At 44.1% G+C, this 71227-nt stretch overlaps 3 protein-coding genes across 4 annotated transcripts in view; 1 reads left to right on the top strand and 2 right to left on the bottom strand.

Annotated features, from left to right (window-relative positions):
• METTL21A (methyltransferase 21A, HSPA lysine) overlaps window positions 1-5314 on the bottom strand; it is a 5587-nt gene extending 273 nt beyond the window's left edge. The window contains exons 1-4 of the mRNA XM_063118563.1: window positions 5235-5314; window positions 2549-2703; window positions 834-945; window positions 1-410 (exon numbers count right to left, since the gene is read on the bottom strand). The exon at window positions 1-410 is cut by the window's left edge and continues 273 nt beyond it. Of these exons, the coding sequence (XP_062974633.1) occupies window positions 13-410; window positions 834-945; window positions 2549-2695 (657 nt within the window). The 5' untranslated portion in view covers window positions 2696-2703; window positions 5235-5314 and the 3' untranslated portion in view covers window positions 1-12. The remainder of the gene's footprint in view (window positions 411-833; window positions 946-2548; window positions 2704-5234) is intronic.
• Window positions 5315-19204: 13890 nt separating this feature from the next.
• CCNYL1 (cyclin Y like 1) lies at window positions 19205-50107 on the top strand. The gene is made up of 10 exons (XM_063116110.1): window positions 19205-19533; window positions 30516-30590; window positions 31415-31449; window positions 33805-33905; window positions 36197-36232; window positions 37790-37841; window positions 38968-39087; window positions 41169-41335; window positions 46116-46278; window positions 48411-50107. Exons 1-10 carry the CDS (start codon window positions 19272-19274, stop codon window positions 48525-48527), a joined length of 1128 nt encoding a protein of 375 aa, XP_062972180.1. The 5' UTR covers window positions 19205-19271; the 3' UTR covers window positions 48528-50107.
• Window positions 50108-62061: 11954 nt separating this feature from the next.
• FZD5 (frizzled class receptor 5) lies at window positions 62062-67476 on the bottom strand. Of its 2 annotated transcripts, none has more exons than XM_063116111.1 (2): window positions 65199-67476; window positions 62062-63292 (listed from the first exon to the last, which is right to left on the bottom strand). In XM_063116111.1, the coding sequence occupies exon 1, from the start codon at window positions 66965-66967 to the stop codon at window positions 65240-65242; it is 1728 nt and encodes a 575-aa protein (XP_062972181.1). In that variant the 5' UTR covers window positions 66968-67476; the 3' UTR covers window positions 62062-63292; window positions 65199-65239. The 2 variants fall into 2 exon arrangements, with proteins under 2 accessions (XP_062972181.1, XP_062972182.1); XM_063116112.1 differs by having other exon boundaries at window positions 62062-63096.
• Between the last annotated feature and the right edge of the window lie 3751 nt (window positions 67477-71227).

Genomic DNA, 71227 nt, shown 5'->3' with positions numbered 1-71227 from the left:
CAATGAATCAAATCACAAATCTTCCTTCTGAACCTTCCGCTGTGCTTTGAAGATATGCACGTCATTACTAGCATCATAGAACATCTCCTGGACTGAAAAAAGCCCTCTCAGCATGTTCAAGAAGTTCTGATCCCGCTCGTAGCGGAGGCGGCATGATAGCAGAATTACGGTCTGGTCAGAGCAGAGATGGTCCAGCGTGTGAAGAAGATCTGGAAATGTTTCTTCCAGGTAAACGATGTCCGCACCCAAAATAAAGTCATACCCTCCTGGAGAGAAGCCGGCCAAATCCTGTCCCCAAGTCAATTCCTTCACCGTTGCTCTTGGCTGGAGGGCAGCAGGTAAATTAGTTTGTACATTTGACTCGAGTAATGCCAAGGCAGCCTTCCTGTCTGTGATTGTAACATGTGCACCTACCCAAAGGAAGAAGAAGGAGGTAAAGACAAATTGCTGGCATCTAGCACAAATTTAATAATGCAAGGCCAATTTTCCAAATGTATAAATTCATTTGTAAGCTGGAACTTGGAATCATTTTTAAAATATTATTTATGCTCACTGCCCAGTCATGTCATTCAGCCAAACTGTAGAGAGCAACAACTGTTCCAATATATTCAAGGAAAGGTAAAGGCTTGTTACTTTAGGTGCCATGCGGACTGGGGCGTGCTGGAAGTTGTAGGACTGTTTTCTGTCTAAACAAGCATAGGACTGGGCCCTAATGCTCTGTAGTGAACACACACAAACCCCAAGAAAAGTAGTGCAAGTCAGAATCACTGTCAGATAGTGAAATGAACTTAACAGGCATCATTAGCACCCAGTTTCTGCAAAGAGAAACTTACCAAGTAAAGCAGCTACGATTCCCACCAGGCCTGTCCCAGCTCCTAATTCAATTACCAAACGTCCTTCTAAATCGATACTTTCCACCTCTAAGAAAGTGCACAAGACCACAGCCTGGGCCAGAAGAGGGAGGGAAAAGAATATGATTAAAAGGAATGCTAATTTGGGTAACGCCAGACCAGTTTTTTCTCATATAGATCACATGAGAAGCTTGCCAAAAAAAGAAAGGGGGAAAAAGTAAAGAACGTTGATGAGATGCCGTTGATGTGAATGCAAACCAGAATTTCATTGAGTCCTATCTGGCGGTTCTAATGCACACACTCAGGTTGTAGGGTGGGTACAATGCCACCCCTGCCACACCACACACCAGGTTCGGATGACGTGCCAACCCACGCAGAATCATGAAGGACTATGCAAATAGCGATCACACGCATAGCCCCCACAGGGGGAGAAGACCCCAAAAACTTCTTTTCTGATAGTGATCGTCTGAACGCACCCAGAGAGGTTATTTGGGGTATGCTCATTGAAAATGGAAATCAAGATATCCCCCCACAGAAAGGAGGATTCAACTGCAATTTCTTTAATTTCTGGCTCACGGTAGACCACAATCTACTAGACAGATTTAGAAAAAAATATATACTAAAGAGCAGAATCCATCCTCTTTGGTACCAAAGGAGTACAAACAAATGTTTGGCTTCTCGTAAATTTCTTTCAATTAGGATGGTTGGCTGCCAAGTTAGAATTCAAAACTAGATAAAAGTGTGGGATTTTATATCCTGAATAGATCCAAGATCACACCTTGATATACCATGCTTAAATGTCAGCAGGTTTGGAAGATTACTTTATTTCAATAAGCTGAAATTCCACCTCACTTGCGACACAGCGTCTGTGGAAATTATCTAACCAGTATTTTATAATTGCATTCTGACTCAACCTATAAGGATTGGGGTTTGAATGTGTCTTTTTTAATTGTGAATATTGGTCCAATTCTTCTCTACCACTAAAAACGATAGACATTTTATTTTGCCAATAAGTAATTTGGAAATGACAAGGAAAGTAGTTGCTTTAGCACACACCATAGGCAAGAATTTCCAGAGGATAGCCGTGTTAGTCTATTCCAGCAAAAATAAAAAAGAGTAAGGTCCATACAATTCTGTTGGAAGTCACCTGTCTTTGATGTTGTATTACACCACTGTTGGTGCTTGGAAGTTTACTTACGATTTTTTTTAAAAAAAATGCAATTTTGATCTTAATCATAAAAGTTATTGTTATGGCTGATGATCAAAGCAAATATGTTATCTAAGGTTACTATTTATATTGGGTTATCAATGAGCACTTGTCCTTTAATGTTCTGGTACTAGACTTCTTGTGCTTCCCATACAACAATACTTGTTTCTCCTGAAATTGTAAATTATGCATTCCTGTCCCTCACCCTTCTCTTAATAAGTGATTAATAAATACAGTTGTCATGTGGGGACCCTTAAGCATTCTGAAACATCTTGTATGATTTGCAAATTTAAAAGGCAGGACAACATCAAGACAGGACCATGCATTGCTTCTGCCAAAATAAATTAGCAGAGGAAATTAACGGAATGGCCCAATGGGTGCACAAGCGTAATGGCACAAATTAACCTTTTTAACCTCCAGCTGCTGTCTGAAGCTATCGATAGATCCAAGCTCAACTTGGCACAAATGAAGACGTGTAAAGGATACGCACCGCATCCCATACCACAGCAGCCACACCCAACTGATTCCAATTCTGCTTGATCTCAATGGTACGGTTTGCAAAAGTATACGTGGAGGAAGATTTATGTAACTTCTGCATCCCCCAAAGAGCGGTGTCATCGTAAGGAACCAAGGCCATCTTGTTGCCTATCAAACCAAGGGGAAGTACAGGGTTAAGTCAGATGAGGTCTATGGGAAACACCAGCCACAAGAGTCGGCAGAAGCTTTGCTCGCTCTCCACACATCGCTTTTTCCAATTTTTAGCTCAGTCCATCCCGAAGGCCCCAGGTCAGCAACTGAAATGCAACATATTCACTATCTTGCAGTTTGACCTCAGATAGGAAAGCCAGGCTAAATAAAGCCAGACAGTTGCCAAAGCTGAATACATTAGACTACATTAAATGACCGCTACAGCATCAGAAACACAGATCAAACCCAAACTTTCGAGAATGCACATTTACTGTCAAGAATGCACAACGGGGCGCCTACTCACACATTGAGAAACATAAATGTTGATCAGCAAAATACACTTTAGATCAATAATTTTAATAAGGAATGAAATAACTATGCGGAGAATCTTACAGAGATTTTTTTAAATCCTCATGGCTTCATTATTTTCAGAAATGTTACATCTCTAGTCTTTCTAGAAAAGTGTTCTTATTACATAGTTTTTAGATATCATTTTGGGGGGAGTAAAGGCTAGTTAAGTATATATAACAACTGTTACCCAGAGGACCTTCTCTTCTGCTGCTCCCAGACTGTGGAATGGCCTGCCGGAGGAGATTCGTCAACTTGACAGTCTTTCAGAATTTAAAAAAGCAATAAAGACTGATCTATTCCGGCAGGCCTATCCAGTGAAATCTTAGAATGTTTTCAGGATGTTTTCAGGATGTTTTAATCATGTATGGTATGTTTTAATTTGTTTTTTTTATACTGTTTGTTTTACACTTTGAATTGTTTTAGTTTTTGTGAACGCCCAGGAAGCTTTGGCTATTGGGCGGTATAAAAATGCAATAAATAATAATAATAATAATAATAATAATAATAATAATAATAATAATAATAATAATAATATAACTACTTTGTCTTAAATTCTAAAAGAAAATATTTCATAATTCAATTTTTCCAATTTTGGAGGGGGGAAACCAGAAACTGTCCTCAGGAGAAAAAAAAGGGGAACCTTTTTTCTTTTCTGCTCAAATTTTTCTGTCCCCTCCCCCCCCCCCCCCCCAGGCCTTCACATCTCTAGGTGGGATGAGGCCCACACCACAGCTAGGCTGATGTTGCCTCTTCGCTTTCCACACAAAGACAAAGGAAAATCTCAAAGACCCAAAGCATTTCTATGTGACTGGTCAGTTCCTAGGGAGGGAAATTCAAAATGACCAATAAATACCCTGGCAGGACCTGGTCATGCTGGCATGTTCTTTGTTCAAAAATATTTCCAGAAAGAGGGTGTGTGTGGGCACATGTGCAGGCTGGGGTGCAGCTCCCAAGCTTCTGCCCATCACTGTCTCATGTGACCCGCAGTGGTAGAGCCCCGCTTTGTCGCACGTTCAATCCCCGCCATCTCGAGTGAGAAAAACTCCTGCCTGAAACCCTGGCGAGCCTCTGCCAGTCAATTGTCAAAAATACCACCCCAATGGGCTAACTCCGGATAAGGCATCTCCTTGTGTTCCTGTATCGCCCAACCCTGCCATAGTACGATTAACAATGTTGGATGTGGAAATAGGTGATGGGAAATAGATTTATTATTATTATTATTGATTAAATTTATAGACCGCCCCATAGCCGAAGCTCTCTGGGCGGTTTACAAAAGTTAAAAACAGCGAACATTAAAAAGTATACACAATTTAAAACCATCAAAAATATAAAAACAACAGTATAAAACAACAGTATCCGTTTAAACAACAACAGTTCTGGGGCCCATTAAAAAACAAACAAATTTAGCATATGTTGTTAAATGCTTTAGTGCTTTAATGCTTTAATGTGATTTTAGATTGTAAATCTTTAGACAGGGTGTTGCTGTTTTATTTGTATATTTTGTACAGCACCAAGTACATTGTTGGTGCTATATAAATAAATAAATAAATAAATAAATAAATAATGCTGTTAAATGCCTGGGAGAAAATGGATGATGGGAAATAGGTTTGTATAGCCACATGGTTTTGTGTGTAATCATAATTTAACTATGCAGGGCCGGCCCTGCCACGTAGCCCAATGCAGCACCAGCACTAGAGGGCATTTATCTAATCCCCATTCAAAGCCCTCCAGGCTAGTAGCCCTCGCATCTTGTGCCAGAGAATTCCATGCATGGGCTGGACGAGGTTGTGTGGGCTTATGGAATTCACTGCCACAAGATGTGATGACTGGACTCTCATTGTTCATATTCCTGTCTTGTCTTTAGTTTGTACGTTTGCACAACAACCCAGTGAGGTGGGCTGTCAGCATTTCAATGTCACCGGAAGAGGCGCCAGGGAAACAGGATTGGGCGGAGGGGGCGGGTCCTGTGCCGGTGTGAGCCAATGGCAGGGGCGGGCTCGTCTTTCCATCCGCGTTCTCTTTCCGGCCCTTCCCTTCGTTAACCCTTGAGATCCCTTCGCGACCTCCCTGCAGAGGCATCTGCTGCTGCTGCTGCTGCTGCTGCTGCTCCCTCCTTCCCTCCCCCGTTGCCAGGTTACCACGCCGGCAGGGCTCCTCCCCCTCCTTGCTCAGCGGCGCTGGGTCCCCCTCTCGGGATTTCACCTTTCGCTGGCACGCGAGCCCCGAAGCTCCTGGCGGAAGCCAGCGCAGCAGGACGATAGAGATAGGAAAGTTAGAGCAGTACCCAGTCTCAACTTCCGTTAAGCAGTGAGTTGAGAGGGGGGGAGAGAAACCCCGCCATTATTCTTTATGGATGTCGGATGGAATCGCTCTTCTTCGCCCTCATTAAGATTTTTTAAAAAACAAAAACAAAACATCGCATCGCTTTGGTTTGAGAAGTTGGAAATCAGTTCAGCGTTACTTAGAAGTCAGATGTCATGAGGCATCTGAGGATGGGTGACTCTACATTTCTACCTCTATGAATCGGAGAGGGCTTTCTACCCCTGGCAGAGCGCCCTCTGTAGGCGAAGTTGCTGCCCTACAGCTTCGGGAGCTGCTTCTTGTTGTTGTTCTGCAAGGCCAGTGGTGCTGCAGCTGCATGGCCAGATGTGTCTTTATCTTTTCCTCACAGTGGCCTGGTTCAGACAACACACTAAACCAGTAGTTCCCAATTAGTTAAGTACTATGGACCCCTTGTTTTTCAAATGCCAAGCCATGGACCCCTCCTACTTTTGAAAAATTTGTTGTCTCTACGGTAGTTACTTGTGCGAAGCAATTTTTTGGAGAAAATAAGGGGTAGCCCCTAATAAGCAAAGGATTTTAAGTATACTAAAAAAAAGACCATAGAATCTGTGATATTACCACGCAAAAATGACAATGGTTTAGTTAGGAATATAAAGACGAATTTAATTTTACTAACGTCTAGTTTACAATTGAACAAATTATGACATGTCTAGCAGCTACTAAACCTAAATGTGAGTGGGAGAAATCATGCCTCTTTTTGTCCTGAACAGTCCCTTCCACATCCAGTTCAATATTTCCTACTTCTAATCTCAAATCTGGATCAACATCGAGCAGATTTCTATGCTTGTTCTTCATATAACAAAATGTCGAAAAAAATTGTTCACAAAGATATGTGGAACAAAAGGGAACTAGAGGTTTCAAAGCCTTTTCACCTAACTTCTTATAATCAGGAAAAACCTTCACCCAGAATTGGTCCAGTCTATATTCTTTGAAAAATGATTTCAATGAACCATCATAAGTCACGTCAACAAGTGCATCTTGCTCTTCCGCAGATAGAGTTGATAGTTTGTACATCACCACATTCAAAAGGATTCCTTCTCCATGAGTTTTCGGGATTAGGTGCAGGGAAGTAATCTCTGAAGCTAGTCACTAAATCACGCAGGTGCTCAGTGATGTTATATTTTACTTCTGGTAGGAATTCGTCATCAGTGGACTCCAAAAATGAATGGTGAATATGTGAATGGTGCCATGGACCCCCTGGGTGGGTTACGCAGACCCCCTGGGGTCCACGGACCCCAAATTGGGAACCACTGCACTAAACCATGCTGCTTAACCACAAAATGGTTAACAGAATGCATTAACCTTAACCATTTTGTGGTTAAGCAGCATGGTTTAGCATGTTGTCTGAACCAGGCCAGTGTAATTCTGTGCACGTCTGCTCTGAAGTAACTAAGTGGAACTTATTGTAGGTCAATTTGTATAGGATTGCAGCCTTAATCTGCATTGGTCCTGTGCAACACTTTCATAAGGCTCAGATGCGTGTTTAGATGGGGGGGGGGAGTACAACAACTCCCAGCATGCTCCAGCCAGCATGCTGTGAGTTGTAGGACTCTGTTTTTCTATTATTATTATTATTATTATTTATTTATTTATATAGCACCATCAATGTACATTTTCTGTATAAACTTGCAGAGGATTGAGCGCTAAATTGTTAAACTCTGATATATTCTTTTTTAACAGTGTAGTCTGAAAATTGTTGTTGAGGCATTTTAGCTTTATTTTAATGTTGCAATTACTAATCAACAATAAAACAATTCATCTGAAATCTGTCCGTCTCTCTTTCTGCAAATGGATTTTTGACTTGGAGCAGTAAAGCAGAATTACATGTGAATGGGATGTTATTTACCAAAGGTGCTACCTTTGGCAATATCACTTGGGAACTACCATGGTCAGTCACCTTGAAGAAAGGCCAGCTAGATAAATAAAAGAAGCAAAAATCTCAAGTACCAATATTCCACAGCATGTCATTATCGAAAGGGAAAATAAAACGCAGGAGGCATAAAATGGAGAATTTTGTTGAAGGCATGCACTTCTAGGTAACAAGCTGTGAAAAGTGGAAGTTTGTACGTTAGAACTAGAAAGCACAGTTCTCAATTCTCCCCAAGAAAGAGATCCCAGCTGAGCTAGAGACACCAAATAATTGATCATTTAGGGTGCAATACTATGCATATTTAGATAGAAAAAAGTCTTAGAGCTCCCAACGTGCCCCAGCCAACCATGTTGGTTGGAGGACTTTGAGGGCTGTAGGACTTTTTTTTTGTTTGAACATACATAGGGTTGCATTGTTAGTCATTCAAATACTCTCTTCATAAGATACCCATTATTATTTGCCTATTCATGTAAAGGCCTAAGGTCTGAAATGACACAAACTTGGTCTGGGCACACTGATCAGTAGGATACTGCAATGTCCATTTCTCATCTTTTCTCACACATGGCTCTAGGTTGTTAAAGCTGCAGAATTGCTTTCCAAAGCAGAAATCCACACAGCAGAAAGAAGCAGCACAGGCGATGCAAGCTCTTCAGATGCCCATCTCAGGTTGGGACAGGAACTGCACACCTTTCCATAGACAGAATAAAATAGCCCCAAGCCAAAGGATGAGAAGTGAGAGACGCTCTCACCCCCTCCCAAAACCAAGTGGTTTCATCTACGCAGAGGGAAGACATCCATCCCTGTGGAGAATGGAACAAACTGAAAACTCTGCAGATGCCGCAGAACCCAACAAACCTGGCCCCCGGAATGTATGTTGCCAACCACTAAAAAGAAGGCGGCATGAAGGAGTTGATCCCTCTCTCTAAATTAAGTCTCCAGGTGGAACTCATCGGTTGTATTGATCAACTTCGCAACAAACCCAGTATTTGCCAATCTGCAAGTGAGGTGATGCCCAGGGCTCTTGGGTAATTGAGGAGCAGGAGATATAGAAATGAAATGAAATAAATAATATTACAGGAGTTGGGGCTTTAGTTACTAGTCTTTAGTCTTTGCTGCTTGAGCAATTGTTCATTGATTCTTCTTCTCTTTTTTAAAGCGTAATGGTGCAATTATGGCCATGAAAAAGAAAAATGAACAACTACTTTGTCTGCAAAATGGGAGCCAGTAATGAAAGTCTCACCCATTGCAGGGAAAGGGAACTGGCTGGTTCCAGAAGGACTGGTTTAGCAGACAGCTGTCTTGACGTCTTTTCTGCCCCTGGGTGGCTCCGAATTTGTGTGGTGTTGGTTAGAAGATGCAGTCGCAGTTCAAAGCCACCCTGGGGCAAAGAGCTGAAGATGTTCAGCTGAAAAGTCGGGGACTTACCCTGTCTTCTCCAGTCAGAGTAAGGGCAGCAGGCCAGCTCTTCTGCCAGTCTGTTCTCCCTCCGGAGCTGCTCCGCAGCCGTCCTGGGGGTGTCCCCAGCAGATGGAGACCCCCAATTGGTCCAGTGAGCGGAATGGATGCCAGAACACCCCACACTGCCTTGCCATGGGGAGAAGAGTTTATTTTCTTCCCCTGAGCTGCCACTGCTGCTGCCACCTCCTCCTAAAATTATTTTTCTTCCCTCCCCTGAGTCGATGCCACCACCTCCTCCTCCCCCCCCCCAAGTCTCATTAAGTGACAGGGGAGGGGGCGGATGACCACCATAAAACCCTGCACTTGCTCCTTGGTGTGGGGATTATCTGGCACAACCTCGCAGGAGTGAAAGCGCAGGGTTTGGGGGAAACGCGGCGCCAATTCGGCGCCATGAAGATAGTCCCCCTGTGGCCGATGTCAGGAAGCAGAAGCCACTTCAAAAGAAAAGGGCAGGGCAGAAAATTGAATAATTGGAGTTGGGTCAATTATTGGCAACGCTGTTCAGTTCAAATTTAATTGTTAGTGTAGAAGCACCCACAGGTCCCATGACAATTTTCATTGGGGTTGTTTGCTCCATGGAGGCCGTAGTACCCCATTTTGCTTCCATAGCTTCTAGAGCTTCCATAACTGCAAACATTATAGAAGTAAAATGGGGTCCCATAGGGCAAACAACCCCAATCAAAATTGTCACAGGATCTGCGGATGCCTGGTAGGGAACTTCTACAGTCCCACTCTCATTCAGTATCACTGTGGGAATGGTGCCCAGAGCAAGTGAGGCAAAGCACAGAAATATTCTCCCCTAACAGCCTGACTGTTGTAACTTCCAGATCAACCAGGATGAGAATGAGGACATTCATTTCCTCAGAGCCACGTCCACTTTTTCCATGGTGACCCAGAAGACTGGCCAGGAGGAACAGGGTCTCCCGGTCTCCAAAGCGGAATTGACGGAGGCAATAGTGGTGAGATGGAGGAGCACTACAGATCTGGTGGGAAAGCGGCAGCTAGACAGTGGGTGGAAACACTTGAGGTTTGATTTTGGGAGCGTTCTATGGAAGTAAAGCCTGTGGGTGTTGGAGAAAGAAGGATTGTTAGAGCAGTACGACAATGGAATCAGTTCCCTAGGGAGGTTGTGGGCTCTCCCACACTAGAGGCCTTCAAGAGGCAGCTGGACAAACATCTGCCAGGGATGCTTTCGGGTGGATTCCTGCACTGAGCAGGGGGTTGGCCTTGTAGGCCCCTTCCAACTCTGCTATTCTATGATTCTATGATTGTGCAGCTAATTGGAACAGAACCACCAAATCCATTTAAACACTGATGATCATATGGAGTTATAATTCCTTTTCCAGAAGGTTATGTCAAGAGCTTCTTACCATGCTTGGCTCTAGACTTGCCTGAAACATATTTCCATGTTCCAAGAACAAGCCCTCCAGGAAAAACTGATGACTGGGGGAAAGCAACTCTCAGCTCTGTTCCTGGCAGAAGACAGGCTGTTGTCAGTCCAATCGGGCTGAATCAGAAACTAGCACATTTTGTCAAATGAAAAGGAGTGTGGTGTGGGAAATGTGAGGCCTTTGTTCTGGATAGTGAATCATCCCTGTAAGGATCCCATGTAGGGGGAGGGGGAAACCCTGGGACTTTGGAATTTAATCCAGAAAATGATGTTTTATGAAAGGGATACTAATAGCCAAAATCACAGGAAAGTTACTGAAGTCTATCCCAGAGGGGAGTATGGAAAAGTGTGAGAACTACAGTGAACTGAAAACTGTATAGCAGCATCCAGGCAGGGAGAAAGAAAAGGGGGAGAAAGAAAGAAAGAAAGAAAGAAAGAAAGAAAGAAAGAAAGAAAGAAAGAAAGAAAGAAAGAAAGAAAGATCGGGAAAGAGAGGTCAGGCTTCCCAGGGTGTACACTAGGGGAGGATCAAAAGGAATTCAGGGTTTCTGGCATTCCCAGGCTATAGAAAGGGTTCTGCTGGGCAGAAATGTGAGGAAATAAGATGTGAAATGGCATGTCTGGAACAATTGCTACAATTTGTTTTGTTATTGTATTTAATTGTATTTTAAGCCCTAGTGAGCAATTCTGCATATACCTTGTTATAAAAGTGTAGGATATAAATGACAGGAAAACACTCTATTTTCCTTTTAAAAATGTCTTAAAACGTGTTTGTTTTAAGACACGCACACATACACAATCTGATCTCACATATTTTTAATTGTTTTAAAATGTTGTGGGTAAGATCTGATTTCCACACTTCTCATAAATAAAGGATTTACTGAGTATGAGTTATCATCCCAGATTTCTTTGCTTCTTTGGCATGTGGATCACGCAGAGCAATTGGTGCCAATGGGTCACGGGGATCCACTGTGCAGGAGTACTGCTGATTTGGATCACTGTTTCCAGTTCTGTGTGTGCAAGTTACACATGCAGTTGTTACCAAAGGCACACTTAGTGGAACCCATCAAGAGCACAACAGGGCCAGATTGGCTGACAGTCCTGGGATTAAATGTATTGCCCAGGGAATGAACCCCAAAACCTGAGACTTGGCAACCCGACTGAGTTGATCCTGGCTTGTGTCATGATGCCTTAAAACAGGGGTGCATCACCACTTTCCGCACAAGGGCCAAATTCCAATGTAGAGAAGTCCTTGGAGGGTGCATTCCTTTGTTGGGTAGAGCCAAAGGCAAACACCCATGCATGTCCGCTCGTGTTGGTCTTGAAACCCACCCTTTCCAGAACAAGCCAGAGAGCCTTTAATTCCATCAACGGGATCCAAGTGACTTTGAAATGAAGGGCAAAAATGTCATGCAGGCGCATTCTAAATCAGGCCCATCCGCTTCAGGGCTTTTTCCTCCAGAAAGTTTTGCTTTCTGCTTCCCTTCCTCCATCCTTCTCTTTGGGAGCTTTTGTGATTAATCCAAAAGATAAGATTTGCCAGATGTTCTTTAGAACCAAATTCTGACAGCAGCCTCTGGATTATAGGCTTTGGGTGGCTCCATACGGACGGTTTGCCCTCCAAATATTTTTCTGTGGTAACTGTTTCACTCCTGCTTCCTCCAAATGCACCAATTTCAACGCAAGCGATGCTCCTAAACACACGTACTAGGGAGCAAGTCTCACTGGATGCAGTAGAACTTACTTTTGTGTAAATATGTATAAGATTGGGCTGTCAGTGCAAATAATTATATTTTGTATTGTTACGGTGCTTCTTCCCCCTTTCTCTAGGTCTGTGCCTTCCACTGATTTCCTATTTATTATATTTAGACCCTATCACTCCTCCAAGGAGATCAAAGCAGTGTTTTAATATGTCAATAACACTGTGAAGAAGATTAGTGACGTGCCCAGGCTCTGTCTTAGAGCACAATCCATCCAATCTTTACTTAGAAGAGAGGCCCTGTGTGTTCTGCATCCCCAGATGCCTTTAGCTTACCAATCCCAGTTCCAACACTTCTCTTTGCCCAGCGTCTCCCTCTCTCTCTTCCAAAATGCAGTCCCGTCCAGCTTCGAACGGCCCCTTCCCTCAGGAAAGCAGACTCATATTCGCTCTTTCCCTCCTCCCCCTCCCCCACCCACCCAATTCAGAACATTCCAGAGAGATTCAGGTCCAGAAAAAATATCTTTTAACCATAAGTTCATTTGAAGGGACTATTGCCTGACCATTAATGGGTAATTTGCCTCATAAAGGATAAGGCTAGGCCAGCATTTATAACAAATGTGGGCAACTTGTGGTTCTCCAGATGTTTGGGGCTACAACTCCCATCATCCCCAGCCAATGGTGAGGTATGATGGGAGTTGTAAGCAAAATCATATGGAGGGCCACAAGTCACCCACCTCTGATTTTTAATATTCTATTTTCTTTATGTGTACGTAGACTTGGTGGTTTGTAGATTCTGATCTCTTGGTTCATCCAGATGTGGTGTTCATTGTTGCAATTGACCCTGCCTCATTCATAGAATGTTATGAGCAATGCTACAACATCGTCTTCCATTTATAATCGTCCCATGTTTTCCCACATTTCTTCCATCTTTTTTTCTTACTACAACTGCCCCCCCCGCCCCCCGTTAAGACAGGAAAAAATGGAATAGTGGCACAATGGTCCTGTTCAGACAACACACTAAGCCGTGGTTAGGCCACTAACCCTTTTGCAGCAAATGGTTAGTGAGCCTGTTTAAACCACGGTTGTGTAGCCAACATGGTTAGGAATGGTTCACACGACCCGCTAAATCATGTTTGCACAACATGCTAAGCCATAATGTTTAGCTCAAAGTGCTTGTTGTCTGAACAGCAACAATGTCTTTTGATGGGTAGCGCTAGGAGCCCTCCACCCGGAAGCACCCTTGATGTCTTCAGAGAAAGACAGTTGATGTTTTTTTATATAGACTCTGATTGTGTTTCCCTGAGGAAAAGGCGCCCTAGCACAGATTAAAGATGCAGTCTTCAAGGAAGCAGAAGTCTGGCTGAGGGGTCACTTGCTGAGGCTTCTGCTTCCAGATTCTTTGTGGGATTAATATCAGCTCGTTTACATTTGGGGTGGGGGGGCAGTGTTTTTCTTTTTCTGTCCCATTACTCAACCACTAGGTGGCAGTGTGGTACAGCAGAATTGCACAATACATGCCGCCATTCACAGAAATACCAGACTTGTGGGTGGGTGGGTGAATCTCTATAACAGTTGCAAAGATCAGGAGGATGACAATGGCCAGATCTACACCAAGCAGGACATAACACATTGAAAGCATGTTCAAAACGTATTATGGAATGTGTTATGGGCCCTGTTAGGGAAATTTCCCCTAACCCAATAGGGAAGGAACGACTTCAACAACCAGTCCAGATGCAAAGGCTCTTTATTTACTATGCGCGTAGGAGAAAGGCTCACCCCATACAAACTGATGGCGAAAACTCTCCACCCATCATCCACATCAGCATACTTTTATACTCTTCAAAGTTGCCCTGATGAAATCATACTTTCCCCTCCTTCCTCCCGTGACTGATCACAAGTCCCATACATGTTCCATAAACAGAAAACCCATTCTTACATAAACAATGCCATATTTTGGCAGGCGATGACCGGTACAAAATATTGCATTCTGTTCTTTGATAAGCACGTCAAGGAGAAATAGGGACTTCCAGAGTATGCTCTGACCCTTCAGAAATGCCCAGTCAGAGGGCTTTAGATGGTAAATAGATGACACGATGCACCTCTACGTCTGTGTTAGCCTGGTTCCAAAACACAAGCAGACGTGTTTTAGGAAAAAGTAACACATGGCCATGGCAGATAAGGAACCAAGAGATCAGGACAGCCTTGAGGCTTTCTGTGTCTCTTTGTTTCTGGAGGCACGAAGGTGGGGGCTAGAGAGAAAGTGTCAGGAATGTGTTTGAGACATGCTTAAGCAATTTATTCACATCCAATTGAGGGGTTTCAAAAGGGTGCTTTCAGATTTCCTTGTCAGCCCCAACAGTTGTCAGTACACTGTTATAAGCAGTAGGGCGCAGCTGCGTTGACGCTCCGTCCCAGCGTCTATATGGAAAGGAGTGCAGTTGCGGGTTTACAGGCGCCACTGCGCCCCCCCACCTGAGGCGCCTGGGAGCATCCGTGCCCCCTCTTCTCGGCCTACTGCCCACCACCGCGCCTGGGACTGGGCAAGCCAGCCGGAATGAGCTCTTCTCCTTTCCCATGAAGGAGGGAAAAGCCCATTCGGAAAGGAAGGGAGGGCGAGAGAGACCTCGCGCCTGGCTGGCCTGGACTTCAGCGGGGGAGAGAGAAAAAACACCGCCAGGAACGGGCTGGACCGCTCCCCGCTACTTCCACCAACCGCCCTCCGCGGCTGCTGCTCTTGTACCCGTCGCCATGTTGATGCTGAGCTGCGGGCTGGAATACCAGGTAACAGCCAGGCGACAGCAGGGGAGGAGCCCCAGGCCTGGGGAGAGGGCAGGTTACTTCGTTGTCCCTTTGCTAGCTTTATTTCCTTTCTTAAAAAGCCTCCACAGGTGTGTGAAGCCTGGTTCCGAGCTAAAAAAGTTGGGTAAGTCCCCGACTTTTTTAGGGCAGAGCTCTGGGGCTTTGCCGCTGGCTCCCTTCGGAGTGGCGGCCGCATCATGTAGATCACCTGCTGCCACTCCGAAGCTACTGCGGGGTAAAGCGCCCATGTAGATGTCCCCCTGGTTGCTCCAATTTCTGTGGGGAGGAGATTCCATTCTGGGTTTTACTTAGAACCAGTCAGAAGTCTAAAGGAACTATCCAAGGTGCTGGATACATTTTAGGGAGAGGATTCAGCACCTTTGATATCACCTTTAGATGTCTGGCTGGTTCTAACTAAAACGTAGACTGGAATCTCTGTCCCACCAATTTTGGAGCCACCAGCTTCCCCTGGATATCATGTAAAGCACCCACAAACTACAGTGAGTGAGGAGTCACAAGCGCACAATAAATGCCTCATATAGAAAAGCTATCAGTCCTACTCTGCTGGTGGGAGGAGGACAATGGAGGCCCCCTCCCCGCCACACCTGTGGGAAGCACACACCCATGGGTGCAGTTATCCTGCTGGCAATGTTCCAGTGGTGATGGCGGGAAATGGGGCATGCCTGGGTGAAGCTAAGAATCGCCAGGATCCTAAGACACCCTACCCCAAAATGCCCTCAACTATACCAGCCCTGAGGCTGGCGTAGGTAATTCATAGAATCATAGAATAGTAGAGTTGGAAGGGGCCTATAAAGCCATCGAGTACAACCCCTGCTCAATGCAGGAATCCACCCTAAAGCATACCTGACGGATGGTTGTCCAGCTGCCTCTTGAAGGCCTCTAGTGTGGGAGAGCCCACAACCTCCCTAGGTAACTGGTTCCATTGTCGTACTGCTCTAACAGTCAGGAAGTTTTTCCTGATGTCCAGCCGGAATCTGGCTTCCTTTAACTTGAGCCCGTTATTCCGTGTCCTGCGCTCTGGGAGGATTGAGAAGAGATCCTGGCCCTCCTCTGTGCGACAACCTTTTTTGTATTTGAAGAGTGCTCTCATGTCTCCCCTCACTCTTCTCTTCTCCGGGCTAAACATGCCCGGTTCTTTCAGTCTCTCTTCATAGGTCTTTGTTTCCAGACCCCTGATCATCCCGGTTGCCCTCCTCTGAACACGCTCCAGCTTGTCTGCATCCTTCTTGAATTGTGGAGCCCAGAACTGGACGCAATACTCTAGATGAGGCCTAACCAGGGCTGATTAGAGAGGAACCAGTACCTCACGTGATTTGGAAGCTATACTCCTATTAATGCAGCCCAAAATAGCATTTGCCTTTCTTGCAGCCTGTTGGCTCCTATTCAGCTTGCAATCTACAACAATTCCAAGATCCTTCTCGTTTGTAGTATTGCTGAGCCAAGTATCCCCCATCTTGTAATTGCAGATTGAAATAGGGCAGGGGGGCGGGAGACAGGAAAAAAGAAAGAACAGCAACAAGAAAAAGATAAGAAAACGTCACCAAGCCAACTTGCAGCGAGATGGGAGGTCTTGAAAATAGTGCTGTCTCCACCATGGAATCTTCTTCACACATAAGATTGTTTTGTCCTCTTGCAATCCTGTACACCAGGGGTGGGCAACTTGTGACCCTCCAGATGTTTTTTGACTACAACTCCCATGATCCCTCACCATTGGCTAGGCTGGCCACCATTGGCTAGGCTGGCCAGGTTGGATGGCAGTTGTAGGTTAAAACATCTGGAGGGCCACAAGTTCTGCAGCCCTACTATATACAGTGTCCCAGGAGTATGTTTCGATGAATTCATTGTAAATTACTTCAGAAGTTCTGAATAGATATGAATAGGATTGTAGTATAAGTGTGGTGTACTGTGTGTAGAAAAGAGAGGTTCTGTGTTTCATCTTGGAAAGTTTGCTCCCTAATAACAGATATGTGAGCACTGGAAAGAGTGGTGACAGAAAAGTATTCTGTGTGTGTTCAGACACATTGTCCAACCAGCCTGTGCCTACTAAAAAAAAAGAAGCATGTGTGATATACAACTTGCAGGACCTAATGCCAGCTATGAAACAGATGGCTACACTGCAGCTGAAATAAAGCCCTGATCATGCTTGAGTACATCAGCAAAGATCAAACCTGACAATATTCTTCTTAACCCTGGGATGTTTAAATAGCTCTGAAATGAAAAAACACACACACTTAAGATTAATTTTGCAGTGCTGAATTTCCCAAAGAGGTTTTGCCAGGATTCACGTAAATTATGCTAGCCCTGGCATAAAACCCTGGGAATATGGCAAATGTTCACACATTAGGAAATTTCACATTAAAATCTGGGCACGGGGAAATGGTGTTTGGGGTTAAAAAGGGGGTTATAATCAAAACCTGGAGCTTATCCTGTTAAAACTGGAATCTGAAATTCATATGAAAGCCCAAGACTTGTTTAGCCATTCATATCCCATTTGCTAACACGTGTATGTACTTACATAAACTATTTTTAAAAAATTAATAACGGCTTTTCTACATTAATATTTTAACCCATTATTTTCCCGTGGCTTCTGCTTCCAAATTACTTGTGCAATAAGTTTTGGCTCTTTTACACGTGTTTTTTCCACAGCTTTTTCTTTCTCTACCTTTCTATATGTTCTATTATGCAACCACTAAATGGTGCTGTGGTGTAGCAGAATTGCGCACAGAAAGGTTTCATGCTACCATTCACAGAAATATCATTTTCCTCATTAGAAACATACACTACAATGGTTGCAAAGAACGGGAGGAGGAGGAGGCACCCACAAACTACCATAAGTGAGGAAGCACATATAAATGACTCACGTGGAAAGGCAGAGTGAAAAGGTGATATTGAGAAGGGGGGTGGATGGTAACTTGGCCTCTATATTGACACTGATATTTTCCTAAGGAGACAAAAACACAAATCATGTTGGTCCATTTTAAAAAAAATCCACACAAGAATAAAAAAAGCAAAACCTCAATGATACCAAAAAACACAAAGGTAAGGTACAAGGTTTTGAGTTCATGAAAACCATTTCAGGGCAGATGGTAAGCCACGTCTTCTTTTTAATTTATGAGGGAGGACTCCTCTTCATGTTTAGAGGAAAAAAGCCCCAGGACTCGGAGCTGGCTGGACTTTTTCCTGTCTAAACATGCATAAGATTGTGCCCTTAGGCTTCTAATTACGCAGTTGTTATGATGTTTTTAATGTTCTTGTTTTTCACTGATGTTTATATTGTTTTACATGGTTGGAAACGGTTTCTTTTTTAGCAAATAAGGTGGTATATAAATGTGGATAAATAAATAAAATCAAAGAGCAGGTATAAGAGAAAAACATACAAGGGAGACTCCTATTACACCTAGCAGCTTTTTCCCTGGCTCCCTTTTGTGTGTTTGTGTTTTCTTGCTAGAAGATTTCTGCTGAACACAAAGTTTGCACACAATTTTGTAACTTTTGTTTGGTCCCCCTCCGAATATAAAAGGATTGTTCTTGCTACTCTTGCTCATTTCCTGCGGCAACTGATCCAGAAATCTGTCACCATCAGGGAGGTTTCACAGGAAAACTCAGCCGGAATGACCCCACCCTAGGCAAGTATTAACCACCCGTCATTTTAGCAACAGCAGCTGCATTTACAAGCAGTAGAGGCTGGTGGCTCAGATGCAGGTGGGGCTATGAATCCAATCTGGATTTCAGTCAGAAGCAGCCAGAACTTTAAAAGGAGCTCTCCAAGGAACGGGACCCATTTGGGGGGATAGGGTTCTGCCGTGTGAAAGGCTCCTTTAGAATCCTGGCTGATTCGGATTGGAACTCAAAATGGATTCACAGCCCCACCGAAATCAGAGCCACCAGCCTCCACTGGTTGCGCGCACTCGCCCCTCCCGTCGCGGTTGTGTGAGAACCAGAACGCGGAGCGCCGCCACGGGCAAGCTGCCCACACAGATAGGAAGTGGGCGGGGCTAAAAGCGCCGTGGGCGGGGTTATGTAGATAACAGGCGGGTCGAACCCAATGGGGTGGGAAGACCGTAGAGATAGGAAAGGGCGGAGGTACCAAAAATCCAGCGTGAAATTGAAGGGGCAAAGGGCTTTCCGCAAAGTACAGAGGATTTTTTTTGTAGGCGAGAGCGCGACCGCGTAGAGAACCACAGCCTCACTAGTCCCTCTCACTGTGCGTGCGTTTTAACGCCTTGCCTAGTGGGCGTGGCGCTTTCCGCTTCCGGCCGCGCCCCCGTCACGTGGCTTCGAGTGGCACCACCGGGCCTGTTCCCCCCCCCCCGCTCTCCGCCCTGGGATGATACGCTGCCCGGGATCACGTGAGGGCGTCGAGCGCGGCCGGCGATTGGCTGGTGGGCGGGAGCAGCGCGAGAGCGCGGCGGCGGCGGCAGGGCCCGTTGGGAAAGTCTTGGGTCTTCCAAGCGGGGCGGTTCTGTGGGCAGCCGAGTGAGGCGAAGCCGGGGGCGTGACCATGAGGCGACGCTGGTGTCGCCGTCGCCGCGGCGGCCTTCTATAGCCCGGCTCGGGCTCAGTGCCGGTGGCGGCAGCGGCTCCGCGCCGCCATGGGTAACACCGTCACCTGCTGCGTCTCTCCCGGCGCCAGCCCCAAGCTCGGCCGGGCCCGCGGGTCCGCGCTGGGGGCGGCGGCGGCGGCGGCGGCAGGAGGAGGCGGCGGCGGCGGCGTGGGAGCCGGGCCGTTGGCCGCAGGGCTCGAGCGGCGGGCGGGCGCTTATCGGGAGGCCACTGAGGCGGAGTCGGGGGACTCGGATCCCGGCGGGGGCGGCCCCCACCTGCAGCACATTAGCGACCGCGAGTTCCCGGATGGTGAGTGAGGGGGCTGCGGCGGGCGGGCTGCCCCCGTGGCTGCCGCTGGTGGGGCTGAGGAGGAAGGTTAAGCGTTTCCTCACGTGTCACTTCAGGGACTGGGAATGAGGCCCTTTCCACACCTAAGGATTCTCCCAGGCAAAGTGGGGGGTCGTCCCTGCCTGCTCCCGGGATCCCCTGTGTGGCATTTGGATGCACAGGCATGATCCCGGGACGATCCCTGGGGGGGAAAGGCAGGTGTAGAAACGGCCAGGGTGTGCTATCAAGTCGGTTTGTACACTGGCTGTGTAACCTCCCTTATTAAGAAACACACCCCTGGGGCCGATCTACACTAAGCAGGCTATAACACTTTTAAAACGGTATGAAAACTGTATATGTAATGTGTTCTGGGCCTGAACAGTTGTCATAACCATTATAAACCGTTATAAGCAGTAGTGTAGATCCTGCCCAGGGCAGGATCTACACTACTGCTTTAAAATGGTTTATAACAGTAGTGACAACTGTTGGGGCCCAGGTCATACTGCATATTCAGTTTTCAAACCGTTTTCAAAGTGTCGTATACTGCTTGGTGTAGATCCTGTTGGCTGGGGGTTCATTCGCCAGCGTTCGTGGATAGCCTGCATTGCCCACATCCCCGTTAAGTTTCTGAAAGGTGGTGTCCCCCGCCACTGTGGGCGCGTGTTTATGAAAATGCTAATTATTCCTGTAAAGGGGGGAATATCAGCTCAAGATTTGTTCATGTTACAAAGTTCATTTGCAAAAATGTCATAGGAAACCATAAATCTTGGACCTATTTCTAGGTAAAGGAAGTAATAAACCAAGTCCTGCACTGAGCCAGGGGGTTGGGCTCGATGGCCTTGTAGGTCCCTTCCAACTCTCCTATTCTATGATTCTAAGTCAATCAGAAAGTATGAGTATGAGAAAAAGGGATTTTTCACAGTATGGGGTGAGTTAGCTGCTTCCCACCCATCTCGGCTGGAAGTGCTGATATTATAGTTTCCATCAGTCTGGAATTCTTTCCATCTGTCTGGAATTGAGTGTACTAGCACTGACACTTCATTGTTTTCTCTGCTTCTGGATGCCGTCCTACCTCTCTGGTTTGCAATGGAGCTGTGGTGATTTGGTGTTAAATTACACTGCAAGATCATGCAGTAGCTCGCTGCTGTTTTAGATAGTTGGGTTACAGCAGCCTTCCCCAACCTGGTTGGACTACAACTCCCAGAATCAAAACAGGTGGAAAGAATACAGTACCCAACTACAATATCAGCACCTCGTGCTGGGATGAGTGGGAAGGAGCCAACTCACCCCCTATACTGTGAGAAAACCATACTTCTCATATGGGTACTTTCTGCTTGATTTCATTTATTAATTACTTTTAAATAATTAGGCAGTACTGCCTGGGGGATTCTGGGAATTGTAGTCCATCCCATTTGAAGGGCAGCAGGTTGGGTTGCAGGGTCTCTTTGAACTCTGTATTTACCCTTAATTAATACAAGGGCGTGTGGGAAAGCAGTTACCTTTTCTTTTCAGCTTAAGTCTAAAGCTGAGAAGAAATATCTTAATTCCTAGTGAAGTAACTGTGCAGAGCAACAGAGAAGTGAAGTGCTTCACTGCTGAAGTTAAAGTAAATTTACTACTACTTAAAGAAAATGGGCATGAACAACTTTTTGTTCCCTTTATAAGATACTCAGAAGTTACCGAAGTGTGTTGATGCAACGGATTGATTGTAAAAATTCCTACCAAAGAATGGAAACATAGAGAAGGATGTTGGTCAATTCCTTGTCTGTGTTGTTTCTCCTATTTATTCATGTACTAGATGGTGCCCAAATTACAGGAGAACAGGAAGGGCCCCAGTACCCTATTGCTTAGAGAGCTGATATGGCTAAAATTGGCTGGTCTAGGCCCCCACTCCCCTATCATTCAAGCAGTGGTGGCAGCTAACTATGTGTTGTGTGGATAGTTTCTCACTGTCTTTTCCCGCATCAGCCTCTGTTTATCATCTTTTTTAATGGAAACTGTATACTCTGTCTGATAGGTTGAAATAGTACCCTTTTCCAGATTGAGGCTATTTAGAAAAGAAGACATCTAAATGACAGCAACTCTTGTTGCATCCAGACTGCACAGTGTTACTTCTATGGTCATTTCCTCTCTCCATTCTCAAAAGCTGTTTCTTGGGCCCTTTCTACACCTAAGGGTTATCCCAGGAAAATGGAGGGATCATCCCTGCCTGCTCCCGGGATCCCCTGTGTGGCATTTGGATGCACAGGAACGATCCCGGGATATAGGGCTGGGGTAGACATGCCCTAGAGAGGTAAAATACAGCTTCAGGGTTTGTATTTGCTCTTCCCTCATGTTCTTATAAATGTTGCATTGATATCACACAATTTTCAACCATGTAATGTGAACTGCCCCAAATATAAAGTACAAAATTAAACCTTGCTCTGCAGCAGAGCAATCTGGGCACCTTGTGGAATGGTGCACACTTTGCCATTAGTGGATAATTTGGGGAACTGGTCTTTTCCATACTTTGGCAATCTGGTGTATACAAAGATTGTGTAGACCTTGGCAATCTTTGTGTATAGTGCAACATAGCATCTTTGAACTGGATTGAAGTTGTGTGTGCACCGGTGTGAAACAAGGGTTTCAAACCTCAATCAAAGGATTTGGGCATCTCTTGATGACATCTAAGCAGGATAAGTTATTCAAAATAAGCAACTACATTCAATCTTAAATTTGTGTGACATCTACAGATGCCAGAAATTAAATGGGTTGGATCCAGACTTAGTCATGCTTGGAGCAGACCCACTGAAATCAAAGGGATGTGTTAGTTATGTTAAAATTAATCCCCATTTATTTCACTGAGCCTGAATCATAGAATAGCAGAGTTGGAAGGGGCCTACAAGGCCATAGAGTCCAACCCCCTGCTCAGTGCATCCTGTCATAAGGATGATGAAGTCTGGATCCAACCTGATATTTCTTGGCTTAGAAACAGGATACATTTTTAAAAGCACAGAGAACACACAACCCCGATTAAAGGAAATTCAAGAACTGAGCACAGGGCAGAAGGATTATCTGATTTTTAAAAGCGCCTTTATGTCAAATTGCAAATCCTATTTTAGTCTTGCGAGTTGGATATTGTACTATCTGCTTTCTCTCATCAGCACTTGGGAATGTGAGATTGTTTTCTCAAGTTTGCACTGTTCATCTATTTCCTTGCTATCTGTATTGTGTATAAATGAATTAAGGTGTGGAATTATGTTGGGATCTGCTTGTGAACAAAGAAGTATTGGTTGTAATAAGAAGGTGTAGATATCTAGTTATGAATATTGGTACAAAAACTCCTATACTTACAGGTTAAATTATGAGTGATTTCAACACTGAATTTTCTATGTATTTTTCGGAAGGAAGGAGAAGGTGTGGTGGAGGAAGGGGATTGTGAAGGCTTAGCACGGCATGACACCATTATGACGGGACAATGGCAAGTTATATCCGAACCAACAGGAAATTTAGTAACAGCAGTAGAGTAGCAACAACTCCCCCACCCAGCACTTTTTCCTCCCCCCAGCTTTTGTTTCATACAGGTTTCCCAGTCAAGGCTAGGTTATATTTCATTCCAGAAACAAGGGAATAATATTAAATCTGGATGCCCCTGTAACTTTGATATAAAATAAAACATATTTACCAATACTATTCAAGACCAAACAACATAATCAGCAGAAAACTCTTCAGAGTAAAAATTACAGGGGAGAAAGCTTTTAAATGCAGCAATAATTGCAGAATAGAAAATAGAGCTCATCCTAAAATTAGCACAATAAAAGCAATTATATAAATGTACAGTAAAAACAGTGGGATCAGATAAAGCTTAATATTGTAGGAATTGGAGAACACTCCCTTTGAGTAATTCTGATGTTGAAGTTCACCAACTTATAAACCTATAAAACACTATTCGGGCAGAAAAAAGGGAAAGTAAATGGGAAACTTCAAAGTTACCTCCGAAGTGTTCAGAACACTTGGTACTTAGCTGAGTAGCTTTGGACTCTCTTAGACCTCTCAATAGGTTCCAGTACCATCAACCATGGTATCATTCTGGATTCGTTGTCTTAGTTGAAGGAACCATTTTACAGTAGTTCCATTTCTGCTTGTATGGCTGTTTCCAGAAGATAGTGCTGGGGGATTACTGCTTTGTTTTGTGGCTATTACTGTCATAGGGCTCCATAGGGCTCTATTTTATCTCCCACGCCATTTAATAACATCTATATTTAATAACCTCTACATAAAGCCACTGAGGGTGGTTATTCTGAGATGTGGGCTGAAATGTCATCAATACACAAATGACGTCCAGCTTTATCTCTCCTGTTTATCTAGACGAGGTGAGGCACTGGAAGTCCTGGATCACTGCCTGGGTAGGATAATGGACTGGGTGAGGTACAATAAACTGAAACTCAATCCAGACAAGTCAGAGGTAGGCTGCTTTCGGACAATACAATAGTCAATGGTGGGTTATTAGTCAACTCCACTGTTGATTATCTAGGGCGAACTCACCACACAACATGATTATAATCAACCATGATGTGAATTAAGGCCAATGTCAAGTTGACTATTAGTCAATGGTGTGTTTGATTGACATGTCTCTCTCCCCACCCCCTTCTTCCACTAGTGTCCCATCAGCCATTGTGAGTTCTGCCGGCTGCACACTGTAGTCACCAAAAATAACCATGTGTGACAAAACAGTCAACGGTGCCCGACCCATGACACAATAACCAATGGTTGTTCAAATAATCAACTCTGCACAGCGTTGGTTATTTCAGCCTAGTAACCAACCATGATGTGAAAAAGTCTGGACAGACGACACAATAGCCTACCATTGACTATTTAACCCGCCGTTGGTTATTGTGTCGTCTGAACTCAGTCACTGTGTTAGTGGGTGGTTCCTCTTCCCAGTTAAGTGGTTGTTCAACCTTTTGTGGAGGAGTTGTACTCCTAATGAAATATGAGGTGTGCAGTTTGGGGGTGCTCCTGGATCTATCATCATTTGAGGCACAGATGGATTTAGTGCTTAGGAAGCCATTTCTGGAAAGTCAAAGCAGTTAAGTTAGGCTCACACAAGGGGCTTGTACTCATCCAGTGACAGGAAGGGGTGATTTAAATCCTTGATTTTAGATCACCAAAAAGAGATTAAATTAAATCGGTTTTCCCATTGTTGAAAACATGTATTTCCTGAACAACCATGCATGTTACTTAGTTGCTATGGCAGTTGAAACACTTGTTTCAATTAAATAAAGGCTTTATACTACCTAGCAGCATAATCCAAAACCTTTGGCCATGCAGCTCACATTCCTTTTACACTACACAATTATATCTGCTTAGAGACAAAGGAGCTGATTGTGAAACTAGTAGATTTCTGTCTAGTTCTGTTCGCATGGCAAGATCACTTTCTTGAAGACGAAAGACGCAACCTAGTACAGAGTTAGATGTGCTGGATTGTGGGCCAGGTGCCCAGAAGTTTCCAGAAGTGAAGGTAGCAATTACTAGTCAAACAATTCTTTTTTCGAGAGATGGAAAGTTGCTGTCATTCTGTTTAGTTGATAGTTTTAAATATTCAAAATTTTACACAATAATGCAATAAATGATCTGTTGCATCATATTTATAATATCAACTCACCTACCCCCTGACATTGTTTGGTTTCTTTCTAATTCTGTGTGTGTGTGTGTGTGAGTGAGAGAGAGAGAGAGAGTGTGAGTGTGTCTGGTCCATTTTCTTCTGCTGCCCCTTACGCCTGGAACGCTCTTCCAGAACATTTGAGAACTACAACTTCAATCGCAGCTTTTAAAGCTCAACTAAAAACTTTTCTTTTTCCTAAAGCTTTTAAAACTTGATGTTGTGCAGACTTTATACTGTTAGTTTTACCCTACCCTGTGCCTGCTTACCCTACCCTGTGCCTGTTTGCATTCTCTTCCCCTCCTTATTGTTTTACTATGATTTTATTAGATTGTAAGCCTATGCGGCAGAGTCTTGCTATTTACTGTTTTACTCTGTACAGCACCATGTACATTGATGGTGCTATATAAATAAATAATAATAATAATAATAATAATAATAATAAGTGTAGAATTTAATTCTCCTTCCTCACCTTCTCATGTCGTTCCAGCACAAGCTGATGCTGCTCAGTCCATGAGCTACTACTGCCCACCATGCAGCATTCATCCCACAAATTGCCCAGACTGGAAGGGCCAGAGGTGTCTTGGTGTGGTAGGTAGCAGTGGTTCATGTACTAAGCACAGTTCAGTGCTTGGAAGGAAGGTGTGGCTCTCATGCTCCAACTCGTGCTTGGAAGGGAGGAGGAGGAGACGGCACTCATCTCCTAAACTTAGCTCGGTATGTTTAGAGGGGCAGAGAGCGAAGGCTCACTACACCCATCAGTGTGGGAAGAGATACTCCCCATGCCAAGTAGATTTGTGCCCCCCCTTCAAGTGCATTGTATTGCTTAGTGTTCTTGCATATGCGCAGAGGGCCAAACTGGAAGCAGATACCTTCTCATAAAACCCAGAGGTTGGACATGTTCAAAAGAAATTGGTCTTCATTTGTTTTGTAGTAATAATTTAGTGGATCTCGATGTGCACTTTTTTCTCTTAAGAGTTTTATTGTAATTTAAAACAACAACACAGCACTACAGAATTGCCTCCCTCGTTGCTAAGTCTAAAATGTATGAGGCATGTAGGCTGCATCAGGAGAGGTTTGGGGTTATGATTTTAGGTAGTGCAATGCTTCTAATTGATTTCAAATCAATGTTTCAGTATTAGAGGCCAAATAACAAATGGTTTGAAAACTTGATTTAAGTCAAGAACTTAAATTCATCCTGAGTGGGGCTTTTGAATTGCGAAAGGCTTGTTGGGCACCATATGGAGCAGCTTCTAGGGAAAGTCAGAAAGTCCACTGTGTATGTAGGGCTTAACACATCAGTCTCTGGATTATGGACTTTAGATACAGCAGCATGCATTGTAATAAGCTTATATACAGAAGTCACTACTGACTTCGTAAAGGATATAAGATTTTAGTGTTGGAGCATTGATGGATGGTTTTGGAGAGAGTATCTCATGCAGAAGAAGAATGCAAGAAGTAATGTTGTAACTTGCAGAGATGTCAGATTACTTCTCCTTTGGACCAGAGAAAATAGAAGAGTTAGTTATAAATGAACTGAGCTTGCTCAGCTCATTTATAAGAATTCAAACATGCTATGTACTCTAAATAAAGTACATAGGCTTTCATAACGCTGGCCAACTATGTTTTAGGCAGGTTGCTCCTACTGCAGTCATTACTTTTCTGTATCTTCTATTAACTTACCTTTCCCTCATTTTGAGATCGCTGCTGCTTTGCCTCTGCTTTCTTTCGTTTTAATATTTGTGAGAGTCAGAATTTCCCTGTTTAAAGTGTCTGTGTAAAAATGTGAATCCGGTTCAGCTCATGATCAAGACTACCTTGTTCCCCTCGTGCTGCCCAGTCTCACCCCCAATTCTTATTTTTGCCTGCCTGCGGAACACACGGTCCTTGAGAAGTTCTGGCTTTGAGCCAGTCAGCAGTTTGTGCAGTGGTTAGTAATTATGACACATATTGTAGTCTAAATAAATTACATACAAAACTTAGTGCACAATCCAGACAAGTTATGCATTTCCAGATCCCATTGATTTCAATGGAAAATTTAGGCATGTGCTTAAATCTGACATTGAAATCGGTGAGTCTTTTATTTAAATTGTGCCCATTGTGAGTTGATAGTACTAATTGTAAATAAGGAGCAGCAAGTGTTGCTTAAGTCATGCCAGCAGTTTTTGCTTAAGAGAGCAATATGCTGACTTAAGTTTTGCCTCTGCTGGAGACTACTCTCATCACGTCTAGATTAATTATACACACTTTCCCTTTTAAAGGGCTAAACAAATAGGTTATGCTGTGAGAAATGTGCTGCATGATATGTACTACTTTCATTAGATAATAGATTTTGCAACCAATTGACTTTATAGCATGCCTTCTATTAACTTGTAGTAAAACATTAGTATTTTTGTTTCAGTATCATCTTCCGTGATATCTGTAAATGTTGAGCTGCATAGAATAGGTTTGCATGACTGCACTGAGGGCAAGATTGATTTTTCTGCATACGTGAGAGTAATGTTACAATCTCATTCATTCATTCATCTGTTGGTAGGAGTATTGAACTTAAGCTCAGAATTATTCAAGGGTAGCTGTATTGGTATGTTGTTAGAGAGAAACCATGCTCTAGAGGGGGAGAGCTGTCTCATTGTGGCATGAGCTGTCACTGTCAGCGGTCTACAGGCATACCAGAATGTCTGCGATTTAAATCCCTAAGAGCAGCTGTTCCTCCTTGACAGAAACTTGGGCCGTGTCTCTGCAGTTTCCTCTGCAGTAGACAACAGTGTATTGTATTGATTTGCAAGGCATGTGGTCCTTTGTATTGAAGCCAGTCTGTAAAAGTTAATGCCAAAGTATGAGTGAACCCAGTGTTTATATAGCATAGGTCATTTTGTGGCCAACCTTTTTGGCAAATATGTCAGAAGTCAAAAGTATGAGTCACTTTGGCACATAACCAGCTTCTTACATTCACTTGGTATGGCTTTGCTTCTAGTGTAATGGATTGGACAGAAGGTAACGGAGTAGGAAAGGTAGCTGTATAAAAAAGCTGCAATGATGGACTTTCATCATGTTCATTTTATATACGGTTAAGTTAACTCAAAAGATCTTGGGCAGCTCTGATTACACTTGTTGATAATTAAACCTTCTATACAGATTGCGACTGGAGAGTAGGGCTTGGAATCGAATAGAATGGGGTAAGACCAAAACCAGAGATATGCTAAACAATGGGGTATTATCAGCTCCCTGTACAGAGTTGTTTTAAGAATCCTGAGATCAGTTTGTGAAGTGTTTGAACACATGAAATATGTTACCTAGATATTAACGACTTGTATTAAGAAGTGTGGTGCGGTATGGGATGTCATAGGAATGAATTTCTTCAGCATGGGTGTTCATGGTAAGTAAGTGCTGTTTTGGTGAGACTTGGAGCTTCTTTTTTAGGAAAGCTGATTTTAATAAACTCAGAGCTATGGTAAATAAGGTCCCCTGGCAAGTGGCCCTAATGAGAAAAGGAGTCCAAGATGGATGGGAGATTTTAAAAAAGGATATTTTAAAGGCACAATTACAAACAATTCCAACAAGGAAAAATGATAGAAGATGACAGAAGAAACCAGTGTGGTTCCACAAAAAGCTTAGAGATGACCTGAAAACAAAAAAAGGACACATATAGGAAGTGGAAGGAAAGGCAGGCTACAAAAGAAGAGTACACAACTACAGGAATGGCATCAGGAAGGCTAAAGCTGAGAATGAGCTGAGGCTAGTGAAGAATGCAGTTTGAGATGGATAAACAAGTGGTCAAGGAACACCTAATTGCTTTGAATGAATTCAACTCTCCAGGGCCCGATGAACTGCATCCTAGAGTAATAAAGGAGCAGGCAGAAGAACTCTCAGAACCACTGTCTCTTATCTTTGCAAAATCATGGAAGACGGTGCCGGACAACTGGAGGAGGACTAATGTTCTTAGTTTGATATCCATTCCTGGGAAAATTTTGGATCAGATTATAAAGAAGTCAGTCTGTAAGCACCTTGAAAACAATTCAGTGATTACTAGAAGCCAGCATGGATTTGTCAAGAACAAATCTTGCCAGACTAATCTGATCTCATTTTTTGATCAGGTAACCTCCCTTGTGGACTGTGGGAATGCTGTGGGGATAATATACCTTGACTTCAGCAAAGCTTTTGACAAAGTACCACATGACGTTCTGATTAGCAAACTAGCTAAAAGTGGGCTAGATGGAACAGCTATTAGGTGGATCCATAGTTGGCTACAGAATCGGACTCAAAGAGTGCTAATCAATGGTACCTTCTCATACTGTGGGGAGGTAACTAGCAAGGTACCACAGGCCTCAATCCTGGGCCCAGTGCTCTTCAACATTTTTATTAATGACTTGAATGAGGAGGTGCAGGGAATGATTATCAGATTTGCAGTTGACACAAAATTGGGTGGGATAGCTAATACTCTGGGAGACAGAAGCAAACTTCAAAGTGACTTGATAGGCTGGAGTGCTGGGCTGAAAACAACCAAATTAAATTTAATAGAGATAAATGCCAAGTTCTACACCTAGGAAAAAGAAACCAAATGCACAGCTACAAGATGGGGGATACTTGGCTCAGCAATACTACAAGAGAAAAGAATCTTAGAATTGTTATAGATCACAAGCTGAATATGAGCCAACAGTGTGATGTGGCTGCAAAAAAAGCAGTTGCTATTTTGGGCTGCATTAATAGAAATATAGCTACCAAATTGTGCAAAGTACTGGTTCCCCTCTATTCGGCACTGGTTAGGCCTCATCTTGAGTATTGTGTCCAGTTCTGGGCACCGCACTTCAAGAAGGATGCTGACAACCTGCAGGGGGTTCAAAGGAGGGCAACCAGGATGATCAGGGGACTGGAAACAAAGCCCTATGAAGAGAGACTGAAAGAACTGGGCATGTTCAGCCTGGAGAAGAGAAGATTGAAGAGGAGACATGATAGCACTCTTCAAATATTTAAAAGGTTGTCACACAGAGAAGGGCCAGGATCTCTTCTCGATCCTCCCAGAGTGCAGGACACAGAATCATGGGCTCAAGTTACAGGAAGCCAGATTCCAGTTGGACATTAGGAAAAACTTCCTGGCTGTAAGAGCAGTATGACAATGGAACCTATTACCTAGGGAGGTCATGGGCTCTCATATACTAGAGGCATTAAAGAGGCAGCTGGACAGCCATCTCTCAGGGATGCTTTAAGGTGGATTCCTGCATTGAGCAGGGGTTGGACTCGATGGCCCTTCCAACTATACTATTCTATGATTCTTCTGTATTTGTGTCCCCCAAAATAAAGCATCACTTTATGTTCTATTTTTCAGATTTAGCATTGGAATCAAATCCATCTGACCATCCTAGAGCAAGCACAATTTTCTTGAGCAAATCCCAAACAGATGGTAAGCTAACTTTTCTTCTCTTAAAAAGGGGGATTGGGTGGGACAGAATGGAGCGGATATTTAGATCTTAATTGAGAGAGGTCTATTCTTTCTCCTTTCACTTCTGTCAAAATACTATTTGCATCAATATTTTTAGTTGCTCTTCAGAGCCCTTTGCATAGCTATTTGTCAAAGACATTAAAAATGCTTGTAATACATTCTTAACACTCTCTATACAATAGAATTAGGAATGATTACATGCTTTATTTGGGAATTTGGCAGTAGGATGGTTGTGCTATGACCAATGCTTGTAGCTTGGATTATCTCAAGTGAGCAAGTTAATGTCTGATGTTGGTGCTATCTGATGAAATTTCTAGTAACATAACATATTTATCTCCCCCACCCACCCCCCTGGTGATATTTATGATATCTCCTTCTCATCTTTCAAAGTCTTTTACATAGTAAGAGTGTAAAAAATTGTGATGTTTTCTTTTATCGGGAGATGCTCACATAGGATGAAGTGCTGTAGTTACACCCCATTACCAATAATACAGTGGAATCCAGATTCTATTGAATTGGGTAGCATTTATTCTGTATAGTATATTTTAATATTAAAGGGCAAGCAAGTTAGGCTTCCCAGAAGGCGACATGAAGTGAAGCTGAATCAGCCTGGAATTGATGGGCTGTGTTCCAATTTAAAACTGTCAGCTAAATCATAGGTGATATTGTCAGGGTTGAATATGTAGTTGAGAGGAAAAACTGTCGCAACTAAGCAGATGCTATAATTTAGAAAACAGTCTGTATTTGGACATTAGTGCATTCACTGGTGTTTTCTCCCTTTTTAGTGAGAGAGAAGAGGAAAAGCAACCACATCAACCATGTAAGTACATGTAATAGGTGTGAAAAGGTGCAAGTAAAAACACACACCAGTCAGCTAGAGTTTTTTTAAAGAAAGGAAATAGCAGCAAAAGCTTAGAATGTCACATTTTTACTTTTCTAATTTAATTAAAATCCCTCCCTTTGCACTGTTATAAATCTAATGGGAGTTCCTCCCTCCCTCTTCTCCCCACCCCCACCCCAAGCCCTCTATGCCATCTGAAAATCTGGTCTGGAGCATTTTCCAGCCTTCCGGAGCAGATTTTGAGGGTATCCAGAGGGGCTGCAGGGGAGAGGGGGGCTTGCACACCCACACCCGCCCACACACACCCAGTTCTGCTGTCAGAAGCAGTTCTGTCAGCGGAATTACAGTGTTGGATTCAATCCAGTGGGATTTAAGTGTTTAATTTTGGCAAGATTGTGTCTTCAGTTGCTCAGTTGGAAAATAATCCTTAACCTCACTGCTGAATGAAGTGGTTTAAAAATACACAGCTGGACTTTCACCCAGGGTTTGTTTTCTATTGTAGGGTTAGGCAGGGCCCTTACAAGAGAAGTAAAAATGATTTATGCTTGCCTATAGGGATTTTAAAACATTTTAGATTTCAGGATGAGTAAAATTATTCCTCAGAATGTTTAGATCAGTCGCTACATAGTAAAAATGACGTTAGCATACCTTTTTAAAATCCTCTTCTTTCAGCACAGAAGAACAAAATCCCAGGTTGAATAGTTGCACAATGTCTTGGCCTAAGCCCATACATCTTCATTATAGAAAGGGGGGGTTTAATGTTTCAAGTGTAAATACATATTTAATAAGTGAGCAGGAAATTATTCTCCCTCATGGCCAATACTAGGATAGAGGAGCATTAATGGGTGCTTTAGTGGTAGCTGAAGGAGAAGGCCACCTGTGATTAATGGGTTAGTGATATTGAATCACTTCAGTGTGCCACTTCTATATAAGTTCTGGTTGCCAACCCTGTTAGAACAATTCGCCTGTACTTCCATTTCAGTCTGTTTCAAATATGAAGGCATAGATTCTTAAGGCCCAATTAGGCAAAGCGCTGATCATGTTCAATTTCCAGTAGATTGCCCAGCACCAGCTAGTTGCTGAATTCCTGCAAAAAAACGCTAGACTAGGTGGATCATAGTCTGAACATGTAAAACACAACTTTTACTTAACATATATATCACTTAACATATATTAGTTATGTATTCACTGCTAAGGGATCCTGAGAATGTACTCTTGGTTTGTACATTTAAACATACCATGATGATTCTGGTTAAAAAAAACAACTCAAGACAGAAGGTAGTGTGCCCCTACTGTGTACGATATCTGCAAGCAACTTCCACAGAGGTTCCCAAAATTGCTTGGTTGTAGAATGAGACTTTGGGTGCGGAGAATGGTGGTATGCTCATACTGTCTCCCCTCTCCTTTCTTAGAATATGTCCCAGTTTCTTGTTGATTTGAATGAGGGAAATATCTGTAGTCTTGAGCTTTCTTCCATGCTCCATTGGTTATATTCTTCTGTTGGCTTGGAGCGGGGAGGGGGCGGGGGGCAAGACATACTTTATGTTAAAAATGTTGTCATCTTGTGTTTTGCCTCCTTTTAAAACAGCAGCCACAAATGGGTCCTGGTCTGAATTGGGACTGGTACAGTAAACTCCTTGCTCTCGTGCTGTTTTCCTTCTGAAAATCCCCCCATTTGTTGCAGTTGCCCTTGAGGGTCAAATATCAGCTTTGGGTGGCATTTGGTGTGGGAAAATGGCACAATAGGGAAAAGTTAAACTTCCTTCCTCCTGTTCTGTAATTGTGTTTCAGATGAGCCTTCCCAGACACCCCTCCCTGCAGCTGTCTTAAAGGAAGGGAAACAATATCAAACTTACGATGTGTCTTCACAACAAATATCTAATTTTGGCCTTGAGTTTTATGGTACTGAAGTCAGCCTCCAGTGTTTGATCGCCGCCTCTTTTTGAAGAGTTGTCCTTATTTTTGCATATGTCACTATTGCTAAGTCAATACCTGTATACGGGAAATATCTGTGTACAGGAACAGGACTAGAGTAATGCTAGGTGTCTGGCGCTTTGATGGCTAAAAACTTGCAGGACTGTGTAGGCATCTATAGCCCTGTACCTGTCCATTGTCCAATATGCTGCTAACTTTGATCTTTACTTGCCACAGTATTGGTTGTCAGGTTACCTGTTTAAGTATCTAAACCTAGTATGCCCTTGCTTTGTTTAATAACATTGCATTCATCGTCATCAGATATATAGAGAAAACCCTTGCATTGGGGCCCTCAGAAACCCAGAAATCATGGTTCTATAAATAATTGTGTTAAACAATCACCCTTTTTTCTGCTTATAGGTTTCCCCAGGGCAGCTTACAAAAAAATATAGTTCATGTTCAACAATATTTATAGATGACAGCACAGTCAGCCAGCCTAATCTTAGGAGCACAATAAAATGGTAAGTACCTCTGGGTTTGGGGATGGATTCTGATGGGCCATGAGTGAAATCCAACTCTCAGCGATGGGATTTTTCCTCCCCCTGCAGCCCGTCCTCTAAAATCTGCTCTGGGGGAACCCTGAAACCCCTGAGAGCCAATTTTGAGGGTTCATGGTGGGGCTGTACAGGAGAGGAAGAATTGCCCCTGCTCTACTGATGAAATCACATGGAAGTGATACACCCCAATATGTATAAGATGAGTTGGAAATTTTTCTCCAACTCAAAACCTGGCAGTACAAGAAAGGACATCTAGCTAAATGGAGTAGTTACATGACAGCTTGGCTATGGTAACATTTGGTGTAAAATATGCAGATTGAACCTAGTGATTCTGATGTTGGCCTGCCATCTAGTGGTGTCAAATTAGCGCGTACCTATTTGATTCCAAAATCCTCTGAATCAGGGAAAGTTAGTGAATACTTAGCCTCTTTTTTGTTGTTGATATCAGTTATCTCTGTTTTATCAGCTTATGTGATGCAAAGTTGTAATTCCAAAGCTCCCCTTATTCCTGCTACTGTCTTTGCCTCTCTTTACAGATGTGTATCTTAAAGTTGGCTTGTAATTTTAAAAAGCTTATCTTAAAACAATACATTCTTGGCTAGAATTGTGAAACTAGTCTCAAATTACAGGGCAGAAAGTTGGGACAGAGTTTATTCTCTAACATAGGAGGAGTAAGGCCCACTATCCTTGAATTGAACTTTACTATAATCTCAGCTGATAACATCCTGCAAAGCTTGAGACAGTAAAACTAATGTAATTAATTCTGAACACAAACCAAAGATTGGCTCATTCGTTATGTTGACTTCAGATACATATAAGTGCTTTTAGGCTAAAGGTTGATGTTGTGACCAGTATCAAAAATACCTCCTGTAAGGGAAAATGGATTCACAACTAAACCTAAGTACTAAGGATAACTTAGGCGCAACATGATGTATCACTTCAGCTGTGCCACACATGAAATCTGACACAATTGGGTCAGTGCTATCGGTGTAGCAGCATTCAGGGAAGGATGTTGGAGGTAACCCCTGTCAGGGTTTTGAGACCTACTTCCAATTTCTAATTCTGTTATGTGGGCAGTTGGCTCCCACATAGTTGGCTCCCTCTCCCATCACCCCCATCACGGCCACCACCGATGTGGGGGTCATTAAATTATACTGTGTGCCTTTGTTGTGCTCAGTAAATAATAAAGAGCTTTGTTTAAGAGTGCCTTACACTGATGTAGCTCACCACCCTTACAAAGCAAGCTGCTTAAGGGATAATTCCATGCAAATAAGATTTAGCCCACTTATAGGTGTGGCATATTATGTTAACCCCTTTCCTCAACTTGTATTCTGGAAAACACGGCTCTGACAAACTCCATGGGCTATGAATGTTAATATTCTTACAGCTTTAAGATTGGAATGGGTAGTGAGTGGGCCCTGCACGGTGGATGCAAGATGTCAGAGCTTTCCCTTCAGCTGGGCTGTATAGCATGAGGTGCCGAGAGCCGTGGACGGTTGCATTTCCAGGCTACTCATTCAGAGCCTCCCTCCCCTTTCCTCCTTTGCCTAATGCACCCTAGTGCAGCAGATCTGTTCACAGAGATGCCTAGATCAGCTTTCCCCAACCCAGTGCCTTCCAGATGTTTTGGACTACAATTCCAGTCAGACCATGCTGGCTGGAGCAGCTGGGGAGGATGTAGTCCAAAACGTATGGAGGGCAACCAAGTTGGGGAAGACAGGCCTAGATCATCGCCCAGGTGCTTGGAATAGGAGGAGATGCAATGAACCCTCTGCGTATCTGAATTATTGCGAGAAAGGGTACATTGCTGCTGGAGGATTTTACCCTAGCTTGTCAGTGTGGATATGTCTCCCTGGACTCCCCCTCGCTAAACAGTCCTACCTCTGGTGTACCACTGGTGGCCTCTTAGCCAAGTCATTACCCAAACTAATTTCATTGGCTGTTTTTAATGAAATCGTACATCTCTGTTAAACCTATGGATTGCTGTGTGATCTAGTTGACTGGTACTTTAAAGATTTTGAACCTTACCTCAGTTAACCTTGCATTATTGGGTATTTGATGTTAGAGGCCTAACATGTAAATTTAGAGATGGAATTTCAGGTGAAAATGAGCCTTGGAAATGAGGAAAAGTTAAAAGTTTCTAACATGGATTTTGTTATAAAAATCTGCTTTTAATCCCTAACAGCGATCTTGTATCAAGATGGAATTCATGCAACCACTTACAATGAAATTATTTTTTCCCCCTCTCCCCACAGTGTTACATTAGCAATATACTATCACATAAAGAACAGGTGAGCACTTTTTAAAACTGTTGTTCATAGGTCATTAGTTCCTGAAGAATCTAGAGCAATGGCTGGTATGTGGGTCAGTTGGGTTCTCATGGTTGTAAAATAGCAAGCTTGGTATGAAATCATGTCGAGACACAGAAAGAAGGCTGACATTAGTTGTATTTCAGGGTGGATAAAATAATTTAAAATTAAATTTCTAAAGTTAAACTATTCTTTAAAATTTTAATTGGGTTTTTAGGACATTATTTAAATTTTTTTTAAAAAAAAATGTAAATGCTACCTTCATATAAGCATGTTAGTCTATAATTTAGGGCTGGCCACCTGGTACTTTTCAAATGTTTTGATCTAGAATGTCTATTATCCCTGAACATTTTTCATGCTACCCCCTCTCACTGCAGCCTCCACCCCAAGTCCTGCCCTGTTCACAGGGGTCCCCTGACTTTTCTGGGGCACAGGAAGGTGGGGTGGAGAGGAGTGTGTGGGAAAGCTTTGGGCGACTGGCTTGTGTTTTTTGGGCGACTGGCTTGTGCTTTTTGGGAATCAACCCCCTGTTTTCTGCTCTTAACCATCTTATGGTTACTATTCTTCACTTGCCCATATCCTTTGTCTTGCCTTCCACACTAGCTCTTGTTAAAAACTCCACATTTGGCTTAAGGCTCATAGACTTACAAACAGGTCTACAAAATGTACAAATCCACAAAAAGATATACTAGCCTGTCTGTTCATAGCAGCATGGTTAGCAATTTGTGGTATATATAGTGGTCTAAAAAAATTTGGGGGGTGAGGGGGCAAACACTTCTGATAAAGAAAAACTTCCATTGCTGTTCTGGGGGTGATTGATGCAGCTGGGTGAGTGGCTTTTGATTAGCCTGAAATGCAAGGATGGGGAGCGTGTGACCCTCAGACATCCCTGCACTACATCTCTCATCATCCCTCACTATCAGCTATGCTGGCTGGGGCTGATGAGAGTTGCAGTTCAACTACTGCTAGAGGGCCACGTGTTTCCCACTTTGTTGAAATACCAGTGTCAAAATGAAACCAATGCTCAACTTTCCCTTAACAGCAAAACCGTGTATAAATGCATTAAATACAACTCTGTGCGTTCATTGGTGATATTCTACCGTTCCTTAAAGTCAGCAGAACATTTTATCACAGCCTCCTGGTGGAATAGAGATTGTCCAGGACCACTCCATCAACTTTAAATATTGGCAGGGGCCACACCTGGACTTCATTTTTAAAACCTAGCCATGACACCATGTGGCCTGTCATCTCTTGACATGCAACAAAGCTTAATGGCAAATTCTGAAAACTCCTGAAGCATACTGTAATCTTGCTTTTTATTATAGTTTTTTATTATTTTAAACTGTACAATACAGAGGGGAGAGAGATTCAAAAGAAAGAAGGCTGGGAACAGGGCTTTAGGGTTTGGGGCATATGGCGAATCACAGGTGTAGTTCTTCTCAGCCTGTGATTGATCAAGACGCTTCTTAAAGGAAAGCAAATGTGTATCTTAAGGAAAGCTTTGCTAATACCAACAGCATGCATCTTCATGTGTTGCAGGGATTCAGATAGATCACTGGATATTTTTGATGAGAAATCGCATCCACTCACGGTAAATCAGATTATCAACTTCATTTGACTGAATTTCTTAAGTGAGCAGTTAGGTTTTTACACCAGGGAACTAAATGCTTATCTATTTCTGGTTTGCTTGTAAGGGAAGCCAAGATTGTGGGAAACATTAAGAGAAGGTTCTTGACTCTTCGCTTCTGTCCTGATCTGCACAGAGATGTTTTATTCTATAACTATCCAGATAGACTTTGACTTGCACAGACCATCTGCACGCTAGTACCTTATTGCGCAATATCATGCTTTTCTGCCCAGAAAAGCTGGATGCGAGGTCGACCAGGAGTCCATTGGTCTCCCCCGCCACTCACTCCCAGTCGCTGCCCCCCTGCCTGTGGGACTTACCTGAGGCCTCCATAAGAACCGCTTTGTCAATGATATATTTTTCACTGCTGCCACTCCCCCTCACTCACTCCCAGCTGCTCCCCCCCCCCCCCGGCTGCAGGTCTTACTGAGGCCCCTGCACACGCTGTTGAGCCGCCCAGCCTCCTCTCCAGCCTCCCTCCCAACCGCTCCTTCCCAGCCACTCTTCTCCCCCCCCCCCCCCGGTTCCCAGCTGTATTTATATATACTGTTGCTTAGCAAAACAAAGTTCTTAGCAATATGTAGCACGTTGGCGGTTCTGAGCTATGTGCTCCGCATTGCCTTAGTGTTTTATAGAGAGAGAGATTATAGGGTGCTGTCCTTGGCCATTTCATTCCATGTTGGATTCTTACTGTATTCCTCTTACGGAAGGCAGCTGGTATAGGCTTAGTCACGTTGGAAGAACTGTGCTGTATGTCTATAGCTTTTGGTCGAATCCAAAGAAGGATGTTCATGTAGAATGCTTATTCATGTGTTCCTTCTGATGGCAGCCCCTTGAAATCTTTGCATAATGCAGCTCTGGAGTGCCCCCATCCCTTTTTTTAAGAGCAGGTGGGGAAGGGGGCTGAAGCAGAAAGAGGGTTTAAAAGCTCCTGTGTGCACTCAGCCCTTGTATATAACCTGTTAAAATCTATTCATACATGATGCTTTCACAGTACTAACAGTATTATCCTGTGCATGTTTACTTAGAAGTAAATTCCACTGCGGTCAGTGGCGCTTTTAAGCTACTTCCAAGCTATGTTCTGTTTCAGCGAGAAGAGGTTCCAGATGACTACTATAAGCACGACCCCGACCACAAGCACATCTATCGCTTCGTACGGACCCTTTTTAGCGCAGCACAGTTGACGGCCGAATGTGCAATAGTGACACTGGTAAGGTTTGCTTAATTATACTTAGTTGCACTGCTACCTTGTGTTTAATAAAAAATAAAACGAAGTCTTGTACTGTGTGCTTCACGTACTAGGATTTTGCAAATGGCGCCTAATGAATGCTTAGACAATAATGTCAAAGGTGTGGTTCCATTCTGTACATTAAGAATGCTTCTGCTGCATGAAGGCATTTTTATCTTGCAGCAGACAGAAATTTGCAACAGCTTCATGAAGTTTGTATTGGAGCTACCTGTTTAATATATGTCACAGAAATCAATTACAAGAACTCGGTAAATAATTGTGCTACAGTAGTTGAGTATAAGTGCATTAGGCTGGGTCTTCTGATGTGGAAATAGTTGTACAGTTTCAAAACAAACACTCCCAAGTGTAAGAAACCTGACAATGCTGCATTGAACCAGTAAATCTTTTTTGCAAAATGCGTAATACTTGATGGTATAATTATGTTAAATTGTTTTTCAAAACAGCCATAACAACTACTTTTTCAAACAACATCAGTTATCACTCCGAGACAGGCTCGGAGTGTGGCAACGAGGGACAGGGCCTTTTCGGTGGTGGCCCCCAGACTATGGAATGATCTCCCTGACGAGGCTCGCCTGGCGCCAACGCTGCTATCTTTCCGGCGCCAGGTTAAGACTTTCCTCTTTGCCCAGGCATATGGCAGCACATCTTAATCACCAACATGTTTATTTTTTTTAACGGTTTTTAATGCTTTATGTGTGCATGTTCTGTGTTTTAAAATTTAAAATGTTGTATACTTGTTTTTATCTTAATTTTAGAATTTCTGTAAACCGCCCAGAGAGCTCTGGCTATGGGGGCGGTATATAAGTGTAATAAATTAAATAAATAAATATCTAGCAGTCCATTTTAGAGAAAAGTTATATATGGCCGCCTACAGCCCCCTGGTGTGATTCTGTTTACACTGTGAAAAGTCTTCCTGCACTTGGAGTATTTGTTTTGAAACTGTTCCCGGGAACTTTGTCTTTTCTGTTCAGAATAGTTGTGCAGACAAGTAGATGCCTTGTAGTGAGTGACATTGTCATTTACTAGGGATTAATTAAGGCCCTCTTTTAGTGTAATATTTGATTCCGCTGCTGTGCTTTTGGAATGATTCTTATGAAGGCCTACAGGTAGAAAATCCACATGCTTTTCAGGAATGATTTAGGAATTAAGTATCCTGATCACAGTGCCCTCCTGTAATATCACCATGGATGGCAAATTCTGGTTATATCCAGAAGGTTAGCAAAGGAGTAAACGTTGCAGCAAAAACAGCCAAGTCTGGTGGTATTTTGAGGGCTAACAAATTTATTATGGTATAAGGTTTTGTGGACCAGAAGTCAACTTCACACTTGCTGTATTGGTATGCTTCCAGAATTCTTCTGAAAGCATCATGCCATTACATATGAAATCAGACTGCAGGAAAGGTATTCTGTGAAACATCACAAGGTATTTCTGCCACTAGTTGGCAATGTTTTACCACGGAAAGGAGCAAAGCTGAACTAGAAGCAAAAGATAATGTGAAAGTGGAATGCCTAATGGACCCTGCAGTTCGAAAACTGGTTGTTATACAAGTTGCAGGCTTGCCTTAAAACAATTAATTTTTCAGTCAGTTGGGGGTTTATATTTTCCCTGACATACATGATGTTAAAGCTGGAGACACAGAAAAAACATGCTGCTGCCATATGGGCTGTAATTTTAATGCCTAACTAGTGGGTTTCTTTTTAAATTAATGATCTATAGTAAATATGTCCTGTTGGAGCTAAAAGGAACTTTTTAATATTGCCATCCTAAGTTTACACAGAAGTACTCTAGTATGTCTGCTTGGGATAGCAGCCTTTGTTTTGAAGGAGCAAGGACTCATAGACTATTGAGAAAGTGAGCTCGGTAGAGCTTGAAATCTTAAACGTTTGAAAATTATTTTATCTTTGGACTGCGTTAAAACCAAATCACATTTGGTGGATGAAGGCAAAATGATATTGAAAGAAATCTGACTAACTTTTGCTCTCTGTGTTGTAGAGAGAAAGTGTGAGTTGTAGAAATCCAAGAACATTCTTCTTTCTCTGCAGGTTTACTTGGAAAGGCTCTTAACCTATGCAGAAATTGACATCTGCCCCAGTAACTGGAAAAGGATAGTTCTAGGTGCTATACTGCTGGCTTCGAAGGTGTGGGATGATCAGGCTGTGTGGAATGTGGATTACTGCCAAATACTGAAGGATATTACAGTTGAAGACATGTAAGTAGCAAGGTTTAGTTAAATTTGCTCCTCTTTGCCTTATCCAGATTGTGGCTGAAAGCATATCTTTCATGTATACAAGTAAATTTTTTGTAGTTCTCCATTTAAAGTCTTTTGCTTTCTAAAATCATTTTGCCATCCTTTTCCTTGTTCATCGCTAACATTGTATTTCTTTAATACTGTGCATTCTCTTTCACACTTCATTTGTGAATGTGAAGATTCAATGGACCAGGAACATTGCACCCAGTGGCAAAAATGTACATTAAAACTGATTTTGCCCAGTGTTGGACAAAAGGCGGGATACTTCTTCTTCTTATTATTATTATTATTATTATTATTATTATTATTATTATTATTATTACTACTACTACTACTACTACTACTACTAATATTTCTGTGACATCTTTAGCCCTCTGTGCTTATAATAATAATTGGCAAAAAAAGGAGTTTGTTGCCTACTGGTGTGAACAAAGTTTATTGTGTATTTAGTTTTTTCAGGTGCCTTGTATTACCATATTTCTTCGATTGTAAGACGCACACTAATTTCAGTACCACCAACAGAAAAAAAAAACCTAAGGCACACCCGCGATTCTAAGATGCACCCCATTTTTAGAGATGTTTATATGGGGGAAAAGTGCATCTTAGAAGAAATAGGGTATAAGAGCACTCTAACATTTCCTTAATGTTTCTGGAAATCCTCAGGCATCCAAAAATTTCATAAGCCGACCTCTGCTTTCCTGGCCAGGATTTGCTCTGCTACCCAATCGCTGCGTTTCTCACCTTTATAACAATCCTATGTCTCCATGTGTGTGTCTTCATGAGTTGGCATTCAAAGTAATACAATAAAGCACCCTTCCCCAACCTGATGCCCACCAGATGTTTCGGATTTCAACTCCCATCAGCCCCAGCTAGCATGACCAATGGTCAGAAATGCTGGCAGTTGTAGTACAAAATATTTGGAGGTTGAGGAAGGCTGCAGTAGCATCATGTCCTACATTAAACATTGATTCACCCATTTTAAAAGAGGGGAAGATAGTGGATTCTCTACACCTGTAAACGAGTGTTCGTTTGCTTTCTAAATGTATGAAGGGAGGAACAGATGAATATATTAAAGGCAGGAAGTTCCTAACAAAGTTTCAGCACAATAAAATCTGATTTCCCTAAAAACCACAATGGTTGGATCCCTAGATATCATTTGAGTGCATGGAGCAGCCATGATGACTCATCTGAAGTAGCTCTCCAATACAAATACCCTTATACCGATATTGTCATCTCTCCAGCCTCGTGTGGCGCAGAGTGGTAAGTGGCAGTTTTTGCAGCCAAAAACACTCTTCCCACGGCCTGAGTTCGATCCCAGTGGAAGCTGGTTCTCAGGCAGCCGGCTCAGGATGACTCAGCCTTCCATCCTTCCGAGGTCGGTAAAATGAGTACCCAGCTAGCTGGGGGAAAGGGAACTGCGACTGGGGAAGGCAGTGGCAAACCACCCCGCTACAAAGTCTGCCAAGAAAACGTCAGCGAAAGCAGGTGTCCCTCTAGGAGTCAGCAATGACTCAAGTGCTTGCATGAGAGGTTCCTTTCTTTTACTGTCATCTCTCCACACATTATTCACTGTCTCATACCTCCCACCACATGCTCTGTGACAATATCTTAAGTGGAATCTGTAGCCTTCCAGAAGACACAGTCCTGCTCTCTCAGAAATGTCTGACCTTATACTTGATCCTACCACCCTCCACCCCAGACTTAGTGCCACACTTTGAGCAAACCATGTATGACTACTCTGTTCTAAGAAATCTTTGGAGCTAAAGTGTGAATTTTTTCCATATTTGGATCAGCACACTTCAGATTGTGGCTTCAAGTGATTTAAGTCAGATTGCAAACAGCTGTACAAATGACTTCTGGTAGGGTTTCTCTGTGTGACAACATGCAATGCAGCTCATTACTTGAGTGCAATTTGTATCTAATGTTCCAAGTTTGCAGTGTATGATCCAGCTCAAGCTAAAATTATGTTTGCTCTTAAAACACCTTTTGTGGGGGAACACAATTCTATTTTCTTTTCTGTTTTAATTCAGTTTAATAGAAATCTTGTGTAAAAGGTTCATACAAAAACTGTGTAGAATTCTCTTTGCTATTCATTAACTAAAGCTTAACAGTGTAGAATTTCAAAAGCCATGTTTGAATATAATGGTAAGTCTAGTCGCTGCATGGCTTGGAGGCAACCTAATGTTTTCCTCCCAGGCTATGGCCCTCCTGAAAAAAATGTTTCCATTAGCAACAATGGAACTTGTTTTCCTGAGCCTAATTGCTGCATGGTGACAAGGCTGAGGAGGTGAGGCCAGAGGCCAGATCCAAAGGCACCGTGGCCTAGGTCTGGCCTACCAGCTGCCAATTCCTCCATCCATGTTCTAGAGCAGGGTTGCCAACATGTGGCATCCAGATGTTTTGGCCTACAATTCCCATCAGCCTTAGCCAGCGTAGCCAATTGTGGCCTACAACTCCCATGATCTCTCACAAGTTGCCCACCCCTGCTGTAGAGGGTGCATTTAGAAGCATGACTTTTAATTGTGGTGTGCTTAATGAAGTGCTGTAGGTAAGTGGGGTGGAATAACACTTGGGAACCAACCTTGCACTGTACTTCTGGTTCTGTGACAAAGACTCTGAAACCCGAGGAAACTGAAACACTTCGCCATATTAACGGAGTGTCTTAATCAAAGTGCGGGGGACGGGACTCTAAACCATGCAGCTGCTAATCCTGTAGATTACAGTGTGCATAAAAGAGGGGACATGCTGTTCGTTCTTGGGCTACATGTGATAGTAAATAAAGCAACACAGATACGTGGGGCCTTTTTGCTTTTCCTAGGCTCTAAACCCCTATTAACAGACGTTAATCTGGCAAAGTATTGTATTTTTTACACAATTGAAATGTATTAGCAAGGCCTGTACAAAAAGGGTAAATGAAACCCCGATCAGCTGATCATCAAAACATTATCTGATTTGCATTTCTATAAGGTTTATGATCATATGAGCAGGAAATTAATTCTGGCAGTAGATTTAATGGGGCTCCAGTCTATCCCACACAAAGCCCGTATTCTCATTGAGACTAGCCATCTAGATGATTGATTCCTTTGTTTTCAGTTTTTGCAAGTAAAATGACCATATATAAAAAATGAAAGATTTCCCCCTCCCTCCCAAAATCCCCCTAAGGGTTTGCAAGAAACTGAAATTTTGATGTAGACCCCTAGTATGCAATTGTGAATTAAGCAGCTGCCTTTTCTAGGAATAAAGATCTATTGTTCGTGGGATCAGGCTTTTGCTTTCCTCAAAATAAATTGGGAAGATTTTGCGGATCTGCTTGAAACTGCTTACGGTGAACACAGGTTGCTGTAAACACGGACTGGCCGGGCAGTCTGTAACGATACATGAGGAGGATGTGCACAGGCCTCAGGTTCGGCCTCTTCGCTTCCGACCGTCAGAGCTCTTTCTGTGCACCATGACTAGGAAATCCAGTGGTTCCTTCGTGTCTTCTTATGCAGCAGTCAACACTTTGGGCACGTTATTCTTAAGATGTGTTGTCAGTAGTATAAAAAGTGTTTTTAAAAAACCCTTGGGAGGGGCACAGTTGGCTTTGTTTTAGTTGTTACTTGCGATTTTTGACATTGCAAGTTCAGGCTTGAACCTATTCCCTCCTATCCCAGTGGTTTTGCTAAATTTGGTTTGAGACGTGACTTTATTCTAACGATACATGAGCTAATAGGCTTAGTGTGCTAATGGGTTCTTACTGCTCTATTGTATTATAAAGTTAAATGTCTTATAGTGGAAGACATTTATTTTCACGCTACATGGATGCTTGTGTATCTTGAATTCAACTGCTTTTAAATGGCAAAGCATGGGCTAAAATAGTAAATATATATTATATATAATTAAAAGTAGAATGGTGCCTGAGTCAGAAGTTATTACTTACTAGCCTTAAGCCCCTCTTTGAAATATAGGCCATGTGTTGCCTCTTTTAGACCCCTTCCAGCTTATGGGTCAGTGCTCTTCCGCCATTCTGCAGAGGTGCTGGCCTGCACCTGAATCCATAGGATGGATTTCGCTAAAGTAACATCGAAGGCAGTCTCAAAAGAATTCCTCCTCCCACCTTGTACTGATCAAATACCCTCTCAACAGTTTCAGGGCAGAGAACTCCTTCGCCTACCCGGTGCTGCTTGCTTGCTGCTTGCTTATTTATTTATTGCTGGAGATGAATCCATGTTGCCTCAAGAGGCTTTTTACTCCGAGATAATAGCAGCAGCTCTTCAGAGATCCATTTGTTGCCGTGGTGATATGCCTCCTTCTTTTGTTGGTCCGCCTCTACTTCAACAAACCCCCTTCCTGTTATCAACCTGGTGAAAATGTCTGCAAGTTCTTCAGAACTAATCAACAGCACACATCATTCTTTTCATCTGATAACTATAGCGCAGGGCCTTGTAAGAATGAAAATGGAATATGAATTGTGTACAGCTGGGCTAATGGAACTCTAAAGAACACCGCTTCCAAGTCAGCAGTGTGAGTGCATGACAGGACGTTGCCTTTTTCCCCAAGCTAGAGGTCCCAAAATTCAAACTGCATGTTGCCTCTTAAATTAACACATTGATTTTGTTCCTTTTCTAAAAAAAAAAAAAAAAATGCTTTAGTTGCAATCAGCATTCATTTTCAAAAGTATGTGTGTGTTTTGCTTTTTACTCTGAATAATGAGCCATTGTTTTGTTTGTTTCTGCTAACAAGACCTTTTATTTTCCTCCAGGAATGAGATGGAAAGACACTTCTTGGAGCTGCTGCAGTTCAATATCAATGTTCCTGCCAGTGTTTACGCCAAATACTACTTTGACCTTCGCTCCTTAGCAGATGACAACAACCTGAGCTTTCTGCTGGAGCCCCTTAGTAAAGAACGAGCGCAGAAGCTGGAGGTAATGGTCCGAGACTTGGTGTGCAGGGCACTTCGTTTGCGTAACAGCAGCCTCTGTTGCTGCTAATCACATTGGTGTGGCTTGCGGATTTTTTTGGTTTGATTTTATTGGAAGTTTTAACCTCTTCGTTACAGAAATCCTTCATGTAAAGATGATTCTTTCTGAGGAGAAGTGGCCAGTAAGGAGAGAGTAGAAAAGTCCAGAAACAAGATGGTGTAGATTCAGACAGTTCCAACTCTCTGTGCTTACAAACGCTGGCTAGTCTGGTATTCTGTACATTTACCACACCACTTCTGAGGCTGGAATCCCTAATATCTAGAGAAAAGGGGGCTGTGTCTATTCATGAGATATCTCTCCGTATGTTGGGAAAGAAAAGTTCATGTGAATTACCCAGCATCGCACCCGCTGCCAGATTCCATAGCTTACAACCATACAGTGGCCCTGTGCATCTTGACAGAGATTCTGATATTTTTACAGTTCACACTTATTACTCCCAGTTAACCGTATGTAAGATTGTAGCCTCAGTAAACTTTGTTTACCCGCTTTCAGATGATGCTTTGGCTATAAGCCTCCAAGGCAAAGGGCTCAAACACTTTTGGGCAGTATTACCTTATAGTTTTTGATTCAGCATAAGAAGAAATGCATGAACCGTAATGGTCGAAGTGCAACACAAGTGCTTTTCCCAGCCGCAAAGACACAGAATATAGTGAGAAGTTAGGAATACTTGCCTATTCTGATATGGTGGATGCAGTGAAGGAGGGAATCCCTTTAGCTATCCTGGGAAATGTGAGAGTTAATATGGAAGTAAGTTAGACATCCTGATGAGCTGATGTGGGTGCTTACCTACCTTATGTATTAGGATAATGTTTGTATTTTATTAATCTGGCTTTATAAGGGCATTTCTTCACTTGTCACATGCCTTATGTGTTTCAAGTGAGTCTGAGATGTCCTGTTTAATTAATATGAAAAACCTGGATGTGTTCTTGGAACGAAGAACCCAGAACCCAAAAACCCATTGAAAAGCATGCTGGGGCAGCGTTCCACGCAAGCCTCTCACCTACCTAGTGCCTCCCTGCGTAGCTGAACATTTCCTGGTACTCCTGAGGATGTGATAAGTACATGTGAGCTCTTTTCACATGAGTAATGAACTTGGCAAGCAGGTCTGGTGTTGGTTTGGATATTAAAAATCACCTATACTGGTCAAATGTTCCACAGGGAGTCTGGGAATTGGTTCAAATATGGTAAGCTTCGGAAGTATATTGAATATATTCATTTATTACATTTCTATTCCTCACAATAGCTGAGGCTATCTGTGTATATGGTCCTCTTAAGGGACAGCCAAGCTTTTAGCTGAAAAGAAGGGCCTGAAACCTTAATCCATGGGTTCTCAACAAGGGGGGAATTTTAGGGTTCCAGGGGGGGAATTGGAACTACTATTCAGTGAAGTATGATGTCCTGTAGATTATGTCTTCCTACACATGTTATTAAAAATGTCCCAGAAAAGTGTCATGTTGTCTGCAAAAGCCAGGCCTTTGCTCACTTTTCCCTCCCTCCCTCGCAATCCTAGAAGTTTCAAGCTTCCCATTTAAAGGGGCAATGCAAAGCATAGGAGCTGAGAATGTAAAAGCGGCCATGCTTTGCGTTGCCCCTTTAAATGGGACTAATATAGAAAAAAAAAGATTTTCAATATTATATGCATATTTTTTGGAATGTACCTCTTGAGTTAGACTATCTTGGGAAAGGGGGGAATTATATTCTGAACAATGGTGAAAGGGGGGAATGGGGCAAAAAAGGTTGAGAACCACTGCCTTAATCCATTGCAGTTCATGGAAAAAATTGTACATTGTGACAGTGACATATATTTGCGTGCTGCTGTTTCTATGCCTTCATTTTGATGAAGCATGGTGTAGCTCAAAGGCTTTATTTGCTCCCTTTCAAGATTTTAAAAACATTTGATTTGACTGGTTCCTGCGGAAGAATAATTCAAGTTAATGTACTCATAGTTTAATTTAGAAGTACCCGATACATTTTCCAGCAAAGTGAAAGGTAATGCTACTAGATAGGTGTTGATTTAAAATATCCCTGGCTCTAATAATGCTGAAAAATACATCTCGCTTGCCCATGTTTTATAGGCTATATCCAGGCTGTGTGAGGACAAATACAAAGATTTATCAAAAGCTGCTATGAGGCGATCGTTCAGCGCTGATAACTTAGTTGGCATTCGCCGTTCTAACGCCATCCTCTCTTGAGCAAGATGCAAAGCTGCGACATTGTGGCACCAGCATTCCTATGGACGGGAACATCACCTGCACTCCAAGCTCACAAGTCAGCAGTGATGGTGTCTTCCAGCCTGAGGACGGTGAGCAAATCAAGCCAAGGAAGCCCAGAGCCAGCCAGAGGAGCATAATTCCATTGAGGGGGGTGGGGGAGAGATGGGACCTTGTCATATGGGCACACTCCTTTAAAAATCCAGAGGTGCAGAACTCTTAAAAGAGCCTCCCCCCATTTCTCCTCACACACCCCACTACAATCTACAGATGTTTGCTTACTGTGTAGGCCTATAGTTATGAACTATGTGAGTTTTTAATAATGACTAGTTTTGAATTTTAGAATTTGAACATTAACTCCACAATAGTCACAATGTTCTTTCCCCCTCCGTCATCCAGGGCCCTGGCTGCAGTTTTCTTTCAGAGTCAGTGCAATGTCCATGTTCACATGGTATAAAAGCTACTCTGGAACGGATGCTGTAGCCCTGACAAGGGAAAAGTGGGTCTTCTCTCCCCTCTACCATACATTGACTACCAAGACTGTTGATTGGTGCACTGGTGTTCAGCTAAAGACCAAGGAGCTGCTGAGCAGCAAACTGTGCTCACTGTGTAAATGTAATCTCATCTCCATTTGAGGTTATCATGGGATTGGAAATGTTTGGGATAGGAGCAGAGAAGCGGTATTCGGTGTTCACTGATACAAAAACAAGATGGTCAGGATGCATTTCTTGTCAACTCTGGTGCTTCTCATGTCCTTCTGGTCAAGTCCTGGGAGAGAGACAGTCCATAACACTTTTTTGCCTGAAGCGCTAAATAGGGCTGCATTGAAAGCTTAGCCCAAACACATGTACTGTCTTGGCGATGAACAGACCAATATGTTTGCTCTGCTAAACTCTTCAACTACAAACAGTGGATATGGAGCAAGTCCTGCTTGTCCTATGCTTCCAAATGCTTTAAATTCACAATGGGAAAATATTTTGAAGGTCCTGGACTTAATGATGAGGGAAGTACGATGATTTTCAAGTCATATAATTGCTTTGAAAAAATACGTTTTTCCCCCTTTAAAAGCCTAGTATTTAATGGCTCTTGCTCTGGAAGTGAACTTCTAAATCTTAGCTTTTTCTGTAAATTAAGTTTGTTCTTCCAGAATGGGAATCTGGGCTGAATTAAGTTTTCTGCTCCTAAAAATAGGAAGCCTAAATAGACTTTCTGGACTAGAAACCTTCCCAGCTCCAGGTCAAAATATCTGAACGGTTTGTATTTTACTTCCCGCATCTGGTGTAGCACAAAATCATGTGCAGCCCCTCTTACCAGTCTGATTCCTTTAGTTATATTTAATATTGAGCCTCACTTGCTTCTTGAGTGTTCAGTGGCACTCAGACTGTTAGTCTCGTGCAGTATTTTAATCTACCAGTTCCAGGCAGGCATTCTACAGAGTCTGCGGCTTCAGGTATTGATCACAATTCAATTTTGAAACAAATGCTACATCTTCAGGTGTCTTTCCTTTCTCATGTTTGTATTAAAAGAGAAGCTAATAATAAACTCTATTTTAATTAAGGTAAGGTGTGGTTATTTTGCTCTGCATTTCTCTTTCCCAAGGTACGTAAGAAAACAGTAATGTGAGGCTTATTACTAGAGGTCTACCAGAGCGATTTTGCTCATTTTTTGCTTTGAACAAACTTGATCATTGCAGAACATTTTGAAAGTTTTGAAAAAGTTCAAAGCTTGAGCTTTAATAGCCAAGCAGTATGTTTCTATGCCGTGGCCAGGAGCCTGAGGGAGTCAGGTAACAGCAGCTCACATGTCGTTCCATGCCGTCCAGATGCCCAGGGAGAAAAACAGAAAGGCCGGGGACAGAGGGAGGACTTCGCCAGCTCTTGGAGCTGCCATATTGGCAGCAGGGATGGTGATGGAGGCAGGGGTGAGTGGGGCTGAAGACTCCAAGGCGGTGGAGGAGGAGGAGGAAAAGAAGCCGCCTTAGGAAAAGCTGGGTTTTAAAATGTGGGGGAAAGGGGAAGGAGATGGGCTTGAGGGGGGGAAATGAATGTCGGTCAGTATTGATGGAAGCGAGGGCCAAAAGCCCTTTGGTTGCATTGAAGGAAAGTAACTTCCATACAGCTTCTGCCCTCAGAATACTAGCACCTTTACGCTAGTTCGCATAGAATGGGCTCCAACATGAACACCGGCCAGCGAGCCCTGTTTCTGAGCGTTCTCCACTCATATTAATGGGGCCTATAAAAGAGCCCTCAACAAAGAAAGCTCCATTGAAACAATATGCTGCCGTGCCTGCTAGGTAGGACCCAGTACATTTAATATTTATTTACAAAAGCTTACTGCCCTAACCTTCAAGCCAAAGATTTTTGGAACAGCTTTCACTAATTAAAAACATAATAAAAATGGTACAAAATTAATAACTTCACAGCAGCCTTCGCACAAAACAATTTAAAAAAACCATCCTATTATTATTATTTTTATTTGTATCCCGCCTTTTGCCCAATTCTGGGCCTCAAAAGTATTATACCCACGGCATCTAAACATTCAGAAGATCGAAGAAGCCTGGAAAAATGAAATTATCCTGAACTGACACCAAAAACGCTTCAGACTCGGTACCAGATTAGCTGTTCTGCAGAGAGCGTTCCCGTAAGTGCAGCACCGCCAGTAAGAAGTCCGTGCACGCGTCCACCACTGCCTCTCCTCTGACGGCAGAGGGTATCTCTGAGAATTACATTATTTTAATGTTGTCACTCACCTTGCTCCTTGGGCAGGAGGAAAATCAGGGGAAAGAAAGACATCCAAAAGGATATTCTTGGTGGAGAGTCTTGCAATTTTGCAAGTGTATGTGCACCAACAGCTTATAGTGCATTTTATTAAGCTAATTTCTGTTCATCGGAGCAAATGCATGCTTCCTCGGAGCTCTTCGAGCTGATAAGAGTGCAACTTCAGGTACTATAACCGCATGGTTTTCTTACCATTGGGAACCCGCCATGTATTTATATCCAATGAACTTTTATCAGGAATTGGACTTGAATGGCATTGGGTTGATTCCAGGATCTGCCTTCAGCAAGAAGAAGGGGCATTCTGCGAGAGGGAGGCTTCTACTCACAGAAGGTGCCTCTGCCTGATTTTTGGGGAGATCTCCCACACACACACACACCTCAACTCACCTCATTCAGTTGGGTCTCCTGATTTGGTGACATTTTCAGAGGGAAGGAGCAAGTAAGACCATTTCCATCAGTGCAATTATCCAGTGTAAACCTGGATCCATCCCATGGTATGCAAAAAGTGCTGGTTCAGCGACTGGGTAAGTAGGACTAAAGCCAGATGATGGGAAAAGGTCACTCCTAGTAAAATCAATCAAATCCCTTTGCTGCTTACCGGCTTTTTTGCAAAATGACAAGGATGTACACCAGTGGTTCCCAAAGTGGGCGGTACTGCCCCCTTGGGGTGGGTGGGATTGCATAGGGGGGCGCTAAGAGGCAAAGGGGCAGTAGGGGGGTGCTTGAGGTGGTCTTTACTGAGACGCGCCTCTCCACAAGGTCTTAAAACCCAGGGACATTTTTATGGGAGAAGGTAGTTTGGTCCCAAGCCATATAGGGGAAGAATCCACACATGTATTAATGCCGTTAAAGAATAACGGTGAGTTGAAATGTTTCAAAAGCACCAAAATGCTAATGAAGAGACATACCCTGCTTGGTGTGCCCCGCCACACAGGCTGCAAAACAGAGGCGTTCGCTCTCTTTTCCCTTCCTCCCTCGGCAAGCCTGCAGAGGGTGCTTTGGATTTTGAATAAATATTCAATTAATTGTTACTGTTTTGAATTTTGTTGTTATTGTCTTCCTTAGTGGGTCGTTGAAAACTGCTATTCTGAATAATAATTTTTATAGTGTAGGGTAGGGGGCACTGGGCATGAGTTTGTGGAACCAAGGGGGCGGTTACCTGAAAAAGTTTGGGAACCACTGATGTACACAGATGCCTGTGCATTTTAACCTACTAAACATGGTTGCTACTAGAACAGGGGAGGTTGAGACATTGCATAGTTGAAAATGGGAGATCTCGGAAAATACGAGAAACAGTGCAGTAAGCGAACATATTGCACCCTGACAAATTCAGCTACATTCTCAAAGTGCCAAGTGGCATTCCGATTTGGTTAGTGTCCTTATGATTATGTGATAACAGGCTTCTGATGCATAAGAGAGCTCTTGAGAGCTAGAAGTGAACCAGCCGTGTACGTGCTAGTTTCAATTCAAGCGGTTTCCAATATGCTCATTTTAGCCATGTGAAGATAATTTTCAGAAGGAGCCCAGCCTAACTCATTCATTCATCTGTACTTAGTTGGAGGTTCAGTAACTGGCCAAGATTCAGTAGCCAACTCACTTGAGTGCTGCTGTATTGCTTCTGCATATGTGTTTGTTTGGTCCCCAAGGCAATGGTATATCGAAACTTCTTAAAGTGGATTTGGCAGGTATAGGGCATGCTCTTGAGCAATGGAATAAATGTTCAGAATCACCTGTTGCTGAGAAAACAGGTAGGTATCAAGTAGAGGGGGAGAGATTAGTGTTCCACGTGCTGGTGGAGGAGTACGGTATTGATGTGGTTATTACCACAGATGCCCAGCGCCTCAAAATGGCAGGAGCCTGGACTTTCAAATGGTGAGTGACATGGTTTCCTGGCATATCAGGACGCCAGCGTAATGTATGTAGAGCATGAAAAGAAGGCAAATAACAAAAATCTTAATATTCCTAAAGTATGAGACAGAGTCTCCATCAAACATTTGAGCAGCGGCTGGAACATTCCTCCCATCTCAGTTTTTGTGGGTTATTGGATTTTTCATGTATTTTTATGACCTTAAAGGCACTTGCGCGTACATATGTGTTAATTATATTTCTCCAGGAAGCTCCAAGCCAAGTACATGAAAATTGCCATGAGTTATATTGAATGGGGGGCTATCTCAAGCGCTTTCGTCAAGCTCCATTGCTCCATCTTCAACCTGGACTCCTCTATGCTTGTGGCCCTCTTTCGTTAGATCCACTGGTTCCTGGAACTGAGATGGGGGTGGGAGCAAGTTTACAATCTGTCTTCAGAGTATCATCCTTCTAGCATGAGGCTGTCGAGTACAAAGCAAGGTGGGGAGAATTATAAGTCCATTTCTGGTCGCCTGTATAACCTGCAACAAACCTACACTACATAAATTAATGAACCACCTAAGAACTGGTGCCCTTAATGTCGGAGTATAGGAACTTACTAAAAAAAAAAAGCGTTTACAGCACACAATAAAGAAGAAAATATTATTGTTCTTGGAGACTAGGAAATTCAAAAAGACTATAAAACAGCTCCTGAAGGAGGAGGTAATCCCTCTGAAACGCGTTGAGCGGAATAAATTTACTTCTGTCCTGAGCACCGGAGTTTGCCTCCTCCTTTGCCTTAGAAATACTGAGCCAAACCATTGCCCCATGTAGCCTATGGTTGTCTTCTTTACTGGCTGGCCGTGGGTTTCCAGAGCCTGGATATGACACGGATTGAATTTTGGACCTCTGAGCAGTAACAGCAAGGGACGGCCTGTGGAGAGGGAGAAGACTACTTTTGAGACTGGGCTGCCTGGCCAAGGGTGAGGGAGCAGTTGAACTGGTATATGGGGCACTCCAGAAGTATTGTTCAACTCTCATCAGCCATAGACAGCATGGCCTATACTCAGGAATCCTGGGAATTGTAGGCCAAAACCTCTGGAGGACATCAGGTTGTGGGGAGGCTGGCTTAATTAGGAAGTTGAGTGTTTCGGGAGCTGGTGGTGGATGGAGACCGCAACGGTGCTGATGAAACATTTTAGCTTGCAAGGTGCAGAAGGGTGGCATGTGAACTCAATGGAGAGTAGTGTGTTTAGATGTTGACTGATAGTCCTATTGCTGGTTCCCCCACCCCCACCCCATCAAAAGCATTGACTTGAGTAGGTTCGTTATATTTTCTGGGCACTACCTGGATATGGAGTTCCTACAGTCTTGAAAACCCTCTTCCCATAACATTGGTTCCATGTTATCAACAGACTGAATCCAAAATGGACTTACTCTAGTGAATGGAGTGTATTTTTTTAAAAAAACTGAATTTATGTTTTCTTAATTATTGAATTCAAAGTTTATTGGCTTATTGGTAGCATTTTATTATCAATATATAGATAGATAGATATATAGCTTTATCTTTTGAAATGAATGTATTTTTGTATGACATTAGCACATTGGCTTATTTTTTTGAAGAGAAAAATGAGATACAAATGAAACTAGGCTGACAACAATTACCCAGAGGACCTTCTCTTCTGTTGCTCCCAGACTGTGGAATGGCCTGCCGGAGGAGAATCATCAACTTAACAGTCTATCAGCATTTAAGAAAGCTGTTAAGACTGATCTCTTCCGGCAGGCCTATCCAGGGGAATTTTAGGATGTTTTAATAATGTGTACTGTGTTTTAAATCAATTTTATGTATTTATACTTATTGTTGTTCCCTGCCTCGGTCCAAACAGAAATAAATTTATGAGGATGATGGAAGAATAAGCTTGACTTTGACTCCTCTTCAATGGGACAAAGTGAACAGGCTGAACTCTGAGACACAACAGAGAAAGGAGCAAGACCTGTCCCTCACTTCTGCCAGTGAGCCTCACCACCCCGCCCCCTTCTTTCTCCCTTATCAGCACATAGCTGCCATTTCTTTTTGGCTGGAATTTTAAAGCTCCGCTCCGCTCCCTCTTTGCCTCCTAATCTAGATACCCTGTTTTGGGATAGGATCACACATGGCTGCCTCTAAGCTCTGCCACTTGAAATCTGCATAGGAAAGAGGAGGAGAACGCTGTTGTGTGTCCATTTATGGCAGCTGCAGTTCTCATTCTAAAACGCCTTACAACATCTCCCCAAACTACACCAAGTCTCACAAGTGCTGAGCATTATCGTAAGTGAGCATACTAACCCCTTCCTTCCTTGTATTTTGAGGCTCTTCCCGAGCTCCTCCAAAACATTTCCGTCCCAAAGAGGGATTTCCTTCCATAGAGGAAAAATGTCCAGTTTACTTTGTGTGCTTCTTGTAGCACAGATACCTTTTTCCTGTGTCTTATGAGCAGCAACACTGAGAGCTAAACTAGGTTTACAGGTAATATTTATTACAATTATACATTGCTTTATCTGCTAAAAACCTATCAAGGCGGGTACAACAATTTAAAACAACAAAAAGAAGAACATTAAAGACAGTAAGACTACACATTTTAAAAGGCCAAATTGAAAAAGATGTGCTTTGCACTCTTTCGAATGCCAAGAGAGGGGGTAAATAGGAATTATTGGAGGAGCACGTTCCATAGTTTGGGGTCAACAGAGGAGAAAGCCCTTTCATATGTGCCTGACAAGCAAGCCTCTGTGGGTAAGAACGTCCTCAAAAGGGCCCCTCCTGTAGATCCTAATACTCAGGCAGGTTCATAAGCAGACAGGTGGTCCCTTAGATAATCCAATTTGTCCTAGGACACCTAGTGAGTTTTGCAGTAGGAGCTGAGGTTTGAACTTAGGTATCCCAAATCCAACAAGACGCTCTCTAGCCATGACAACCCATTGGCATAATGCTGAAAACATGAACCCTAACCGTGAGTGGGTACTTCTGGATTTTTCCAATTTTAATTTGACAAGTTGTTTCATGAGCAAAGCACACATGCTTTAGGCCAGCTTTCTCTAACCTGGTGTCCTCCAGGCTAAGCCTCAGCCAGCATGGGCAATGGTAAGGGTTATGGGAATTGTAGTCCAAAACATCTGGAGGGCACCAGGTTCCCTAACCTTATTTGATCCTCCCGCTACCCTGTTACTGCAGGCTGGACAGATGTTTCCCTGGGTGTGTGCAAATCATCAGTGTGTCATGGAATGGAATGGATTGCATGTCTTCAAATGAAATAAATCCTTGTTTTCCTGCCTCTTATCACTGACATTTTCGGTTAAGCTACGTAGCGCTTGGGGAAAGAGATGGGCATTGAATTAGGTAGCCATGGGGTGGACAACTAGTCCCATCACGCCTACCTACTGCAATAGACATCTTTTGAGCTGGTTCCAGCATAGAAGGCAGAATTGTATCGGCTGTAGCTTCCCCCACCCCCATCAACAGGGCTAGAAATAAGAGAAGCCACATCTTATGGAATTGCCCCTTTTAGGCAACACTACAGTAAGGAGTTTTAGGATCTGGAGAACTGTTCTGTCTCTGGGTTTCTGGAGTGTGGACAAATGATGCAGGTTATGTTTGACAATAGCCAAAACAAACATTACTTGACATCTGTATCTAGGAGCTACGACTCTCTTTCATTTTTACTCTACAATAGGTGCAGGGGATCCATAACCTGGATTTTGAGGGTCCCGATACAGATTGGCCTCCTCTAAAGTAAAATGAAAAAATTATATATAGCTGTGCCTACTCTAAAGTAAAAATGGGGGGGGGGGAGATGTAGCCGCAGATACAGATTTAAAGTAATGTCTGTTTTGTCCTTCAGTTTCTCTGCTTTTGGCCTTGAGTGTTGCTGTTTGGTTCCCTGAAATGGAGCATCTGTTCCTTGGAAAGAGCAGGTCGGCGTAAAGGTCACAGGCCTTTGGAATGTCAAATTCTGCTGCAACACAAGTGAATACACACTCTCCTTGGTAAGGGTTCAAGGATGCTTGGGGTGGGGGGGAGAACTCCCTTAAAAGTAGAAGGGCACAAAACATGTGATGATACCTTTTATACTTGCAGAAAAAGAACATACCTGGGAGCTGGTATGAATCAGTAAGTGGCCTGCGAAATCCCACTGAGCATTTTCTGAGTGCTGTAGGCATTGCTACTACCTCGGCTACCCGTCTGCAATATGGAGGATGAAATGCCTACCTTTGAACATCTCAAAACGCTGTATCAATTTTTCAGTGCCACAACAGTAGCAGAGGCTGCCTTGCATCACCTATGAACCGCCCAGAGGGCTTCGGCTGTGGGGCAGTATATAAATGTAATAAATAAATAAAATTTTGATAGGTATAATCATGGTTATCTCTGGGGTATCTTTCTAGCTTTAACCCTGTGCTTCTAGTCAAATGCACGGCGTGAAATTGAACAATTTTCAGTCTTTTGGGTTACTAGTTCTTCAATAGAAAGAAAACAGTGATTTCTACATACAAATGAAAGGGTTGTGTGTTCAGTGGCAATACATCACTGATCTACTCTGTGTGTGTGTGTGTGTGTGTGTGTGTGTGTGTATAAACTCTCCTGTTATCTCTGTAACTTTCTATCTGCTGGTGCAAATGGTGGTTTCAGAAGAAAGAAAGCACTGGGGTCCTTGATTTGAGAAACTTTCATGTCAACTGGAAGGCAGGTGGGCTGGGGGTAATGGGAGTTGTAGTCCAAAACAGGTTAGAGGGCATCAGGTTTGGGGAAGGCTGATCCAGGCGATTCACCACCCCCAAGCCAAAAGGCTGTTACTACTTAGCACAGCTGCTTCACTTGTTTTCCTACTAGCTCTTTTCCAGAAGGAATGAATTCTCGTAACTTCTTGTTTTGTATTCACCATAATAACAAGCTAGAAAACAAAATTATGCATGTCTTTGTTTCCGAACTTTTCTCTGTATAGACTCTAAATACATTCTCGGGTTTCTTTCGTATTTTCACAAATTGTAGAATGTGCTGCTATACTTAAAATCATGCGATGGTCTTAACTGTTGTCCTTAAAATGGACACAATGAATTGTTTTTACAAACCTCTTCTGATTGAGTTGTTGTGGTTTGTGGCTACATTACGTTGTCCATGTGTAATTTCATACAGAAGTTGGGGTTTTGGTGCATTTTTTAAAAAATCTAGATGTGATGTTCTGCACATTTTCTTTAAAACAGCCTTTATACAGATTGCAACAGGAAATGGACTATAAAAGGTCTATTTTTAAGACATAAACCAGTTCATTTTCTTATACCAGAAAATTATATCCTAACTGATTGCAATAAGCATGTTTAAGCGTTTATTAAGGTGACAGTTTTGAAGTTGGTTTATTTTTTTCTTAAAGCTTTTTACAGAATCAACCATGTCTTCTCTCTCCTTTTTAATCCTTTTTTTTTTTTTTTGGCATGGCATTGTTAATCATATTGCAAGTAGTGTGTAAAAGCTTCATCTCCACAAGGCACAATTGAAAGAGCAGCATGACTTAAGCATGAATCCAACATCAAGTACAGCCATTTAATGCCCTGGGCTTCTGTCCGGTTCTCCGTACCCAAAGCCGTCTAACTGTCAGCGAGAAATTACAACTTGCTTCCAACCCGTATCAAAAGTTCACTAGAGATTCAGTATATACAAACTTAATTCTTTTAATACAACTATTTACATACTATAACTACATGGTGCAATTCTGTCTTGAAACATATTAGTGTACACAATTCCATTGTGAAAAGACCCTGTCAAAACTAACAATAACTTGTACTTTGCCGCTTTCTGTCTTTGGAATATAATTTCAGTCTCAGTACTTATGTGCCACTTCCTATTACTTTTCATTCTTTTCTTTTTACCATCCAGTAACACCTTTCCTGGTTTCTCACCAATGAACAGCAAGTACCCATGTTCCTAAAACATGCAAAGCATAACTTTTGGATCAAATTATTGCCCTAACTGTATTAAGACTATGAACAGGTACGGTTGGGTAACTTCAAGCAAGCACTTAATTCAGAACTGACCGGAGCCAGTGTTTTATCAGCTTCTGTCCTTTTAATGATCCAGTGCAGGGTGACAAGTCTTTGATAAACCTCCTACCGTCCACGGAGTACCTGGGCATGATTGTTAGGAACTTGATAGGGCCCCCAAAAGGTAAGACCTGGGCTGCATATTGCGCAGACCTGATCAGTTGAACCAGCTGCCCCAGGCAGCCTATGCTATTCCTTAACCAGAAGGTGTCTTTTCTACCTTCTTTGGAAGTTCTCTTGAGCAGAGTTTTTGTTTTCTCTGTACCATCATTCCACTTGGCACAGCACACAGCGAAAAGTTAAAATGAACAGACATAAACGAGATCAGGGTTTTTAGCGCCCTCACCAGACACACACACACACACACACACACCTATTACAAAAGACAACTTTCATCTGCCATACCACCAAAAAAGTATATTTGCTTGGATTAGAGGAAAGCTGTAAGAATATCCATCCCCTCCCCACTTGCCACAGGATGACGAACGCTGACGTGCTGCTGTACAGTAGAAAGGGGAAAGTGAACAGGTAATGTAAGGCACCCCCACCAAGGGGTTGGGACTACAACTCCCATCATTCTCAGCCAATACAGAATATTCTGTTCCTGCTGGCTGGAGATGGGAGGGTGAGGAAGGTAGATGGGAGCAGTCTGTCCTCGTGGTAACTTTCCCAACTTTCTACATTATTATTATTATTATTATTATTATTATTATTATTATTATTAATTGCATTTTTATACCGCCCAATAGCCGAAGCTCCCTGGGCGGTTCACAGAGTTTGGAATGTAGGAAGCTGCCAGAAGCACAAGCACTGGGCCTTCCAATGTGCCACAGGGAGACAAGTCAGAACGGAGAAAAACTCTGGATTTCTCCAGAATCTGAATTCCGGTTCTAAGTAGCTGGGAGAGGGAAAGCATGGAGCTTAATTGAAATAAAACACTTTCTACACCAGCTGCAAGTTCTGGACCACAGTTCCACCTCTCTCAGTGTCCTGGCCTCTAGTCTTAGTAGTCTTTAAGACTCAGTTTTCAAACCCAAATACAATCTTGTCAAACCCCGTACTTTTTTTTTTTTTTAGTAGCTTTTCAGGTAGTGTGTGTGTGTGTGTGTGTGTGTGTGTGTGTGTGTGTGTGTATATATATATATATATATATATATATATATATATATGAAGTTAAAAACAATGAATAGACTTAAACACTAACCAACTTACTCTGGCATAAGCTTTTGTGGCTTGGAGACCACTTTATCAGATGCATGAAGTGTAATCTTCAGTTGCAGGTATGTATGTATCCACCATCAAGTACAGCCAGTTGCTAACTGCAACTGAGGACAACACTGCATGCTGCTGATGAAGCAGACTCTGGACCACAAAAGCTTATGCCAGAATAAAGTGGCTAGTCTTTAGGGTGCCACAAGATTCTTAAGTCTGCATTGCAGCAAAACTAAACGTAGCTCTCCTTCTGGATGAAGTTTCTGTTTGCACTTGGAAGAGCTGCCTGGAGCTATCCCATAAAATACTCCAGAACTGACCAGGATAACCTGCAAAAACCATACCCAAATGCCTCCAGATTTCTACCGCTGTCTTTTCCTCTGCCTTCAATTGGAGCAAGAGGCAATGGGGAGTGTTGCTAATTGCCCTTCAGGACGAAATATCTTTGGCGATGACGTTTCCATGACCCTCCAGTCTTGCCTCCATTTAGCCTTCCTCTACATCATGAGTATGTTTAACATTTGACACCACCAATGCCACAGCCATCCGGTCCAGGAACTGGATGTGACCTTTCCCTGTTGCATGCTCTCTTTAGTTAGCACCAGCAGTAGCAGATGTGGGATCTGGGCGGCAAACAAAGACTGGATTCTTGCATCATCATGACGGGCCTCCAGTCAATTTACTCCAGCCGCAGCACCGGAAAGAGCCGTAGCGCTGGTGCTCCTTGAACAACCCCCAGTCAAGCTCATTCATACGTTCTCCCATGAAACAAGCACTCCCAGAGGATGCTGGAGGAAGGCTCCAAATCTGTATGTGTTGGACGACAAGCGATGCTGGCTGGGGATGGTGGGAGTTGTAGTCCAGTGTAAAAAGAAAGGGTGTTGTCCTTAACAAAATGTACAACTATCCAGATTCAAAGGGTTAAGGAAAAAGACCATTTTAACAAAGCTTTATCACATGAATACAATTCAACAACGGTATTAAACAAAGTGCACTGGCATCTACTGTATACATCTGATTGCATTAATGTTATACAAGAACACCAAAAGAGAAATTAAAAAAGCAGGTCAAATGCGTTTCGACACCGGGGTGTCTTCTTCAGTGACCCCCAAGCTTCACAGAGCTCTTGTGAAATGGATTTGTACGGGCTGGCTTAATAGAAAAGCCCTGAATTGGGTAGCCAATGTCACTCCCTTCTATCCAATACAGCAAGCCTCAGTCTATCTGCTGCTGATTGCATTATTCACTTAGAGCAGCTGCTCTAAGTGAGTAACGCAGTCAGCAGAAGATAGATTGAGGCCACAGCTAGACCGAAGGTTTCTCCTGGGATCATCCAGGGTTCGCCCCTGCCTGAGCACTGGATCCCCTGTGTGTCATCTAGATGAACAGGTTTCACCCCTGGACGATCGTTTAGCTATGGCCTTAGGCTTGCTCTATTGGATAGATGGGAGTGACATTTTACAAGAGCTCTGTGAAGCCTGGGGGTCACCAAAGAAGACACCCCGGTGTCAAAACGCGTTTGACCTGCTTTTTTAATTTCTCTTTTGATATTCTTGTATAACATTAACGCAATCAGATGTATACAGTAGATGCCAGTGCACTTTAATTGTTTGATACTGCTGTTGAATTGTATTCATGTGATAAAACTTTGTTAAAATGGTCTTTTTCCTTAACCCTTTGAATCTGGGGAGTTGTAGTCCAACACATCTGGAAGGTGCCAGGTAGGGAAAAGCGGACTCATAGAAATACCTAAGCAAGAAGCTGAAAGTGTGGTATTGGTGGTGACACTGGAAAGGTTTAATTCAAAGTTTTAAAGTGCAGGGTAATGGATAAAACAAAAAACAAACCACAGATACCTTTACAAAGGAAATACGTTGGAAACTGTAGAGAAAGATACGCTGGGTTTTTATCTTTCTCGCAAGAACTGGGTGTAAATTAGCCACCATTCAGCGCTGTTGACAGCATAGGCTCGTGCATCTCTTCTCAAAGGTAAACCTAGGTAAAGCCCAGGGAAGCATGTACAGGATTGCAGCTGAAGTCCTGTTGATTTTAAATGGGGAGAGAGAAGCATACACAACTTTCCTGCTAAATGCAGTGGGCAAAATTAAATCCACTGAAAAGCATTGTGTGAGAGAATATAAAAGTGTCACCTGTAACATTTGAGCTGTGCACATGATTATCAAGCGAGAGGTGTGCATTTGTCGTCCAGCCCTTAGAAGAGCAACCCACCAAATCCTGGCTCACAGTGGCTCCTCCCCAGGCAGGGCTAATGGGGGAGGCAGGGGCACAAGATGGTCTCAAAGTCCAGCTTGAGCGAGTGACGGGCTGGAGCCAGCCTCTCACAAACATTGCAACTCCTCCAGACTCTCCAGCTAGAGATTAGGGAAATGGGCACATCCTCTTTGCAAAGCTGATTCAACACACATTTTTTCCCATGCATAATTAAAGTGCAAACATTTTGCATTGGAAAAGGAGCGACACCCGGAGTTGGCGACCTTCTGCAACAGTCAGTCCTGCTTCATGTTTGCTGAGAGGTGTCAGCTTTTAAACAGCTTTCCTCAAAAGGTGTCTGCAGTAGCCGGGGCTTCAGCACAGAGCATGGGACGACCCTCTTCTGGAAGTGGAGGCGGGCAGCCGATTGTCCTTGCCTACGGGTTTTTAAAAACGAACTCAGTCTTAGACCGAACTAGCAGTAGCGTCCTACTTTCTGAGCTTGGGATGGGGAAGACGTTAAAAAACACAGGCGCACAGGCGCTCTCTTCTGAGAAACCGCAGCCGGGAACATACGATCCGGCACCCACGATTGTTCCAATGAGTGGCAGGTTGGAGGGTAAACAGAAAGAACTGGAAAGTATAAAAGGGAAGTTGCATCAGAAAATTAAACGTGCCCGGTGCCTTCTAAGGCTGTAACCTGATGCACTTTCTTGGGAGTGAGCCCCTTGCACACTTGTTTTTTGCTAACATGCCACCAAGGACAAAGGAACTTGCTTCCCTCGTGACTGTTGCTGTTTGGGTCCCTAACGTCACTCGAATGAACTGTGAGAAAACCAGTTCCTAGTTTTGCAAGACTTGCAGCGCAATCCTTGACATGCATACTCAAGTCCCAATGAGTTCAAGGAATCTTAATCCCAGGGAAATTCAGAATTGCAGGCTTAATTGGCAGTACCTAGTAAGTGATCACCCCTCACACCCCCTCCTTTGCTGTGTGTGTTTTGGGGGGGAGGCTTTGGGAAGGGGCAGTGCATCAGCATTCCCCAACCTGGTGCCCTCCAGATGTGCTGTCCCCATCCAGCATGGTCAGGGATGATGGGAGTTGTAGCGCAACACACCTGTTGGGCGCCAGGTTGGGGGAGGCTGATAAGTACATTTAAAAGCAACTCCCAGGAATTAACATAAGAACACTAAAGACATTTACCTCCATTTGCAAAGAGAGAAGAAAACCAGGTGTCAAAATGTTGAGCGCAGGTTCTGCATTCAAGGAGGACTTTGTGCAAGCATCACCCATCAAAACATCAATGCTGCTCTTCCTATGTCTTGTTTTAAACTCATCCCTTGCACCAGAGGAGAGAAACTAATACTCACATCAATGCCTTGATGAGACCGTCTGGCATTCAATTTGGCAAAGGCGTGTGTAAAAACTGATGATGGTGCCATCCAAAAATAAAACCTGAAACTGGACTCTTCTCTGTCGTAACTCCATAACCCACCCATTTTAAAAGTAGATCCACCCTCCAAACTGGTTCGCTTTATATTTTAAACAGCAGTAGCATGTGTGGAATGAAACAGACGAGGCAGCATTGCAGTGCAGCTACCAGAAAACAGTGAATAAAATTTGTCTGGCTACAGTATCCCAGTTCAGCCTAGTGGAAAAGACACCTAAACAATCATTTCTCAAACAAAATAGTACACACCTTCTGAAGACCAAAGTCAACATGACATGGGGGACAGGGACCCTAGGCTCTTTTACCTGGGAATAGGCCCCACTGAACTCAACAGGACTTATTTCTGAGCAGATATGTAGAGGATGGCCATACTGTTAGTCTCCTAAAAAGGACAGAATCCAAAATAGGTGCAAAGGGACAGTGGGGAGGGGCTGTTTAATCCTTTCCCTTCTGCTCACCTTTGCCCAGCCTAACCTGCTTTCCCAACAACATAGAAAAGACAGGGGGAGAAAAACAGCCAGGATATCATTTCAAGTAGTTAAGTAGCAGGAAGGGAAAGCAGCGCCCCCCCCCACTTGCCTTCTTCCATTGACAACTGCAGCATCCAAGGCTGTTTTTCAGTTAGAATCAAAACTTTACACATTGCCTGTCTTAACACATATTTTGGCCCTAAGCACTCCTGACACAAGCTTTCTTCAACCTGATGCCCTCCAGATATGTTGAAGCACAACTCCCATCAACCCTGGCCAGGATGGCCCTGCTGGCCAGGGGATGATGGGAGTTGTAAGCCAACACTTCTAGGGAATGCAAGGTTGGGGAAAGCTGCATTCCACACACTCCAAGGAAGAATGAAATCACGCACAAGGGTGCATTGTGCCAGTAGTAAACACTGCAGTCCTGAAATCTGGGCAACAGTATGTCCTGTCCTGTCCCATCCCGTCCCACCCCCTGACACGCACACACATACACATCTCCTTTCAGAAGTGGAGATGAAGCAAAGAGTTTCACAGCACAGAGACAGAAAGCTCCAGGGTTGTTCCCAAACCGATGCCAGTCGGGTGCGTAGTCCGTGCCGCCCGCCAGCTTACCTGCGCCCAACTGTGACCAAGCAAGGTGCTTCTTTTCAATGTCATACATGGGACAGTGGGACTTGTTTGTGGTATGAAGCAGAATTGGGTAGCCCAGTCCTAGCGGTCAGAGCTGTGTTTGCTTCGCTGTACATGGCCGTGTTCGTGGGCTTCCCCTGCCGGCAACACCTCCCCGTGAACCGCTTCCAAGACTCGAGAGTCTTGCCTGACCAAATCCAGACCCCGGAGGTGATCCCTACCACCAGACACATGAAGTACTTCAACATGAAGACCACATAGTCGGGCTTAGGCTTGTTCTTGTCCCCAGGGCACGAGCAGTTCTGAGCCATCTCCCAGATCTCCCTGTAATGCTGCTCATAAATATAGCAGGACACCACAACAGTGGCCGGGACGGTGTAAAGGACGGTGAAGATGCCAATGCGGATCATCAGCTTCTCCAGCTTGTCCGTCTTGGTGCCTCCTTGCTTGATGACACTTCGGATCCTGAAGAGAGACACAAAACCTGCCAACAGAAACATGGTCCCAGTGAAGAGGTACACCACTAAGGGGGCCAACACAAAGCCCCGCAGCTTGTCTAGGTTCTGGTTGCCCACGTAGCAGATGCCGGCCACGGGGTCACCGTCCACCGAGCTCAGGGCCAGCACGGCGATGGACTTGACACTGGGAATGAGCCAGGCCGCCATGTGAAAATACTGGGAATAGCTGGCGATGGCCTCGTTCCCCCATTTCATCCCAGCAGCCAGGAACCAGGTGAGAGACAAGATGACCCACCAGATGGAGCTGGCCATGCCAAAGAAGTAGATCAGGAGGAAGACCACCGTGCAGAGCGCGGGTCCCGTGGTCTCGTAATGGATGTGGTTGTAGTCTTTGTTGCAGGCCACACTGGCGTGGCCCACGACCAGCCGGATGATGTAGCCGATGGACACAAAGAGATAGCAAGCGGACAAGAAGATGATGGGGCGCTCCGGGTACCTGAACCGCTCCATGTCGATCAGAAAGGTGGCCACCGTGGTGAAGGTGGAGATGAAGCAGAGGACGGACCACAGGCCTATCCAGAAGGTGGCAAAGGTCTTCTCGTGTTGGGTGAAATAGGGCTGGAAGCAAGGGATGGCGCAGTTGCGCACGTGGCCCGTCTCAATCTTGTTGTAGAGGGGGTGGGTTTCTTTGGAGATGAAGACCAGGGGCTCTTTGCACTCACACGCTCTCTTGCAGTCGCTGAGTGGGGTGAGGTTTCTGTGGACCCCTTTGGAGGAGCGCGTGGGTTTCGTAAAGAACGGGGGCAGTGTGGTGGGGGCGGCGGCGGCCTCGGTCCGGTTGTAATCCATGCACAGCATCTCGGCATCCCCCAGGACGGGCAGTTTGTCGCAGTTCATCCTCTCGGGCCAGGCAAAGCCATACTGCCGCATCAGAGGGGAGCAGCCGGCCTTGGCCCTCTCGCACACCGACCTGCAGGGGGGCAGAGGCTTGGCGTAGTCCAGCAGGCAGATGGGGGTGTACATGCTGCACAGGAAAAACTTCAGATCCGGAGAGCACTGAATCTCCACCAGGGGCCAGAACTGGTGCACCTCCAGCCCGGCTTCGTCCTGCGTGTCGTGGTTGAACTGGTTGGGCATGTACGTCAAATTGTAGCCGATGCCTTTGCACATGGGCACGGTGATCTCCTGGCAAACGATGGCTTTGGACGCGGCCGGCGCGGGAAGGGGAGCCTTCAGCAAGACCAGCAGAAGGCTCAACAAAGCGTCCCCCAGGCTGGAGCGCAAGCCGGCCATGGCGAGCAGAAGCCGCACGGCGAAGCCCAAGAGGCCAAGCGGGCCCGGGCTGGCGTCGTGGCTCGACGGAGTCTTATGCTGGAGTCCAGGGAAGGAGGCGGCGTGGGCACACGCAGCGCCGCCCGGGAGAACTGCCAAGGCGCGCCGGACAGGGCATCCCCCAAACTCGTCTGGGTCCGCTCCTGGGAAGGCCGAGTCCTTAAACGCGGCTGGAAACGCCCCGGAGGCTCCCGGGCTCTCGCGCGGCAGGTGCCTTAGGGGGGGTAAAACCCGACAAGCCACCCCCGACCGAGCTCCATAACGAACCAGCTGGGAGGCGACCCTCCTCCCCCATGCCGGGCTCGCACGCGCTCTGCCCGGAGTTCAGCGCGGAGGCAGCAACGAGGGGGGCGGGATCCGAAGAGTCGCAGCAGGAAAAGTTTGTGGTTTAAACTCTCCAGGCGGCAGGGTCCAAGAGTCCGGGGGGAGGGGTCCCTGGCGAAGGGGTGCGGGCCGGGATCGGGCCCAGCCGAGCCATGCAACCGCCTGGGCGCCCTCCTCGGCCCGATCCTCGGGACTTCCCGGCCAGAAAAGTCGCTCAACGGGGCGGGCTGGGCGCCGCGGGGCGCGCCATGGAGCCGGCCGGCCGAGCGGCGAGGCTGGCCGCGTGGAGACGGAGCGGAGCCCGCATGGCGGTGCGGCTTCAGCCGCGTCCTGGAGCAAGCCCTGGGCGGGCTCCTGCCGGCTCCGCGCCCGGGACGTGTGAACTCTCCTCCTCCCCAGACCCAGCAAGGCGTCGCCGCCGGGACGCCCGAGGAAGCCGGCCCCGCGTGGCTGCAGCCCGGACTCAGGTCGCCCCTCTCGGCCGTCGCGGTGCCCGGAGCCCGAGAAGCGCCACCGCCGGCGACTGCAGCGCCCCGCCGGAGCCACCTGCGCTCTAGTGCGCGGGCGGCGAGTCCGCCCCCGGGCCCGCCCACCCGTGCTGGAGAGCGGCCGGGGACCCGCCCCCGGCGCTCCTCCCCTGCCGGAGGAAGAAAGCGCTTGGGGGGCCCAGGCGCCGGGGACGGAGCCGCCCGCCGGGGAGAAGGCTCCTCCGCACAGCGACGCGGACTTGGCTCGGGGAACTCGCTGCCGCGAGGCTCAGACACCGTGGAAGGAAGGAGGGATCCGAAGTTGGCACGGAGGAGAGCGCGCTCAGCGGCTGGTGGCCGTCATGGCACAATGGAACCTCCCGTATCAGAGGCAGTGTAGCCCTGAAGGCCAGCTCCTGAGCGGCGGGGCAGCTGTTTCTTCACTCCTGAGTTGGGGAGTTGGCTTTCCAGAATGACTTGGATGTCCACCATTGGAAAATGGAGGCTGGACTAGATGGACCTTTGACCTTGGCCCGATCCTTCCCTGGCAGTCAGGACTAGATGCTGATCTAGGCAGTGCCCTTGCCATGAGCGTAAGAAGTCCTTTTAAATCGTTCCGATGTTTAAAACGTCAGTTTTCAGGTGTAACTTATTTATTTATTTGTTTATATTTAATTTTTTATTTTATTTTTTATTTTCAATCCACCCAAAAGCCTCTATTCCTTGGGCAGTGGATTCCAAACTGTTAAAAGACTAAAGTGTCACACAAACAGTTTAAATCTAAAGTACAATACAAATAAAAGAACACAACACAAAACAACAAATAGCATAAGAATCGATAAAGCAGCCATACATTTCAAATGCCTGGGAGAAAAGATAGGGCTTTGCCTGATACTGAAAAGATAACTGTATTAAGGTAAAACCTCTTTGGGGAGGGCGCTCTTAACATCATCTGTGCCCATAAGAGCGCTCTTCAGAGTAACATGTCTTGGAACCCTGAAGGGATGAGGGCAGAGCGGGGGGGGGGGGCAACCCTTCCATGTGTTGAGTGACAGCAGACTAAGCAGCCTGCTGCTTGCTTCCTTGTAGTGAGGGTGAGGACTGCTCTATCAGGCATGCATCCTCCCCCAACACACACACACCCTCAGATCCTTTAAGCTGTGGGCCTGGTCTGCCCCTTCATAGCATAAAGCAACCTTTCCCCAACCTGGTGCCTCCTTGTATGTTTTGGACTTCAACTCCCATCAGCCCCAGCCAACATGGACAGTAGTTGGAAATGCTGGGATATGTAGTGCACCATGTTGGGGAAGACTGAGTCCAAAAAGAGTCCTTTGGGAGTGATTAACCGGGATCCAAAGAGGGGGGAAATGCTTCCTTCCTCCAATCCAAATTAATTTCCTCAAAGGACCATTTAAGCTGGGGAGAGGGTCAGAGCTCTTAAGAGCTTTTAATAGTGGGGAGGGGGGCCTTGGGGATTATGCCAACCCCAATCTCCCCCCCCCCTGGACTTCCCCATATAGTGCAGGGAGGGGTGTTAAATTCACGCACACACTGTAGGGCTGAGGTTTAGGATCCCCCTGCGCTATAGCATCCAGGCTCAATACTGGAGGGGAATGATGGGAGATACAGACCGACACATCTGGAGGCCACCAGTCTGGGGAGAAGACTGTTCCACTGTAACTGAGCAACTGGGGGTTGAGGGGGCATTAAAAACTTGAACCGGAGTACTTTTGTGATATTGCTTAACAGAAAGGAAAGGAGGAAGCTTGGGTATCTGAAATGGCCATTGGCAGGACCTCCCCCCATAATTTATTCTTCTCCCCCTCCAGCCCCCCCAAGCCTTCTATCCCGCCCCATCCTGCTTCTCCCACTAGCCCAGTCGTTTGAGCAAAATGGTAGTTTTAATGTGACATGTTGTGCTCTTTAAAGCACAACTTGTGTGAATGACTCCACATGACTTTCCTGATAAGAGCAGAAGTGCCCAACATGAGCCCTACTGCGTGAGAGCATCTATACTCAAACTTGGCCTGCCTCCTCCAGTTTCTCATAGCAGCTACGTGGATGCTTCAGAGAAGTCCCCAAACAGCCACCCTGCCACTTGGCTCCCCAGTAACTACTCTTATTCAGTGCCGGGCCAATGCTAGGAGCCGGTACTCCGCGTTAATTTGTCTTCTCCTCTTCCAGATTCATTTAGCCACTGACCATCACCACATCTTGTTGCAGAAAATTCCATGAGTTCATTATGCCTTGTATGAACAATGCCTTTTTGTCTGCCCTGAATCCACTCACATTTGAAGGGGGGGCGGAGGTTTCCAGCCCTGTGATTTCACGGGGGGGGGGGGCGGGGGGAATCTCCCAACAAAGTGTCACTTTTGGAAGCTCAGAGCTGCAACAACTGCCATTTTAGTCCTCTGGACAGTGTAGAGGATCCAGTAAGTGTATTCTATTCTGCTCTGCATATATTTGGCCTTACTCATACTTTGGAAAAGGATAGGAGAAACCTGGGAAGATAACTTCAGAAATCTTGGTAGCAAACCTGGACAGCTGATATATACGGGAAGAGTTTCCTCACATGGTTTTTCAGAGTCACAGCGGGGAGGGCTCCGTGTATTGTTTGGCACAATTAAGTCCTGTGAAGAAGTGCTAATGGTCTTCAACTTGCAACACTTAGCTCCTCTTGGGAAGGTGTAAAGTGGCCGTTAATTAAAGTGGGGTTTGGAAATAGACTTATCTGTGGAGTATATTGAGATGCACAGAATCAATCTGTGGCTTTTACTTCATTTGTACCATCTTCATACTTGTTCTCATTCTTTCAGGAAGGTGGAGTGCTTTCCTTTACAGACAATGCCATAGAAGTCAGAAGACAATCCATAAATTGCAATATTAGTTTCCAGCAGGGTAGCTAGTCTTTTACAGCCAAAACAACAGTCTTATGCCACCTTAAAGACTTAATACATTTGTTAGTCATATTGATTAATCTTCCTCTCTGCCATAGTGACCCAATACAGATAACATATGAGGAAGTGCAATGAGTTATTGCTTAATAATGATAATAGTAATAATAATGCTGTTATTATAAATAATTTTTATAGCACTTATTTAGTTTTTCCTATTTCATATTTAGAAGATCAATGCTAATTATTAATGGAAAATGCCACAACCTTAACACTAGGGCTACAATTCAGCACAGGTCGATTAATGGGGGTGTAACCCTCTGTAGGACTGTAGCCCTAGTTTTGGAACTTCAGAACTACACAAACTGCAGGCAGAATCTTCTAAAGGTATTGGCTACCTCTTTTCCTAACAGTTCCTAATTCTTACCAGACTTCACAACTTCCAATTGAGAAACAATGGTTAATGTGCTAACGGATCGCAATCAGTTATAATTGAAAGCAAAGAGAATAGATGATGAGGCTCTGGGAATTGGTGT

This window comes from Elgaria multicarinata, chromosome 2, assembly GCF_023053635.1.
Source record: "Elgaria multicarinata webbii isolate HBS135686 ecotype San Diego chromosome 2, rElgMul1.1.pri, whole genome shotgun sequence".
NCBI classification, from domain to species: Eukaryota; Metazoa; Chordata; class Lepidosauria; order Squamata; family Anguidae; genus Elgaria; species Elgaria multicarinata.
The sequence above is the reverse complement of the archived record's forward strand: the minus strand, read 5'-3'. Positions and strand labels throughout refer to the sequence as shown.

Coding starts and splice junctions, on each gene's coding strand:
- CCNYL1 (XM_063116110.1), top strand. CDS start 19,272: ATGGGTAACACCGTCACCTGCTGCGTCTCTCCCGGCGCCAGCCCCAAG. Junction 31,450..33,804: donor AAAGCAACCACATCAACCAT/GTAAGTACATGT, acceptor TTCTGCTTATAG/GTTTCCCCAGGGCAGCTTAC. Junction 41,336..46,115: donor GATATTACAGTTGAAGACAT/GTAAGTAGCAAG, acceptor ATTTTCCTCCAG/GAATGAGATGGAAAGACACT.
- FZD5 (XM_063116111.1), bottom strand. CDS start 66,967: ATGGCCGGCTTGCGCTCCAGCCTGGGGGACGCTTTGTTGAGCCTTCTG.